Raw genomic sequence first — 61,458 nt, 5'->3', positions numbered from 1 at the left:
CCGATTCAGCCCAGTTCGCCGTCAGCCCTAGCTTGGGGTCATGGCACGTTGCGAGGGTGAGGTGATAAGAGGTTAGGCGCTGTCTGGAGGGGCTGGCTGGGGGAGGACCACAAACAAGGGTTCGCTATTCGCGCCGGAAATAAAAAAAACCTCGGTGCCAGATTGTTGGTTGACGCGTGGTGTGAAGAGTGGCAAGAGCGGTGGGACAGCGGTTAGCGCACTGCTGTGTGTGGGTGACTCCAATCAGTGTGTGTACGGAGCGCGCATATATACAAATAAATAGATGAACGTTCTCCCGCGCCGCGAGCGTATTGCGCAGAGATTAATTGATTCCGAGCGCAGCCGGCCGGCTTGTTGACACAACGGCTTAGTAGATTAATTAATTCCAAACAGCTGCGAGCGGCGATTTAAACAAGATTACGAAATCCGCGCGGTTAGGACGCGTGAGTGGGGAGGGGGGGCATCAGCCCCCACACTTGCTCCCAACACACAAATACAAAGATCCCCCGTACAGCCTTAACAGACTGTAGGGGCAAGTGCTGTTAGCGAGCACCTATTAAGGGTGGGACGGCACACGAGGGGGTGGGTGGCCAGCACAACGCCCGGCCACCTTTGTCTCCCTAGTGGCGATGTTTACACACCGCACCGGGTACTCGTTTGAGGCTGAGTCGACGTAGGGGAGGCTCAGGACCGGTTCAGAAAATTGTCACTGGCGGTGTTGGCCACGAGCGGGAATGGAACTCGGCTGGTCGGGTGCGGAGCGCAGCGCTCACACGTCACTGCCGCTCCCCTTCTGTCAACAAACTTGCACTCTGACCCCGCTCTCTGACGTCACCGCTCTGTGTGACCTCATCGGCGTCAAACGCAAGGGGGAGGTGTGCCTCGCTGGTGACGTCATGTCACAACGTTATTCACCCCACCCCCGACCACCGCGTTCGTGAGCGAGACGTCACCTCCGCTTGGCCGCTGCCGATACGTTCCAGTGCCAATCCTAATTTGGGCAAAGCTACGCCCGGTGACTGGCGTCTCATTAACATAATATATTCGTGAAAGCCGTCGCGAGTTTTTTATGACAGGTTCGGCACCCACGCACCATCCCTCCACGAATGGGCCAGGTTCATTAACATAATATAAATTTTAATTTAAAGCTTTCGTGACTGCAGTAATTCATATTCTTAGCTCTTTCGGTAAAGTCACGTTGAAGGGAAACAACAAAATATGTTTTATTGTTTTATATATATTTTATTATTTTGTTGTTTCCCTTCAACGTGACTTTACCGAAAGAGCTAAGAAATAACATAATTTATTTAAGTTACGGAGCCAATCGTTGAGTGTTAGAGTACCCACAAGTGACGTCATGTCACCTCCTGCTGCCGCGTGACGTCGAGACGTAACAGGAAGTTGCCGCTCAGACCGTGCACTGAAATCCGAGGTGAGAAATTCTCATCGCGGTTGTGGTTGTTGTGGTAGTGGTGGTACTGGTGGTGGTGGTACTGGTGGTGGTGGTTTTTGTTGTTTACCGAGGTAGAGCCTCGCTCTCTCTCGTAGGGATGTAAATTGAGTAGCAGCGAGCATGGAAGCGATGTCCAGGTTGTAACTTTACGTGGGGCCTATCCACGCGGGGCCTTGCCTCCTGCCCTCGCCTGATCGCGTTTGCTTCAATTATCTCGCTTAAATTTTGATTTAAAGCTTTCGTGACTGTAGTAATTCATATTGTTAGCTGAGAACCTCTGTCTTGGAGAAGTCAATGTCACGTGACATGGACTTCTTTCTAAGCCATCTGGCTACCATGAGAGATTCGTTCATTAGGCTATCCACATATACAAGCACAGACAATTTCAACCGAGAAGATGGATTCTGGCTTGGCAATCATTGGAAGGATTTGAAAAACCATTTCAGGTCTTAATTGATTGTTCACGCTTACGGTGGCTTTCAGACAGCATACATTAATTTTTCGTCTCCCCCCTCCTCTTTTCAGAACATAGATGGACTCGTCCTTCTAAACAAACTGCCAAATCGCTGCCCGTGGTGCTAACGTTTTTTTAAATAAATAAAAACACGGTTTATAAATAAATAAATGCGAACCGCCACTTTCAAATGTTTCTTGCCGTTGCTTTTCACACCTGATGATGACCGTTTGTGTTATGGTCGAAACGTCGTGAGAATTTTTTTTGTCTTATATATATTTTATTTTTTCCCTTTAACGTGACTTTACCGAAAGAGCTAAGAATATCTCGCTTAAGTTTAATTTGTCTTCACACGGCTCGCCACTTTGAAACTTTGTTTTACTTTAAATATTCACGCAGTTTTTATTTTATCTTTTTTACCAGGCCCAGCCCGCTTGAGCTGCTATAACGCTCTTGTTTTCAGAAGTGACCTGCACACAACACAAGGTGAGGCTTGTCAACAGCGTGGCGGTGTTCACTCGGGATGCGTGGCGGTGTTCACTCTAGACGCGTGGTGGTGTTCACTCTGGACGCGTGGCGGTGTTCACTCGGGACGCGTGGCGGTGTTCACTCGGGACACGTGGCGGTGTTCACTCTCAACGCTTGGCGGTGTTCACTCTAGACGCGTGGTGGTGTTCACTCTGGACGCGTGGTGGTGTTCACTCTGGACGCGTGGCGGTGTTCACTCGGGACGCGTGGCGGTGTTCACTCCCTTCATGTGGAGGGGAAACCGGGGGATCCGGAGTAAAACCCACGCGACCACGGGAAGAGAGAGAGAGTGAGAGACACGCAGCCTCGGCTATGTTGATTGATCCTCAATGAATTACTTGGTGGAGTGAGGAAGCATTAATACTGAACAGATGAAGGTGGCCAGGCATGGGTCTGGACACCACCACTTGTTTACCATGCCAGTGTGTGATAGTGTAAAATTTGTGTTTGCAGTAAAGTCTCTTAACTCTGTTGAACATGGAGGTTATATCAAAACAGTAGTTTCATTTTTGTTTTCCTCTGGAACTCTTTGTAAGAATGGAAACAGTCAGGAAGTTAACACAGCACACACATGCAGCTAAAGTCAGATCTGTTCATCCCAGCATTCAAGGACATCTGTGCCTGGCTTCACACCTCTAAGTTGCTATTGAACATTAATTTCTGCATAACACAAATAGTATTATGTTCAACACCCTTTGCTCTGTCAGCTGAATTTAGCTTTCATAAATATTCCTTTTGTAGCCAGACAGCCGAAATTGTGTGCTCAGAGTTTTGGGTTAACATGCATTTTAAAGATACGAGGGCTTCCAGGCACGTTAGTGACCATTCGCCTTCTGATTGTGTGCCATAACAGCCCGTGTGATGAATTTGGGAAACTTTCACTATATTATGAATATATGAATAAGTAGAGACGTAAGTCACGTGTTACTGTATATATGCATTCCTCTGTGCATCGATACTGACGTATAGATGGTGTGGATGTTTTTTTCTGTCTGCAGCTGTCACTTCCTCTGCAGAATTGGTCTGATGGAGCTAAGGCACTCGGCGCGGCTCGGTACAAAAAGGCAACAATGCGACCGGCGTGCATACAGCACGGATTGTCCTGGACATTTGGCACAGCACCAGAGAACTCGCACATGAGAGAAACCCTTCAAGTGTAGTGTGTGTGGGAAGGCGTTTGCACTTTCATCTCCTCTTGTAAAACACCAGAGAACACACACGGGAGAGAAACCCTTCAAGTGCAGTGTGTGTGGGAAGGCGTTTGCACAGTCATCTTCTCTTGTAGCACACCAGAAAACACACACGGGAGAGAAACCCTTCAAGTGCAGTGTGTGTGGGAAGGCGTTTGCACGTTCATATACTCTTGTAACACACCAGAGAAGACACACGGGAGAGAAACTCTTCAAGTGCAGTGTGTGTGAGAAGGCGTTTGCACTTTCATCTACTCTTGTAATACACCAGAGAAGACACACGGGAGAGAAACCCTTCAAGTGCAGTGTGTGTGGGAAGGCGTTTGCACATTCATCTGCTCTTATAACACACCAGAGAGGACACACGGGAGAGAAACCCTTCAAGTGCAATGTGTGTGGGAAGGCGTTTGCACATTCATCTGCTCTTATAACATACCAGAGAGGACACACGGGAGAGAAACCCTTCAAGTGCAGTGTGTGCGGGAAGGTGTTTGCACGGTCATCGCATCTTCAAAGTCACCAGAGAACACACAAGCATCAGAAGATCCCCAAAGAGCGGAATCTGAAATCAGCATGTGAAAGTCAAAGTGCCGCAATGAGCCCATCTCTCATGAAACAAGAACCGGAAGAAAATCCCAGCTTGGACACTTTTAAAGGTATCAAGTGATGACGGTGAAATGTGAAGAGGTGAAATGTGAAGAAGTGATGGCGAAGAGCGAGGAAGTGAAGGTAAAATGTGAAGATGATTCAACTCCAAAATCGCACCTTCACATCGATGGAGGCAACGTGATGCAGGAGGAGAATTCTGACTCTGAGGCAGAACAAGGGAACTCCCAGCAGTTGGTGGAAGTGGAGGTGTGGGTAGACTTCCTCCGAGACAATACAAAGTCAAATGGAGACCCGATGGATATGTAAGGCAGAGAATATGTCGCTCCAATAGATGCACCTTTGTCACAGGCCTTTAATTAAAATATCGTGAAGTTGAACACTCAATTCCTAGGTTCAACCTGCAGGGTAAGCGCGGCCAGTCTTTGTGGACCTGTGGGTTGGGTAGATCTCTAACCAAGAGCGAGAGCCAATAAGCTCCCAAGCATTCACTATGTTATAATTGAATTTATATGGTGCTTGCTTCATTGTCTCGGCAATTCGGAGTTTTGTATCGTGTCTCGTCTCAAACACTCGAAGAGCACAGCAAGAAATTTTGAAAAAAGTCGTGAGAATTTTATTGTTTTATATTTTTATTATTTTATTGTTTCCCTTCTATGTGACCAATAATATTTAAAGATCAAGGAATCTCTTTCAATGGAGCGAGTTAAGTTTGTTCGATTCAACATCTCTCTGTTCGCTTATGTCTCTGCCTGTGTCTCTCTATCTCTGTCTATCTGTCTGTGTTCCTCTTGTCTGTGTCTGTCCGCCTGTCTTGTCTGTCTGTCTACCAGCGTCTGTCCAACCGTAGTCAACGACTGTCAGTAGCAGCAGGCGCCCGTTCAGCTCCCACGGCTACACGCCACTCAAACTTGCTCCCAACACACAAAGACCAAGATCCCCTGTTTAACCTGAATGTTGGGACAAGTGCTGTTGTGAGCACCTAACACAAATGTGGGTAATTGTTGGGCATTATACGCCGCCACGACTACGGTGGAGCATGTACCTCCGGTCAGGAGCAAACAGGGGGCAATAGCGAGTCCGGTCTGTACTCGGCAGAACTCGTGGGTCACGCAGCCTGGGGGGACCGTTGGGAACCAGAGGGTGACACCCCAGGTCCCCAGTGAAGGGGGGGCAGGGCTGGGGGGATTGCGTGGCCAGGGGCGGAGTGACCCTGTGAGCCCCATAAAAGCCGGACCCCAGAGCAGCTCGAGGCAGTCCGCCTCAAGCCGAAGACCCAAGAGCCCACCTGAAGATAGGACCCTGCACCCCAAGCCCCGTCGTTCTTATAAGCGCCGGGGCTCAGTGAGGCCAGTGGTCAGTGGGCTAGGACCCTGAGGATCCCCGGACCTAACGTCCTTCTCAGGGCCGGGTCTGAGTGGGCCGGTGGTTGAGATCCGAGGACCTTGGCTGGGTCGGTTCAGCCTCCCTCCTAGGTCCCAGTGGTTAGGGCTAAGAGTGGGTGGTCCCAGTGGTTAGGGCACGTTAGCCGAAGGGCTAAGAGTGGGTGGTCCTAGTGTTTAGGGCAAGTTAGCCGGAGGGCTAAGAGTGGGTGGTCCCAGTGGTTAGGGTACGTTAGCCGGAGGGCTAAGAGTGGGTGGTCACAGTGTTTAGGGCACGTTAGCCGGAGGGCTAAGAGTGGGTGGTCCCAGTGGTTAGGGTACGTTAGCCGGAGGGCTAAGAGTGGGTGGTCCCAGTGGTTAGGGCACGTTAGCCTGGAGGCTGTACCTCCTTAGGTTGTGGGTAGAAGGGGCCCTTACCCCTTCGTGTTAGGGACCTCTGTGAATTGTTAAATAAATAAGTGTTGCCTCCTAAGAAGACTCCGTCTCCATACAAACCCACTGCACAAAGACAAAGATCCCCCGTATAGCCTGAACAGAATGTTGGGGCAAGTGCTGTTAGCGAGCACCTAACACAAAGACAAAGACCCCCCGTATAGCCTGCACAGAATGTTGGGGCAAGTGCTGTTAGCACCGAACACAAAGACAAAGACCCCCCGTATAGCCTGAACAGAATGTTGGGGCAAGTGCTGTTAGTGAGCACCTAACACAAAGACCCCCCGTATAGCCTAAACAGAATGTTGGGGCAAGTGCTGTTAGTGAGCACCTAACACAAAGACAAAGATCCCCCTTATAGCCTGGACAGAATGTTGGGGCAAGTGCTGTTAGTGAGCACCTAACACAAAGACAAATATTCCCCTTATAGCCTGAACCGAATGTTGGGGCAAGTGCTGTTAGTGAGCAACTAACACAAAGACAAAGACCCCCGTATAGCCTGAACAGAATGTTGGGGCAAGTGCTGTTAGCGAGCACCTAACACAAAGACAAAGACCCCCCGTATAGCCTGCACAGAATGTTGGGGCAAGTGCTGTTAGTGAGCACCTAACACAAAGACAAAGACCCCCTGTATAGCCTGCACAGAATGTTGGGGCAAGTGCTGTTAGTGAGCACCTAACACAAAGACAAAGACCCCCGTATAGCCTAAACATAATGTTGGGGCAAGTGCTGTTAGTGAGCACCTAACACAAAAACAAAGATCCCCCTTATAGCCTGAACAGAATGTTGGGGCAAGTGCTGTTAGTGAGCACCTAACACAAAGACCTTCCGTATAGCCTGACCAGAATGTTGGGGCAAGTGCTGTTAGTGAGCACCTAACACAAAGACCCCCCGTATATCCTGAACAGAATGTTGGGGCAAGTGCTGTTAGCTAGCACCTAACACAAAGACAAAGACCCCCCGTATAGCCTGAACAGAATGTTGGGGCAAGTGCTGTTAGTGAGCACCTAACACAAAGACAAAGACCCCCCGTATAGCCTGCACAGAATGTTGGGGCAAGTGCTGTTAGTGAGCACCTAACACAAAGACAAAGACCCCCCGTATAGCCTGAACAGAATGTTGGGGCAAGTGCTGTTAGCGAGCACTAACACAAAAACAAAGACCCCCCGTCGTAGCCCCCCCTTCTAGAACCCCCGAGAACGGGTAGGGAACGTCCGGCCCGCAGGCCGTATAAGGTTACGACACATTTATAAATAACGCAATCTAACCCAAAAACCGTTAAAATGAATTAATATTGGTCGCGAAAGCCTGCAACGTGTTGAACCGAAAAGTGGTATTGTCCAGATTGATGGTGCATACCCCTGGACAACGAGAAGCTACAAGTTCGCCACCATCATTATTGGCTAACTTTATGCATAATCGCTTCCTAATCATATAAACATTAATTAAAAAATTACAATTATTACGCTTAACAAGCGCATTCTTAATTAGAATAAAACACGTTTAATTGCATTTACAATCACACTTAATGTCTATATATGTTTTTATTTTATTCATTTTAAACATCGCAATACTGTATATACAACAATCTACTCACACACCCACTCTCTTCTCCAGCCTGTGCCACTCACCCACTCATTCACTGAGCCACCCATTCACTCACTCATTCACTGACCCAGTCACCCATTCACTCACTACTCACCCACTCACTCAAACACTCATTCACTGACCCAATCATCCATTCATTCACTACTCACTCAGCTAGACACTCATTCACTGACCCAATCACCCATTCACTCACTACTCACCCACTCACTCAGCCAGACACTCATTCACTGACCCAATCATCCATTCACTCACTACTCACCCACTCACTCAGCCAGACACTCATTCACTGACCCCATCATCCATTCACTCACTACTCACCCACTCACTCAGCCAGACACTCATTCACTGACCCAATCACCCATTCACTCACTACTCACCCACTCACTCAGCCAGACACTCATTCACTGACCCAATCATCCATTCACTCACTACTCACCCACTCACTCAGCCAGACACCCATTCACTGACCCAATCATCCATTCACTCACTACTCACCCACTCACTCAGCCAGACACTCATTCACTGACCCAATCACCCATTCACTCACTACTCACCCACTCACTCAGCCAGACACTCATTCACTGACCCAATCATTTATTCACTCACTACTCACCCACTCACTCAGCCAGACACTCATTCACTGACCCAATCACCCATTCACTCGCCCGACCGCTCACTCGCGCACCCATTTACCCATCAGTCCAGTTTAGTTTGTAGTTTTTATTTTCCCGTAAGGCGCAACGACAATCAAAACATTGATTTATACAGGAATCCGATGAGCTATAAAGCTCTTTAACACATTTTCAGTAGACACGAGGAAGGCCATCCCAGGCAGTAATTTATATTCTCGTGATTTTAGACGAATACATAGCATGTGGACGTAGCCTTGCTACAAACACTACACCAGAAAGTCACTTCTATATTTATAGTGTGAGGGTGTTGTACTGGAGTAGTGTAGTACCATTACTAGTACTCCGGTACAGGGCAGGGTTCAACACGGATTAGTTTAAAATGCGCCGTGTGAACGTAGCATTACTACACACTGCACGTGATAGTCACTTATGCATTTATATACATATAGTGTGTGTGTGTACTTGGTACGATACTCATACTACAGTACCAGTGCCCCAGATCCTACGGGTTTTCCCTCCGCGTTTAGAATCACTACTATACAATAAACTATACACTACAGTATACACTACACTATACACTACTATACACTACACTATACACTACAGTATACACTATATTATACACTACTATGCACTACAGTATACACTACAGTATACACTACACTATACACTACTACACTACACTATACACTACACACTACACTATACACTATACACTACACTATACACTACTATACACTTCACTATACACTACACTATACTACTACAGTAGACTCTCGATTATCAGCGTGTGGCTTATCCGATTTGCGGATTAACCGCGCACCTGAGATTGACTTAAATCAACAACTTGTGGATTTTTCCTCAAGCCCAAATTAATAATCTAAAAACAATTATACAAGATTGTTATTCTTGTAAATGTTTATTGCAAGTCATACGGTGCTTAAAACGAGCAAATGTGTGCTCCGGTTAATCCGAAATCCAAGTGGTCACCTCCACAGTACAGTAATTGCCACATCTTTACAACCGTGGGTGGCAGGGTTTGATTGATGTTGATTGTCTGTGGCTCTGCCGTCATCCACTTAGTGGGTCGAGTTTGATGTTGATTGGCTGTGGCTCTGCCGTTATCCACTTAGTGGGCCGAGTTTGATGTTGATTGGCTGTGGCTCTGCCGTCATCCACTTGGTGGGCAGTCTTCTGCACTGAAGCAGGAAAGTGACTGAGCACGCGCATCGATCGTATTAGTTCATTAACAAACTAAATTTTCTTAACTTAAACATAATTTATACCTAATATTAGTGTTGTTTTGGCACAGAAGTCCGCAAAAAAATCGATGTGTTTGGATTATCCGCGATTTAGCAATATCCGCGGATGTCCTCCCCGTCATTAGCATGGATAATCGAGAGTCTACCGTATCAATAGCTGGGCTTAAGCCAGTTTTATATCTGTACGGTGTCCAGGGGGTTCTCCGATGTGTACGTCGTTTCGCACTCACATCGAGAACTGTTTGCTGAAAAGGCACAACGCGCCACGGTGGCGGGATGTTAACTGCCTCGCCCGGTATACGGGAGGTCGTGGGTTCAATCCCGACCCCTGACGCCCGTTCTATGTTTGGAGTTTGCACGTTCCCCCCCCCCCCCCATCCCTTGTAGTCGCATGGAACTTTATCCGGATCCTCTGGGTTTCCCCCTCTTCATTTAGAAACGTGCTTCCAGAGTATTTGGCTGTGATACATTTCGCACGTGATAAGCCACTTACTTTGTTGAGCTGTCATTTGCGGCCAAGTCGCTGCTGAAAGAGAGCCACAGAGCTCAATGGGCCTTACCTATTAAGGTCAAAGTAGTGTAATTGTGTAAATATATACCTCGTTACGGCATATTCAACTTGGAAACACCATTGAGCGCAAGGTGTGTAGCAGTTAGCCCTACGCTGCACTGACCGCTACGAGCCGCGGTAGCGACTCCCAACTCCAGAACCTTGCTCGTGGCCAACACCAGTGACCCGATTGAATCACTTTCGATTCTCATTTTCGACTCGGCTGAACTCTGCTCTGGGGGAGGGGGGGGGGGCAGGGGGCATAGAGATACTGTACAACTTGTGCATGCGCCGGCCATCCTCCCGGTCCCATCGTCGTGTTTCTCTCTTGTGTAAGCGTGCCGACGAGCTCTACGTTGGAGATCAGCATGCGGTGACTCTTCATAGCAGCATCGGTAGCAGCAGTATCACGAGCAGCAAGCGTAGTTGCTGGTGGTGCTCGTGACGACGGGCGCAGGTGACCGCCAGTGCAGGTGGTGAGCGCAAGGAAAAAACAAAGCATCGCAGAGCTATTGACGGCTCGATGTTAAAATGTGAGCGATGGTGCCTAGCAGGGACGAGGTGAGCGGACGTGCAGCCGATCAAGCGGTCTCACGGATTGCAATTCCATTCTACTTATGATTTATCCAGCACCCTTTCCAGGGAGCTTTGCAATGCAAGCCGACGGGGAGCAGCGGGTGGGGTGGAGCGGCCGTCATCGAGGGAGGTGACGGAAGGGGTGGAGGGACAGGGGCTGGGAATGGAGCTGCTGATGTTGCAGGGGTAGCGAAGGAGGAATAAGGTGGTGTGCGATGGTGAATGAGGGTGACAGATGGGTGCAACGTGGGCGAGAGGCGGCGAATATCATTTCGGTGAATGATCCACCTCCCGTAGGGCGCCATTGTTTCTACCAAGGTGCAGTTTCGATTGACGGCACGTTGACGACGTCACGCGGACGCGCCGACTGCATGCCAATTGGAGGGCCTCCGAAGGAGACGACTCGGCAGACGTCGGTCAATCGGCGATGAGCGTTTTGAGAGCAGCTGCCTGCGTGCTTTTGAATGATTGATGTGCGTTGCTTATGGAAAGAGCTCTGTTGACTCAATCAATCAAACTCCATGGGCAGAAAGCCCCTCAGTGCCCACTGCAACTTTTGTAACTTGGTTCCACTTCCCTCTTTCCTGTGCCAACGTGCCGAGGCTGTGCGACATCTCTCCGGCACCAACCTCTTCTGCCATCCAGCCATTCCCTCCAGGATATTCCCTGTTCTTCTACTTCCCTCCATTATTCCCATCATTGACGTGTTTACCTTCCTGTCGTTCTCCATCCTGCGTGCGTGTGAGGGGCCCAAGCAAACTCAGTTTCCTTCTCATTACCACTTGCAATCAAGCCTGCTTTTACGTTCTTCTGTTATGTTATGGATTTTGTGTGGGTTAGGTATTCTATGTTCAGCCTTTCTCTCGTGTCCAACTATGATGCGGCATCCTCCTATGGCAGTACATTTCAGATGCCGGTATTTTGTCCCCGTCGGTCTTTTTTTAGCGTCCGCGTTCCGCAGGCATAACAAAGGCTGTGCTAAAAAACACGCACGCTTTTAACACGCTCAGCTTGGTTTTTTTTTGTAGCTAATTTTCTTGCCCTCCGTGTATGTTGTTACGTCCTGCCATTACTCTTTTCGCCTTCGTGATCCTTGCTTGCTCATATGTCCTTCGTACAATTATTGTCCCAGGTCAATATGCTTCCCAAGTAGTCACATTGTTGTACATTGTCTTTTGGTTTCCTGTCATTATTTCATTCTCAATACGTTTGCTTCCAAACACCATCGTCTTCGTCTCTTCCACACTGATCCTCAGTCCTGTAAAACTTTTGCTCTAATGATCCCTCGACCTCCACCACCCCGGAACCTCCAGAGGTACTCATGGAAGGAGACTCTCCTTCCATGAGTACCTTTCATCCCACCCCAACTTCTCCATCAACCCCTTAAGCCATCCATCTTCGTAGCCTAGGAATTTTCATTTCATGCTCTATGCACCTTTTCATGCTCTTTATGAATTTATTTATCCGTGTTTTGTATCAATTTTAATGCTTTAATATGTTCCTATGTTTATTTATTGAAATTGCTCTGTATAAATATTATAAACTATCTTTTATCTCGGGTGATAAAGGTTAACTTTTGATCGTCTTGGAACAAATGTAGCCCGTTAACTTGCATTTCCTATATTCCATAAACGATAATTTCAATGAACGTGGAACCAATTATTAGCGTGAACCGAGCGAACCGCTGTTTAACGAAACGACGGACAAATAACGGGGCCTTTTCCCCCCACAGGCACACGACGTGTTCAACGGATCGATCGCGCGCGTGAAGGCACGGGCAGAGCACCTGAACAGTCGGATGCGAGCGCTACATCTCCGGCGTTCTCACACTTGAACGTCATTACCGCTGAGCGATGGCTTTTTTTTGTATTCTTCGGTGCACTATAGTGGAATTTTAGCTCGATGTGCACGTGAAACAAACGTAAAAGAAACGCTTAGCTCAGGATAAAGAGATGGATGGCTTAAGGGGTTGATGGGGAAGCTAGCAGCACGGCTGCTCTCAAAACGATTGTAAAAAGGCGTCGTCGGGTGACTGGCCGAGGTCTGCCAAGTCGACCACTCGGGAGCCTCTCTGATTGGCACGAATATGGCGCCCCCCCCCCCCCACCCACGCGGGAGGGCGATATCGTAACACAGTGGGTCAATCGAAAATGTCTCGTCAATGGGATACAACGGGGAGGCGGATCCGTCAATCGAAATACAGGGTGTATTAAAAAGATGGACCCAATTTCAAAGCAGTATATTTCACGAAAAGTTATAAACGGTTTAATGAGTTATTACGTTGAGGCAGTGTGTCTTGCTAATGACTGAGTCTATGGGCTGTTTGTGCGCTGGGAGAGGCATCAAGCAGTATTCATTTGAAACTATATGCCCCGCCCTCTCTATGCCCCACCCTCTGTATGCCCCGCCCTTCCAAGTGGTAAGAGTTTCATTCATGGGCGGTTCGTGGTTGCAGAGATATAGCGATTTCAAATCGGGTCTATCTCTTTAAAACAGCCTGTAATATCCGTTAATCAATGGCATCGAAAACCGAGGGGCCGCTGCGTCAGCCGCAACCCCGACGTGTTCTCAACCGTACAACTGGGCGTTGCACAGTTAAGAAGCCGATGATGACAATGAAGTGTGGGTTTACGGCCCCACTCCTGTCCGACGTACATCTCGTCAGCGTGGAGGAGTAGGCCAAATACCTTCAAATAACCCCAGAGAGCGTTGTCCCCGAAACTCGATCTTGAGTTAGCAATTCTGGAAAACTTGCCTCAGGGAATGTTTCCATGACTAAAAAGCAGCAAACTCATTTTGTTTTTATAATTTTCCCTCCACCTTCATGGCACCTGGAATCTTTCTCCTGATCATATCCTCATCTTCCACCTCCTCATCCTCCTCATCTTCCTCATCTTCCACCTCCACCTTAACAGCACTTGTGTAGACCTCATGATGACGATCAACAACACCATCTTCATCAACATCTTCATCAACATCATCGTGGACGCCGTCTCTTCTCTCCTGCTTCACGATCAACAAGGGCCTGTCTCCATGGTGACCGTCGTCGCCGCCGTCTCCGTGGCGACCGTCGCCATCGTGGTTGCCGGGGCTCTCCTCTCCTGTCTCCTGCTTGACGACGGAGAATCCAAAGTTGGGACGCTCGCATCCATGGCCCTCGGATGCCGGCAGTGCTGCCTCTTCACCCGGCCAGAGTTCAGAGCTGCATCTTTTGACCGCCGCTACCGACGACGAAGCCGCTACCGACGACGAAGCCGCCGCAGATGATGCCGCTACCGACGACGCGACCGTTTCTGCCACGGCGGATCTCCCCCGGCATTCCGTCTCCTCCTCCCCCTCCGTCTCCTCCCCCTCCTCAGTCTCCACCTCCTCCCCCTCTTCCATCCCCTCCCCCCCCTCTTCCATCCCCTCCCCCCCACAGCCGTTAACCGCGGCCTCCCGGCGGTGAACCTCCCGGTGCTTCTTGAGCGTGGCCGGGTGGGCGAACGCCCTGCCGCAGTCGGCGCAGCCGAACGGCCGCTCGCCCGCGTGGGTCCGGCGGTGGCTGCGCAGGTCGCCCGGCCAGACGAAGCCCCGCCCGCAGTCGGCGCAGGCGAACGGCCGCTCGCCCGCGTGGGTCCGCCGGTGGCCGCGGAGGTCCCCCGACTGGCCGAACGAGCGGCCGCAGTCGGCGCAGGCGTACGGCCGCTCGCCCGTGTGGGTCCTCCGATGCCTCCGAAGGCAGCCGGCCTCGGCGAAACCGCGGCCGCAGTCGTCGCAGGCGTACGGCCGCTCCCCCGTGTGGGTCCTCCGGTGGCGGTGGAGAGCGCCGGACTCGGCGAAGGCGGCCCCGCACGCCGCGCACTTGTAGGGCCGCTCGCCCGTGTGGGTCCGGCGGTGGCCGCGCAGGTGGCCCGAGGTGGCGAACGACCGGCCGCAGTCGCCGCAGCGGTGGGGCCTCTCCCCCGTGTGCGTCCTGCCGTGGCGGGCCAGGTCGCCCGACGTCGCGAACCGACGGCCGCACTCGCCGCAGGGGTAGGGCCGCTCGCCGCCGTGCGTCCTGCGGTGGTTCCGGAGGGTGCCCGACTCAGCGAAGGCCTTGCCGCAGTCCGGGCAGGGGAAGGGCTTCTCCCCGGTGTGGGACCGCAGGTGGCGCCGCAGGTGGCCGGCCTCGGCGTAGGCCTTGCCGCACCGTGGGCAGGCGTGCGGCCGCTCCCCCGTGTGGGTCCTGCGGTGCTTGCGGAGGGTGCCGGACTCGGCGAAGGCCTTGCCGCAGGACGGGCAGGCGTAGGGCCGCTCCCCCGTGTGGGTCCGCTCGTGGTTCCGGAGGCTCCCGGCGCGGTCCGTGCCGTACGGGCATAGGGCGCAGAGGTGGCGCTTGGTGCCCGGACGGTGGCGGTCGTCGGCAGCGTCGGCGGTGGCTGCGTTGGCGGCTGGACGCTCCATCGGTTGGGTGGGGTGGGTGGTGGTGGCCATCCGGTAGAACTGAGGGGTGACAACGGTGGTGGAGGAGGAGTTTCCTAGCAACGGAGTAGTTGCCTAGCAACAGAGGAGTTGATTAGAGATGGAGGAGTTGCCTAGCAACGGAGGAGTTGCCGAGCAACGGAGGAGTTGTCTAGCAATGGAGGAGTTGCCTAGCAACAGAGGAGTTGATTAGCGACGGAGGAGTTGCCTAGCAACGGAGGAGCTGCCCGGCGATGGATGAGGAGTAACGGCCCAGCGACGGAGTTGCCCTACCAACGAAAGAACGATGGGCATTAGCATGACAACTGCTGGACATCTGTTAACAAAGAGCTTTATAGCTCACCGGATTTGTCCCCAGTATGAATAAAAAAAACATTCTGATTTTGAGGAAGTCACTGGGGGCTGGGCACATTTTAAAATCGACGCTGAAAATTATCTTCACAGCTGCCCTTTCTCTACACTATAAAAACTAAACATACTCTTTGGTTCTATTCGGTAAAGTCACGTAGGTAAAAATTAAAACAACAAAAAATCACGACGTTTCAGCCACAACACAAGTGGCCTTCATCAGGTGAAGTGACCAAACTGTCCAGCGGAGAGCGTTCGGAGTGAAGAAAGCCAAGCGCAGGTCACCTCTTTTAAGCTGTGAGGGGGTAAACAGAAAATGCCTGGACAAAGGAAATTAGCATAAAAAGTACTACTGTGAAAGCTTGGAATTAGCATAAAATTATATTACACCACCTTGGGAGTTTGGAATGCCACTACTTGAATAAATATACTGTACCATTTAAAATTAGTTTAATGTTTGGTTCGATTTAGAACATCTTTCCAATGGTTGCTTAATTTGAAACCATCTTCTCGGTTGAAATTGTGTCTGTGTTTGTAAATCTGAGTTGCCTCGTGAACAAATCTCTGATAAAAACCCGTGGGTTTGCAGAGGACCTTGGTATCGGAGAAAACTAAATCGTGGTAACCCACAGCGTTGTAACAGTGATCAGCTACGGCAGAAGAATTCGTTCTGCCGTGTTTCAAATCTGATTTTTGCTCGCAAATTCGGTCAGAGACATGTCGTTTCGTCTCCCCGATATAGCAGTCACCACAGGTGCAGATCAATTTGTAAACCCCGGGGTACTGTAAGTCAGGAATGACATCCTTCACGGAAGGGATCAGGTCACGGATTTTGTGTACTGTATTGAACCGGACCAGGATCTTGTGTTTGTTTAGAATTTTGGAGCTCTTTTTAGTAACGCCTGCTATATATGGTAGTGTGATGGTTTTAATCGGAGTATCAAGTGGTTGTTTCTGTATGGAGGGAGAAACAGCTTGGCGGATGGTACGGTCAGAGTAGCCATTCTTTTGAGGGCCAGATGTACATGTTTTAATTCACTGGTCAGTGGCGTTGGTCCGAAATGCAATGAGCCCTGTCGTATAACGTTTTGATGAGATAATTATTTTGCGTCGGGTGGTGGTGGGAATCAGGTTTCAAGTAGGAATCTGTGTGGGTGGGTTTCCTGTAGACAGAATGTCCCAATGAGCCATCAGGTCTCCTCTCAAACAACATCCAAGAATGGCAGCTTGCCATCTTTCTCCACTTCCATGGTGAATTTGATGGCGGGGTGTCTGGAATTAATGTGGTCTAGGAAAAGGTTCAAATGGAGGCCATGTGGCCAAATGATGAAAGTGTCGTCTACATATCTCTTCCACAGGGAAGGTCTGAGGGTGGAAGTCTGGATGGTGTCTGATTCAAATTTCTCCATGAAAATATTGGCTATCACTGGTGACAAGGGGGAACCCATGGACAGAATGTCCCAATGAGCCATCAGGTCTCCTCTCAAACAGAACATCCAAGAATGGCAGCTTGCCATCTTTCTCCACTTCCATGGTGAATATGATGGCGGGGTATCTGGAATTAATGTGGTCTAGGAAAAGGTTCAAAGCTGGGAGGCCATGTGGCCAAATGATGAAAGTGTCGTCTACATATCTCTTCCACAGGGAAGGTCTGAGGGTGGATGTCTGGATGGCGTCTGATTCAAATTTCTCCATGAAAATATTGGCTATCACTGGTGACAAGGGGGAACCCATGGGGGTACCCTCATTTTGTTTGTAGAAGGTGCCATTCCAAGTAAAGTAGGTATTGTTGAGGCAGTGCCTAACCAGTGCAGGTGTATCGGGGTCTAGTCCATGTTGGACCAAATTTTCCATTATTTCAATGGTTTCAGGTACTGGGACCTTGGTGAACAGAGAGACCACATCGAATCTGACAAGAATATCGTCAGCGGATAGTACAAAGTCTTTGACCATAGAGACCAATTGGGCTGAGTACTTTGTACCGTCCCCTGACGATATCCTTGTCAGCTTCGATGTGGTCTCTCTGTTCACCAAGGTCCCAGTACCTGATACCATTGAAATAATTGAAAATTTGGTCCAACATGGACTAGATCCCGATACACCTGCACTGGTTAGGCACTGCCTCAACAATACCTACTTTACTTGGAATGGCACCTTCTACAAACAAAATGAGGGTACCCCCATGGGTTCCCCCTTGTCACCAGTGATAGCCAATATTTTCATGGAGAAATTTGAATCAGACGCCATCCAGACTTCCACCCTCAGAGCTTCCCTGTGGAAGAGATATGTAGACGACACTTTCGTCATTTGGCCACATGGCCTCACAGCTTTGAACCTTTTCCTAGACCACATTAATTCCAGACACCCCGCCAACAAATTCACCATGGAAGTGGAGAAAGATGGCAAGCTGCCATTCTTGGATGTTGTTTGAGAGGAGACCTGATGGCTCATTGGGACATTCTGTCTACAGGAAACCCACCCACACAGATTCCTACTTGAAACCTGATTCCCACCACCACCCGACGCAAAATAATTCTCTCATCAAAACGTTATACCACAGGGCTCATTGCATTTCGGACCAACGCCACTGACCAGTGAATTAAAACATGTACATCTGGCCCTCAAAAGGAATGGATACTCTGACCGTACCATCCGCCAAGCTGTTTCTCCCTCCATACAGAAACAACCACTTGATACTCCGATCAAAACCATCACACTACCATATATAGCAGGCGTTACTAAAAAGATCTCCAAAATTCTAAACAAACACAAGATCCTGGTCCGGTTCAATACAGTACACAAAATCCGTGACCTGATCCCTTCCGTGAAGGATGTCATTCCTGACTTACAGTACCCCGGGGTTTACAAATTGATCTGCACCTGTGGTGACTGCTATATCGGGGAGACGAAACGACATGTTTCTGACCAAATTCGCGAGCTCAAATCAGATTTGAAACACGGCAGAACGAATTCTTCTGCCGTAGCTGATCACTGTTACAACGCTGTGGGTTGCCACGATATAGTTTTCTCTGATACCAAGGTCCTCTGCAAACCCACGGGTTTTTATCAGAGATTTGTTCACGAGGCAATTCAGATTTACAAACACAGACACAATTTCAACCGAGAAGATGGTTTCAAATTAAGCAACCATTGGAAAGATGTTCTAAATCGAACCAAACATTAAACTAATTTTAAATGGTACAGTATATTTATTCAAGTAGTGGCATTCCAAACTCCCAAGGTGGTGTAATATAATTTTATGCTAATTCCAAGCTTTCACAGTAGTACTTTTTATGCTAATTTCCTTTGTCCAGGCGTTTTCTGTTTACCCCCTCACAGCTTAAAAGAGGTGACCTGCGCTTGGCTTTCTTCACTCCGAACGCTCTCCGCTGGACAGTTTGGTCACTTCACCTGATGAAGGCCACTTGTGTTGTGGCCGAAACGTCGTGATTTTTGTTTTATTTTTTACCTACGTGACTTTACCGAATTGAACCAAAGAGTATGGATCCTTGCAGTCACGAAAGCTTCAAATCTATAAAAACGAAACTATTTTTTTTTATTTTACCAGGTAAGGACTCGCTACGGTGTAGCACTTTTGTCAGAAGGGGCCTGGCCTATTACCTGCAATGACAGCAGCTCAACCAAGTGTCTGACATCACCACCATCATCATCATGTGGAAATTTATAGCAGAAGCCAAATACTCTAAACGTGTGTTTCTACAGACTTCTAGAGACCCACAGAGACCCACAGAGACCCACATAGACCCATACAGACCCACAGAGACCCATACTCATAGAGATCAAAAGAAACCAACAGAGACCCATACTAAAACACACACAACATACACACACAACAGCCACAGCACATTACAACTACACAATACACACACAACATGCGTACAGCATTGTGCAAAAAACACATGGCACACTACACCCACACACAACAACAACCGTCATTCGCTACTCTGTTGTTGTTGGAAGGCGACTGCCTCCAACTGCCCGGTAGCGTCCTTCACGAGCCTTCTCCACAGAGGCCGATCTTGACACCGCTGGTACCAGTCATCGGCAAGTCCACTCAGTTCCACGTCCTCCTGTACCACATCACTCCATCTCTTCTCTAGCCCATGCCGTGCCCATTTAGCCCCCTCTATCCACCGAACAAAAGCTGTTTAGGCATGTGGTGACTGGGCATGCAGGCTACATGACTCAGCCAACGCAGCCTTGCCTGCCGGAGCTCACCGATGGGACTTTGTCCAGATCTTTCAAGGATTTGTGAGCTCCTCACACAATCCAGCCTGGTTAAACCCAAGACGGATCGTAGGCAGGCCAGCCTAAATGTTTATAACCGGCGAAGATGTTCCATTAGGGGGGTCCACGTTTCGCAAGTGTAGAGAAGGGAGGGAATTTTTTTTTCAGTTTTATTTTACTTCAGTTTATTTATTTTGGTATGGCCCTGTGAGTCATTCGGCTCTTGCATTGGGTGCAACCACTACAAACAAAAAACAAAAACACGAACAAGAAAACATCTTAAAGTGACTATGTGACTGTGCAAACAGGAAATCCATTAAAAAAACCCGAAAAATATTCCTGAAAAAAGCACCGTACACCAACGCTGTGTGCAAAAAATCCCAGTGGGATGCAAGTCAAACAACAACAACCACAAGAAAACTTAGATTAAGGTCATCAGTCTAACTCTGTACTACAACAAAACAAACGTCAAAACCAAAAAACGTTTTCGAAACCACCAAAAAATAATGCCATAATTGCAACGTAACAGTGATCATAGGGACTGACCGATTTTTACAATAAACTACATAAATAACATGTAACACCAAATCCTAGAGCCATAGCTGGCTGCATGAGTTACTCCACAACAACAGAAGCATCAGTCAGAGTATCACATTTTTCAATGCACCTTTAAGATCAGCACGCTAAATCAAAATACAGATACTTTGCAGCGTCATCCGGAGTGAAACATTTTATTTTACGCCAATGAATAGCAGTGGCAGCTAGGGGTGTACAACTCCTCTCGATCAGTTTTGAGAGAAGATCTCATTGGTAGCGATTCAAGTTGCAGTTTATTGGCAATAGCATTCCAGACCCTGGGGGCATCAATAGCAAAGGCCATTCCTCCAGTTTTTGTACGGCAATAGGGAATGTGAAGCTGGTAAATGAGCGAATACCTGAGGTCAAATTTGTTCTTTGAAACAGAGAGGAGATCCAGCAGGTAGTCTGCGGATTTTTTTGTAAGTACATCGTGAATAAATAAGATCTGGTGCACAAGCCGTCGAACATTAAGAGATGTTAAGTTTGACCCAATGTAGAGATCACAGTGGTGAGTCCTATATGGGCAGTTCATTGTCTGTCTCTGTGTCTGTCTCTGTCTCTCTGTGTCTCTGTCTCTCTGTGTCTCAGTGTCTGTGTCTCTGTCTCTCTGTGTCTCTGTCTCTCTGTGTCTCTGTCTCTCTGTCTGTCTCTGTCTCTGTGTCTGTCTCTGTGTTTCTGTCTGTGTCTCTGTGTCTGTCTCTGTGTCTGTCTCTGTGTCTGTCTCTGTGTTTGTCTCTGTGTCTGTCTCTGTGTCTGTCTCTGTGTCTGTCTCTGTGTCTCTGTCTCTGTGTCTCTGTCTCTGTGTCTCTGTGTCTCTGTCTCTGTCTCTCTATGTCTCCGTGTCTGTGTCCCTGTCTCTCTGTGTCTCTGCGTCTCTGTCTCTTTGTGTCTGTGTCTCTGTCTCTCTATGTCTCTGTCTGTCTGTGTCTCTGTGTCTCTTTCTGTGTCTCTGTCTGTGTCTCTGTCTCTGTGTGTCTCTGTCTCTGTGTGTCTCTGTCTCTGTGTGTCTCTGTGTCTGTCTCTGTGTCTCTGTCTTTCTGTCTCTGTGTGTCTGTCTCTCTGTGTGTCTGCCTCTCTGTGTGTCTGTCTCTGTGTGTCTCTGTCTCTCTGTGTCTGTCTCTCTGTGTCTGTCTCTCTGTGTGTCTGTCTCTCTGTCTCTGTGTCTCTTTGTTTCTGTCTCTCTGTATCTCTGTATCTCTGTGTCTCTGTCTCTGGTTGTCTCTGTGTCTCTGTGTCTCTCTGTGTCTCTGTCTTTCTATCTCTGTGTCTGTCTCTCTGTGTCTGTCTCTCTGTCTCTGTATCTCTGTCTCTCTGTGTCCGTCTCTCTGTGTCTCTGTCTCTCTGTGTCTCTGTCTCTCTGTATCTCTGTCTCTCTGTATCTCTGTCTCTCTGTATCTCTGTGTCCGTCTCTCGCTTACCCCGAGTCACGGAGTCTCCGTTGTAGCCGAGTCGAGAGTTCTGGTTCTGAGCGTGACGTCATCTTCCCCCGTGTTACTCTCGGAAGTGACGTCTCCCCACCTTTTCACTTGAAATGACGTCACGCTTCCTTCACGTCCCCGACGAAAGACGTCACCCACGCGTCTAAACAATCGGGCGACGAAGCCCACGGCATCTCTCTTGTTGAGGGTGGCGTGACGTCACGGACGTTGTACGTCATGCCGAGAGCGACGTCACCCCTCCCGCAGTAACACAGTTTCAGTTTATTTATTTTGGTATAGCCCTGTGAGCCATTCGGCTCTTGAATCGGGTGCAACCACAACAAACATAAAACAAAAACACGAACAAGAAAAAAACATCTTAAAGTGACTATGTGATTGTGCAAACAGAAAATCCATGAAAAAAAGCAGCAAAATATTCCTGAAAAAGCACCGTACACCAACGCTGTGTAAAAATATTCCCAGTGGGATGCAAGTCAAACAACAACAACCACAAGAAAACTTAGATTAAGGCCATCAGTTTATCTCCGTACTACAACAAAACAAACATATCCAAACCAAAAAACTTTTCGAAATCACCAAAAAAATAAAGCCATAATTGCAACGAAACAGTGAACACAGGGACTGTGACCGAATTTTTACAATAAACTACATAAATAACATGTAACACCAAATCCGAGAGCCATAGCTGGCTGCATGAGTTACTCCACAACAACAGAAGCATCAGTCGGAGTATCACATTTTTCAATGCACCTTTAAGATCAGCACGCTAAATCAAAATACAGAATACATTGCAGCGTCATTCGGAGCGAAACTTTTATTTCATTTTACACCAATGAATAGCAGTGGCAGCTAGGGGTGTACAACTCCTCGAGAGCAGTTTTGAGAGAAGATCTTGTTGGGGAGGCTGCCCCCCGCCCCCCGTTCTCCTGTGACTCACCGTTCTCCTGTGACTCACCGTTCTCCTGTGACTCACCGTTCTCCTGTGACTCACCGTTCTCCTGTGACCCACCGTTCTCCTGTGACTCACCGTTCTCCTGTGACCCACCGTTCTCCTGTGACCCGCCGTTCTCCTGTGACTCACCGTTCTCCTGTGACTCACCGTTCTCCTGTGACTCACCGTTCCCCTGTGACTCACCGTTCTCCTGTGACTCACCGTTCTCCTGTGACTCACCGTTCTCCTGTGACTCACCGTTCCCCTGTGACTCACCGTTCCCCTGTGACCCACCGTTCTCCTGTGACCCACCGTTCTCCTGTGACTCACCGTTCTCCTGTGACTCGCCGTTCTCCTGTGACTCACCGTTCTCCGGTGACCCACCGTTCTCCTGTGACTCACCGTTCTCCTGTGACCCGCCGTTCTCCTGTGACTCACCGTTCCCCTGTGACCCGCCGTTCTCCTGTGACTCACCGTTCTCCTGTGACTCACCGTTCTCCGGTGACTCACCGTTCTCCTGTGACCCGCCGTTCTCCTGTGACTCACCGTTCTCCTGTGACCCGCCGTTCTCCTGTGACCCGCCGTTCTCCTGTGACTCACCGTTCTCCTGACTCACCGTTCTCCTGTGACTCACCGTTCTCCTGTGACTCACCGTTCCCCTGTGACCCACCGTTCTCCTGTGACCCACCGTTCTCCGACTCTCCTCCCCTCGCTGCTGCCCCTCGTGACATTATTTAAATGGCTGTACTAACCACCTTGCGAATGCGCCACTGTGCCCATTTCGTACACACCAATCACGAGCTGCACAGTGGGGAGAGCATCCACGCGGGCAGAACACACGCTCGTGCGAAAACACCGGACACCACAGTGCGCAGGCCCACCACACCACGCAACCCTCTACGTATCCGCAGAGACAACACGACAAGGTTTAATGTCTCCTGGCGATTTATTCTCCGGAGAATGAAGTTAATCTACCCGTGTCAGTGTGGGTCGGCAGGGCAGGTCGCTTGGGAGCTCATCTCTGCCCGGTGCCTTTCCTGGTCTCAGACTCGGGATCACCTTCAGTACATCTTCAACGGATGGCGCCTCAGCCAGCCACTCACAGGGGGTGATTTCCTCCTCCAATATTTGAGGCACTGCAGCCTCAGCAGGGTCATCCCCACTTTGTTCCATAATGTTTTCCAGGCTGAGGGATTCCCCCTCTCCCAGTACCTCAGAAATGCTCAGCAAATCTGGAAACCTGTTCCTGGGGGTCGGAGATTGGATCACCATTCTTTCTCGTAATGATGGTAATTTATGTAATCATTCATATTGTTATGTTAATTGGGGGGTGTAATTGCATTACGTTTTGCAAGTGCATGTGATTATGCTAATGTAGTTAATTATGATAATTATGCTCTGCCTCGTTGTCTAGGGTTGTATTATCAATCGGGATAATACAATGATTCTCGCTTTAACTTTTACTGATTATGTCTTAGTGTGTTTATGTCAGGTCTCAGATTCAAATCTCACCGCAGGATACAGTTCTTATAATTAAGATTATTACGCATGAACTTAGGAAGGCACCACTCAGACACTTCTGTGTTAAGCAACTTTAATCTCTTAACAAAAACATAACACCCTAATATGCAAACTCTTATGCTAGGAATGTCAACACAGTACTCCTGGAGATGTTCTCCTCATTGATCCGTACATTTAACCCTCAATGATTACGTTTCTTAACCTGGGTAACAGAACAATCGGTTAATTCCTCAGAGGACAGCGAGCATTCACGGCGATGGGAAAAAGTCCTTAAAAATTTCGATTTAAAGCTTTCGTGACTGCAAGGATTCATCTTCTTTGGTTCTTTCGGTAAAGTCACGTAGAATGAGAATAAAATAATAAATTGATAAAATAAAATAACACAATAATATTCTCACGACGTTTCGGCCACAACACAAGCGGCCTTCATCAGGTGAAGGGACGAGACTGTCTGATGAAGGCCGCTTGTGTTGTGGCGGAAACGTCGTGAGAATATTATTATTTTATTTTATCAATTTATTATTTTATTCTCATTCTACGTGACTTTACCGAAAGAACCAAAGAAGATGAATCCTTAAAAATTAATGTGACAATATTCATGCAAATAGCAATAAATAAACATGTTCCGAAAGCAAAAGTAAACCTCAATGAATTCATTGGTAAGATTATGCAATTAACGAAATGTCTTGGAACAATGGTGTGTGGCAGTGTGCCTGCTTCAGCAAATGCTTATCAATTGGCTAAGGCTTCAATACATTCGCGGGCAAGATTGTGATCAAAAGAAAGATTTCAACACAATAGTCTTCCTGTGAATGTGTAGATTCATAACATAGATGTTTCTAAATATTATTGGTTCTTTTGGTGAAGTCACGAAGAAGGGAAACAAGAAAATTATAAAAATATAAAACAAAATTCTCATGACTTTTTCAAATGTTCTTGCTGTGCTCTTCGAGTGTTTGAGACAAGATACGATACAAAACTCCGAATTGCCGAGACAATGAAGCAAGCACCATATAAATTCAATTATGATAACAGTGAATGCTTGGGAGCTTATTGGCTCTCGCTCCTGGTTCGAGATCTACCCAACCCACAGGTCCACAAAGACTGACCGCACTTACTCTGCAGGTTGAACCTAGGAATTGAGTGTTCAACTTCGCATGCTTGTCTTTAAAGGCATGTGACAAAGGTGCATCTATTGGAGCGACATCGTCTCTGGTTTACACATCTACCGGGTCTCCATTTGACTTTGTATTGTCTCGGAGGAAGTCTACCCACACCTCCACTTCCACAAACTGCTGGGAGTTGCCTTGCTCTGCCTCACAGTGAGAATTCTCCTCCTGCTTCACGTTGCCTCCATCGATGTGAAGGTCCGATTTTGGAGTTGAATCTTCACATTTTACCTTCACTTCCTTACTCTTCGCCATCACTTCTTCACATGTCACCTCTTCACATTTCACCTTCATCACTTCATATTTCACCTTGATACCTTTAAAAGTGTCCAAGCTGGGATTTTCTTCCGGTTCTTGTTTCATGAGGGATGGGCTCATTGCGGCACTTTGACTTTCACAAGCTGATTTCAGATTCCGCTCTTTGGGGATCTTCTGATGCTTGTGTGTTCTCTGGTGACTTTGAAGATGCGATGACCGTGCAAACACCTTCCCGCACACACTGCACTTGAAGGGTTTCTCTCCCGTGTGTGTTATCTGGTGTCTTACAAGAGTAGATGAATGTGCAAACGCCTTCCCACACACACTGCACTGGAAGGGTTTCTCCCCTGTGTGTGTTATCTGGTGTGTTGCAAGAATGGATGAAAGTCCAAACGCCTTCCCACACACACTGCACTTGAAGGGTTTCTCTCCCGTGTGTCCTCTCTGGTGTGTTATAAGAGTAGATGACTGTGCAAACGCCTTCCCACACACACTGCACTTGAAGGGTTTCTCTCCCGTGTGTGTTTTCTGGTGTGATACAAGAGAAAATGACTGTGCAAAATCCTTCCCACACACACTGCAATTGAAGGGTTTCTCTCCCGTGTGTCTTCTCTGGTGTGTTACAAGAGTAGATGAACGTGCAAACGCAATCCCACACACACTGCACTTGAAGGGTTTCTCTCCCGTGTGTGTTTTCTGGTGTGATACAAGAGAAGATGACTGTGCAAACGCCTTCCCACACACACTGCACTTGAAGGGTTTCTCTCCCGTGTGTCTTCTCTGGTGTGTTACAAGAGTAGATGAAAGTGCAAACGCCTTTCCACACACACTGCACTTGAAGGGTTTCTCCCCAGTGTGTGTTTTCTGGTGTGATACAAGAGAAGAGGACTGGGCAAACGCCTTCCCACACACACTGCACTTGAAGGGTTTCTCTCCCGTGTGTATTCTCTGGTGTTTTACAAGAGGAGATGAATGTGCAAACGCCTTCCCACACACACTGCACTTGAAGGGTTTCTCTCCCGTGTGTGTTCTTTGGTGTTTTACAAGAGATGAATGTGCAAACACCTTCCCACACACACTACACTTGAAGGGTTTCTCTCCCGTGTGAGTTCTCTGGTGCAGTGTCAAATGTCCAGGACGATCAGTGCTGTATGCACGCCGGTCGCATTGTTGCCTTTTTGTATCGAGCCGCGCTGAGTGCCTTAGCTCCATCAGACCAATTCTGCAGAGGAAGTGACAGCTGCAGACAGAAAAAAAGAACATCCACACCATCTACACGTCAGTATCGATGCACGGAGGAATGCATATATACAGTAACACGTGACTTACACGTCTATACTTATTCATATATTAATAATATAGTGAAAAAGTTTCCCAAATTCATCACACGGGCTGTTATGGCACACAATGAAAGGGTGAATGGTCACAAACGTGCCTGGAAGCCCTCGTATCTTAAAAATGAATGTTAACCCAAAACTCCGAGCACACAACTTCGGCTGTCTGGCTACAAAAGGAATATTTATGAAAGCTAAATTCAGCTGACATAGCAAAGGATGTTAAAAATGATACTATTTGTCTTATGCATAAATGCATAAATTAATGCTCAATCGCAAATAAGAGGTGTGAAGCCAGGCTCAGATGTCCTTGAATGCTGGGATGAACAGATCCGACTTCATGCAGCATGTGTGTTCTGTGTTAACTTCCTGTTTCCATTCTTACAAAGAGTTCCAGAGGAAAACAAAAATGAAACTACTGTTTTGATATAACCTCTGTGTTCAACAGAGTTAAAAGACTTTACTGCAAACACAAATTTTACACTGTCACACTGGCATGGTAAACAAGTGGTGGTGTGTCCAGAACCATGCCTGGCCACCTTCATCCGTTCAGTATTAATGCTTCCTTACTCCACCAAGTAATTCATTGAGGATCAATCAACACAGCTGTAGTGATTGTAGAATCACTACTGTGTACACACGCACAAGCGTGACGTCACTATGCGGGGGAGCGTCATGACCACGCGGGTCTACACACACGCATGACGTCATCCCGGCTGGAGGCGGGAATGATGTCAGGGCCGGTTCTGGGCTCCGGGAGGCCACGAGGGTGGTGTGAGGCCGTGGCACTCTCTGTGACCCCGGCTGGACACGTGACTGGGGGCCTAGGAGGCACCTCGGAGGGCACGTGGACAGCAGGGGGGCTTCGAGAGGGTTCTCGAAGGGAGGCGTGGCCGGGGTGGGGCCCGGGCACGCCGAGGCCCATATAAGCAGCCTCCTCACGAGGTTCGAGGCTGCCCGTATCAAGAACGAAGATGCATCGTGAAGACGCCAAGAGGAGTCAAGCCTCCAGTCAGCGGACCTGGCAGTAGCCCACCTCGCTGGGTCACGCTAGAGTATTTGATAAGTATGTGTTAGCTAGAGTAGGTTGGTGGTCACCACCTTATGTGCAGTGTTATATTACTTACCGTTCTAATAAATCAGCATTGCCTCCCAAGGAGTCGTGTGTGCACCTAATTCGAACCCACTACATTTGGTGTCAGAAGTTGCGGAAAAATAAATAACGTTAGGTGTTATCCTAGTCAGTATAATGTGCACGATTACTACAACTTACCTGCTCACTTTCACACGACGAGGAGGCGAGACGATCATCTTCGGGGCAGCCCCGGGGTTCTGCAGCCTCGGTGAAGGAGGGAGATGGCGCTGCAGGCGGGGCAGCAGCACGCACATCACGTCGCTGCTTCGCCGCCATCGAGAGAGAGAGCGACGGAGCTGGAGGAGAGAGGACGCCGCCGCCGCTGCTGCTGCTGCGGGTGCCTGGGCGGGAAATTCGCGCGCGCAGGGTGCACGCGCGGCCGCCATCTTGGCGGGCGGTCGGGACGCGGTTCCCGCCAAAACGCCGCTCCCGCCATTCTCAACGCCTGTGGAGGGAGATCTTGGGCCGTCTTGGTGGCATCCTGTGCTCACCATCCAAGAGTCTTCAAGTTCCACAGTGCAGCCTCCGTTCCTCACGGCCTCTCAGGCGAGTCGTGACACAATGCACCCGGCCCTAAAAACACACTTCACCCATCTTGCGTGCGCCGGGTTGCGATTAGGTGGTTTTTTTACTCGCTGGGTTGCGAAGCGTGTTAGTTGGGTTGGGTGCGTGGCAGATTGACGCGGCGCCCGTGCGTGTGTCCGCTTTGTAACAGTGTTAAGTACGGCGTCGGGATTGTTATCTTAAGGAGCCAGTTAATTATTAATTCGGCTATGTGGGGGGTCTCGGGCTCCGTTAAGATCCAGTGAATTGCCGGGTTAATGATTTGTTGACACTTTGTTTGATTGCCGTTGCGGAGTCGCGATTGTTTTTGCGTATACAGTATGGCGCTTCGCTCGTGAATGTTGTCAATGTGTGACTGCGAAACTTTGCTTGTGAGTGTTAACAATGTATGCTTTGTATGGAGCTTTGTTCGTGATTGTTAATATATAGCTTGTGCCACATTTGTTAACGAAGTGTTGATTGTATGGGATTTTTCTCGAGATCGCGATGTGTGGACTGTGTGTACTGCATAGACTGTCTCTCTGCACTGATACGGGTTGTGACGTACATTGTTGTGATCCTTGTTGCGGATCGTTAAATTGTGATGGTGACATGGTGCCAGTGATTTGGATTGTGCTGCTGGCTGTGGCTAATCTGGGCCAAAGATCCTGACCAGAATGCCCCCCTGTCATTGTTGCGTGTTGACACGAGTGTGGTCCCGTCATGGTGTGGCTGACGGTTTGACCTGACAGCCCGGAGATTGAGACACTCCGTGGCGTGTCTATCCTAGTGGGCAGTTCGCTCACATGGCTCGGAGAGCGTGGTCCCGTCATGCTGTGGCTGATGGCTTGACCTGGCGGCCCGGAGATCGAGACACTCTGAGGCGCGTCTGAGACAGTGAGCCAGAGGCTCAGGGAGCTTGTGGTGAGTTGCTCGCTCAGCTCGGTTGGTACAGCTAAATGCTGCAATGCGAGGCGTGGAGAGAGGGGTTGGTGTGTCCTCTCAACCCGGTTGGGACAGCTGATTGCTGCAATGCGAGTCCTGGAGAGAGGTGTTCTTGTGTCTTCTCAGCTCGGTCGGAACAGCTACATGCTGCGATGCGAGTCTTGGAGAGAGACTGGGTTATAATTCCCCCGATACGGCCGACACGTGCGCGTCGGAAAGGCGGGGGGTGCTACCGAGTGGCATGAGATGTCTGGGTTGGCCTTCAAGGGAGGGCTTCTGAGTTGTGCGAGCGCGGAAAACGCGCGTGGGGCCGCCATTTTGTGCGAGCGCGGTAAACCGCAGGGGATGCGGCCGCCATTTTGTACGTGCATGGGTATTTGTGTGAACCATTTCTGGGCAAGAACAGGCATTTTTTTTGTCACGTCGATTTAACATTTTTTTTTACAAAAAATGTAGATACTGAGGCAACGCTGAAGTGCGACTTCTTTGCCCAGTACATGGGTCAACCTGGAAGCATGACTTCCTTGACCCGGGATGTTGTACAACATCCAACGGTTGTACCTTTGGTTGCAGCATACTGGCTCGACCTTGAAGAGTGACTTCTTTGAGCCAGTACATGGGTCGACCCTGAAGTGCGACTTCTTGACCTGGGACGTAGGGAGACGTCCGGAATGTTAAGTGGTGTTTGTAAGTGGGTGTTAGACTTTCGGTCTTCGCCCTATTGCCACCTGTGGGGTGGAACGGTAACAGGGCGGTGTGAGACCCTGCCATCTATGGGGTGGTTGTGTGGTTTTTGTTTGATTTACCGGTGTTGGTTGTGCATCCAACGCGTCGGAATCTATGTATTTTTGTTTTTATTTCTTCCGCCGGGCGGAATACGATCATCTCCACTTCCCTGGGCCAGGTGGCTGCCGTGTCCGACGAGCTGAGGCGTGGGCTTGTGGTGCTGTGCCTCAGGAGGTGGTTTCTCCTTGTCACAAGATTCCTGCACCTGCCGCCCTTGGAGTCGCCGGTTATGCTGACCGGATGTGGACTTGAAGGGGAGAGTGGAGCGCCCGTACGTCACTCCTGCTCATCCTGTTGCCCAACTCCTGGGGAGGGGCCGTGCCCTTTTTGGGCCTTTTTCAAGTTCCCCCAGGACCTCCAGGGAGAGCGTGCTCGCCTCCCCTGGAGGCTCGGCCACGCGAATTCGTTTGAAGACTGGCCGCTGTCCATGACTCTCACACCTTGTTGATTGCCTACACCGTTGTCAAGCAGCCACATTCATATTTTGGTGCATGCGTACAAATTCACACAGATGGGCTGTGCTAAGGGATAAGTGGGTTGACCAGTTCTTTTGGTGTACATGTTGTTGTTGGTTCCCCTCATTCCATACATTCTTCCCTTCCACTCCTCTCGGTGTGTGTACATATGTTTCTCGGGGTGATTATTGTCGGTCGCCGGTTGTTTGTTGACGTTGTTGTTGGAGGCACACTGTTTTTTTTCTGTATTGTCACAGCCGAGACGGCAGTTTTTTTTTTACATGGGGGAGGGTGATGTAGTGATTGTAGAATCACTACTGTGTACACACGCACAAGCGTGACGTCACTATGCGGGGGAGCGTCATGACCACGCGGGTCTACACACACGCATGACGTCATCCCGGCTGGAGGCGGGAATGACGTCAGGGCCGGTTCTGGGCTCCGAGAAGCCACGAGGGTGGTGTGAGGCCGTGGCACTCTCTGTGACCCCGGCTGGACACGTGACTGGGGGCCTAGGAGGCACCTCGGAGGGCACGTGGACAGCAGGGGGGCTTCGAGAGGGTTCTCGAAGGGAGGCGTGGCCGGGGTGGGGCCCGGGCACGCCGAGGCCCATATAAGCAGCCTCCTCACGAGGTTCGAGGCTGCCCGTATCAAGAACGAAGATGCATCGTGAAGACGCCAAGAGGAGTCAAGCCTCCAGTCAGCGGACCTGGCAGTAGCCCACCTCGCTGGGTCACGCTAGAGTATTTGATAAGTATGTGTTAGCTAGAGTAGGTTGGTGGTCACCACCTTATGTGCAGTGTTATATTACTTACCGTTCTAATAAATCAGCATTGCCTCCCAAGGAGTCGTGTGTGCACCTAATTCGAACCCACTACATTTGGTGTCAGAAGTTGCGGAAAAATAAATAACGTTAGGTGTTATCCTAGTCAGTATAATGTGCACGATTACTACAACTTACCTGCTCACTTTCACACGACGAGGAGGCGAGACGATCATCTTCGGGGCAGCCCCGGGGTTCTGCAGCCTCGGTGAAGGAGGGAGATGGCGCTGCAGGCGGGGCAGCAGCACGCACATCACGTCGCTGCTTCGCCGCCATCGAGAGAGAGAGCGACGGAGCTGGAGGAGAGAGGACGCCGCCGCCGCTGCTGCTGCTGCGGGTGCCTGGGCGGGAAATTCGCGCGCGCAGGGTGCACGCGCGGCCGCCATCTTGGCGGGCGGTCGGGACGCGGTTCCCGCCAAAACGCCGCTCCCGCCATTCTCAACGCCTGTGGAGGGAGATCTTGGGCCGTCTTGGTGGCATCCTGTGCTCACCATCCAAGAGTCTTCAAGTTCCACAGTGCAGCCTCCGTTCCTCACAGCCTCTCAGGCGAGTCGTGACACAATGCACCCGGCCCTAAAAACACACTTCACCCATCTTGCGTGCGCCGGGTTGCGATTAGGTGTTTTTTTTTTACTCGCTGGGTTGCGAAGCGTGTTAGTTGGGTTGGGTGCGTGGCAGATTGACGCGGCGCCCGTGCGTGTGTCCGCTTTGTAACAGTGTTAAGTACGGCGTCGGGATTGTTATCTTAAGGAGCCAGTTAATTATTAATTCGGCTATGTGGGGGGTCTCGGGCTCCGTTAAGATCCAGTGAATTGCCGGGTTAATGATTTGTTGACACTTTGTTTGATTGCCGTTGCGGAGTCGCGATTGTTTTTGCGTATACAGTATGGCGCTTCGCTCGTGAATGTTGTCAATGTGTGACTGCGAAACTTTGCTTGTGAGTGTTAACAATGTATGCTTTGTATGGAGCTTTGTTCGTGATTGTTAATATATAGCTTGTGCCACATTTGTTAACGAAGTGTTGATTGTATGGGATTTTTCTCGAGATCGCGATGTGTGGACTGTGTGTACTGCATAGACTGTCTCTCTGCACTGATACGGGTTGTGACGTACATTGTTGTGATCCTTGTTGCGGATCGTTAAATTGTGATGGTGACATGGTGCCAGTGATTTGGATTGTGCTGCTGGCTGTGGCTAATCTGGGCCAAAGATCCTGACCAGAATGCCCCCCTGTCATTGTTGCGTGTTGACACGAGTGTGGTCCCGTCATGGTGTGGCTGACGGCTTGACCTGACAGCCCGGAGATTGAGACACTCCGTGGCGTGTCTATCCTAGTGGGCAGTTCGCTCACATGGCTCGGAGAGTGTGGTCCCGTCATGCTGTGGCTGATGGCTTGACCTGGCGGCCCGGAGATCGAGACACTCTGAGGCGCGTCTGAGACAGTGAGCCAGAGGCTCAGGGAGCTTGTGGTGAGTTGCTCGCTCAGCTCGGTTGGTACAGCTAAATTCTGCAATGCGAGGCTTGGAGAGAGGGGTTGGTGTGTCCTCTCAACCCGGTTGGGACAGCTGATTGCTGCAATGCGAGTCCTGGAGAGAGGTGTTCTTGTGTCTTCTCAGCTCGGTCGGAACAGCTACATGCTGCGATGCGAGTCTTGGAGAGAGACTGGGTTATAATTCCCCCGATACGGCCGACACGTGCGCGTCGGTAAGGCGGGGGGTGCTACCGAGTGGCATGAGATGTCTGGGTTGGCCTTCAAGGGAGGGCTTCTGAGTTGTGCGAGCGCGGAAAACGCGCGTGGGGCCGCCATTTTGTGCGAGCGCGGTAAACCGCAGGGGATGCGGCCGCCATTTTGTACGTGCATGGGTATTTGTGTGAACCATTTCTGGGCAAGAGCAGGCATTTTTTTTGTCACGTCGATTTAACATTTTTTTTTACAAAAAATGTAGATACTGAGGCAACGCTGAAGTGCGACTTCTTTGCCCAGTACATGGGTCAACCTGGAAGCATGACTTCCTTGACCCGGGATGTTGTACAACATCCAACGGTTGTACCTTTGGTTGCAGCATACTGGCTCGACCTTGAAGAGTGACTTCTTTGAGCCAGTACATGGGTCGACCCTGAAGTGCGACTTCTTGACCTGGGACTTGGGAGACGTCCGGAATGTTAAGTGGTGTTTGTAGGTGGGTGTTAGACTTTCGGTCTTCGCCCTATTGCCACCTGTGGGGTGGAACGGTAACAGGGCGGTGTGAGACCCTGCCATCTATGGGGTGGTTGTGTGGTTTTTGTTTGATTTACCGGTGTTGGTTGTGCATCCAACGCGTCGGAATCTATGTATTTTTGTTTTTATTTCTTCCGCCGGGCGGAATACGATCATCTCCACTTCCCTGGGCCGGGTGGCTGTCGTGTCCGACGAGCTGAGGCGTGGGCTTGTGGTGCTGTGCCTCAGGAGGTGGTTTCTCCTTGTCACAGGATTCCTGCACCTGCCGCCCTTGGAGTCGCCGGTTATGCTGACCGGATGTGGACTTGAAGGGGAGAGTGGAGCGCCCGTACGTCACTCCTGCTCATCCTGTTGCCCAACTCCTGGGGAGGGGCCGTGCCCTTTTTGGGCCTTTTTCAAGTTCCCCCAGGACCTCCAGGGAGAGCGTGCTCGCCTCCCCTGGAGGCTCGGCCACGCGAATTCGTTTGAAGACTGGCCGCTGTCCATGACTCTCACACCTTGTTGATTGCCTACACCGTTGTCAAGCAGCCACATTCATATGTTGGTGCATGCGTACAAATTCACACGGATGGGCTGTGCTAAGGGATAAGTGGGTTGACCAGTTCTTTTGGTGTACATGTTGTTGTTGGTTCCCCTCATTCCATAAATTCTTCCCTTCCACTCCTCTCGGTGTGTGTACATATGTTTCTCGGGGTGATTATTGTCGGTCGCCGGTTGTTTGTTGACGTTGTTGTTGGAGGCACACTGTTTTTTTTCTGTATTGTCACAGCCGAGATGGCTGGTTTTTTTTTACATGGGGGAGGGTGATGTAGTGATTGTAGAATCACTACTGTGTACACACGCACAAGCGTGACGTCACTATGCGGGGGAGCGTCATGACCACGCGGGTCTACACACACGCATGACGTCATCCCGGCTGGAGGCGGGAATGACGTCAGGGCCGGTTCTGGGCTCCGGGAAGCCACGAGGGTGGTGTGAGGCCGTGGCACTCTCTGTGACCCCGGCTGGACACGTGACTGGGGGCCTAGGAGGCACCTCGGAGGGCACGTGGACAGCAGGGGGGCTTCGAGAGGGTTCTCGAAGGGAGGCGTGGCCGGGGTGGGGCCCGGGCACGCCGAGGCCCATATAAGCAGCCTCCTCACGAGGTTCGAGGCTGCCCGTATCAAGAACGAAGATGCATCGTGAAGACGCCAAGAGGAGTCAAGCCTCCAGTCAGCGGACCTGGCAGTAGCCACCTGGCTGGGTCACGCTAGAGTATTTGATAAGTATGTGTTAGCTAGAGTAGGTTGGTGGTCACCACCTTATGTGCAGTGTTATATTACTTACCGTTCTAATAAATCAGCGTTGCCTCCCAAGGAGTCGTGTGTGCACCTAATTCGAACCCACTACACAGCCAAGGCTGCGTGTCTCTGTCTCTCTCTTCCCGTGGTCGCGTGGATTTTCCTCCGGATCCCCCGGTTTCCCCTCCACATGCAGAGAGTGAACACTGCCACGCATCTAGAGTGAACACCACCAGGCGTCTAGAGTGAACACTACCAGGCGTCTAGAGTGAACACCACCACGCTGTTGACAAGCCTCACTTTGTGTTGTGTGCAGGTCGATTCTGAAAACAAGAGCGTTATAGCAGCTCAAGCGGGCTGGGCCTGGTAAAAAAATAAAATAAAAACTGTGTGAATATTTAAAGTAAAACAAAGTTTCAAAGTGGCGAGCTGTGTGAAGACAAATTAAACTTAAGCGAGATAAATTTTGATTTAAAGCTTTCGTGACTGAAGTAATTCATATTCTTAGCTCTTTCGGTAAAGTCATGTTGAAGGGAAACAATTAAATAATAAACTATATATAAAACAATAAAAATTCTCACGACGTTTCGACCATAACACAAACGGTCATCATCAGGTGTGAAAAACCAACGCCAAGAAAAATTTGAAAGTGGCGGAGGTTCGCATCTATTTATTTATTTATTTTAAAACGATGTATTTATTTATTTTTTAAAAACGTTAGCGCCACGGGCAGCGATTTGGCAGTTTATTTAGAAGGACGAGTCCGTCTAATGTTCTGAAAATAGGAGGGGGGAGACGAAAAATGTATGTATGCTGTCTGAAAGCCACCGTAAGCGTGAACAATCAATTAAGACCTGAAATGGTTTATCAAATCCTTCCAATGATTGCTAAGCCAGAATCCATCTTCTCGGTTGAAATTGTCTCTGTGCTTGTATATGTGGATAGCCTCATGAACGAATCTCTCATGGTAGCCAGATGGCTTACAAAGAACCTCTGTCTTGGAGAAGTCAATGTCATGTGAGCCTACTGAATTATAACAATGATTTGCCACGGCCGAAGTGTTGGTCCTACCGTGTTTAAGGTCTGCTTTGTGTTCACGAATGCGGTCCGAGACATGGCGTTTGGTTTCTCCAATGTAACTACTACCACAGAGGCAACTTAGTTTGTCGACACCAGGGTACTGTATGTCCGGAATCACATCTTTTACAGACGGAACCAGATCACGGATTTTATGTAATGTGTTGAAACGGACCTGGATCTTGTGTTTATTCAAGATTTTGGAGATCTTTTTTGTGATCCCCGCAATGTAGGGTAAAGTGATGGTTTTGAAAGGCTCCTCAAGAGGGTCCTTCTTCATGGTTTGAGTGATAGCTTTGCGGATTGTATAGTCGGAGTAACCATTAGCCTTAAGAGCTTGGTGTATGAGCTTGAGTTCACTGCCTATGTGTTCCTGGTCGGATATGCATTGGGCTCTATGGTACAGAGTCTTGATGAGAGAATTCTTCTGTGATGGATGGGGGTGGGAATCCGGTTTCAGATAAGCATCCGTATGGGTAGCTTTCCTGTAGACAGAGTGGCTCATTGAACCATCAGGTCTCTTTTTTATTAGGACATCCAAAAAGGTAGCTTGCCATTTTTTCGACTTCCATGGTAAATCTGATGGCTGGGTGTATGGAATTGATGTGGTCGAAGAATTGGTCTAGAGCAGGCCGGCCATGTGGCCAGATGACAAAAGTGTCATCCATGTACCTCTTCCATAAGGTTGGGCACAGAGTGGCAGTCTGGATGGCGTCAGTCTCAAATTTCTCCATGAAAATGTTAGCTATAACCGGAGATAGGGGGGAGCCCATCGGGGTGCCCTCAGTTTGTGTGTAGAAAGTTCCATTCCAAGTGAAGTATGTATTGGTTAAACAGTGTCTCACCAGGGGGGGTACCTCAGTGTTTAGTCCTTGATGAACCAAGTCTTCAATGATTGCGATGGTGTCAGGTACAGGAACTTTGGTGAATAAGGAAACTACATCAAAACTGACAAGCAGGTCGTCTGGGGAAAGGGAAATACCCTTGATTGTCGATATCAGGTGAGTAGAATTTTGTACCGCAGAGGTGGTTTTTCCAGTGAATTATATAAAAGAGGGATGACATTGTAGTCCTTTCAGCTGACAAGGGCAATGCTACTGTCATCATGGATAAAATAGAATATAACAACAAAATTAAAGAATTACTTGACGATGGTAGCTATACAAAAATAAAAAGACATCCCACCAACAGCCTTGTCACACAAACCAACAAAATAATTTCTGATTCAACCGTATTAATTGATCAATCTAAACAGTTATCGTTGAAACCTTCTGCTCTTCTGCTGCCAGGCCAGCAAGATCATACAGCTTACCAAAAATACATAGATACAACCCTTCGTCCCATCGTCTCTATCAACTCCCCCACCTACAAACTGGCTCGTTTTTTGTCTGAAAACCTGCGGTACAAAATTCTAATAAAAAAGAGACCTGATGGTTCAATGAGCCACTCTGTCTACAGGAAAGCTACCCATAGAGATGCTTATCTGAAACCGGATTCCCACCACCATCCATCACAGAAGAATTCTCTCATAAAAACTCTGTACCATAGAGCCCAATGCATATCCGACCAGGAACACATAAGCAGTGAACTCAAGCTCGTACACCAAGCTCTTAAGGCTAATGGTTACTCCGACTATATAATCCGCAAAGCTATCACTCAACCCATGAAGGACCCTCTTGAGGAGCCTTTCAAAACCATCACTTTACCCTAGATTGTGGGGATCACAAAAAAGATCTCCAAAATCTTGAATAAACACAAGATCCAGGTCCGTTTCAACACATTACATAAAATCCGTGATCTGGTTCAATCTGTAAAAGATGTGATTCCGGACATACAGTACTCTGGTGTCTACAAACTAAGTTGCCTCTGTGGTGGTAGTTACATTGGAGAAACCAAACGCCATGTCTCGGACCGCATTCGTGAACACAAAGCAGACCTTAAACACGGTAGGACCAACACCTTGGCCATGGCAGATCATTGTTATAATTCAGCAGGCTCACATGACATTGACTTCTCCAAGACAGAGGTTCTTTGTAAGCCATCTGGCTACCATGAGAGATTCGTTCATGAGGCTATCCACATATACAAGCACAGAGACAATTTCAACCGAGAAGATGGATTCTAGCTTAGCAATCATTGGAAGGATTTGATAAACCATTTCAGGTCTTAATTGATTGTTCACGCTTACAGTAGCTTTCAGACAGCATACATAAATTTTTCGTCTCCCCCTTCCTCTTTTCAGAACATAGATGGACTCGTCCTTCTAAATAAACTGTCAAATCGCTGCGCGTGGCGCTAACGTTTTTAATAAATAAAAACACCGTTTATAAATAAATACAAACCGCCACTTCTTTCAAATGTTTCTTGCCGTTGCTTTTCACACCTGATGATGACCGTTTGTGTTATGGTCGAAACGTAGTGAGAATTTTTATTGTTTTATATATATTTTATTGCTTCCCTTTAACGTGACTTTACCGCAAGAGCTAAGAATATGAATTACTGCAGTCACGAAAGCTTTAAATCAAAATTTAAGCGAGATAATTGAAGCAAACGCGATCAGGCGAGGGCAGGAGGCAAGGCCCCGCGTGGATAGGCCCCGCGTTGTAAACTTCCAACCTGGACATCGCTTCCATGCTCGCTGCTACTCAATTTGCATCCCTGAGAGAGAGAGCGAGGCTCTACCTCGGTAAACAACAAAAACAACCACCACCACCAGCACAACCACCAGCACAACCACTACCACAACCGCCACAACCACAACCGCGATGATAATTTCTCACCTCGGATTTCAGTGCACGGTCTGAGCGGCAACTTCCTGTTACGTATCGACGTCACGCGGCAGCAGAAGGTGACATGACGTCACTCGTGGGTACTAGAACACTCAACGATTGGCTCCGTAACTTAAATAAATTATGTTAATGAACCTGGCCGATTCGTGGAGGGATGTGGCGTGGGTGCCGAACCTGTCACAAAAAACTCGCGACGGCTTTCACGAATACATTATGTTAATGAGACCTCAGTCACCGGGCGTAGCTTTGCCCAAATAAGGATTGCCACTGGAACGTATCGTCAGCGGCCAAGCAGAGGTGACGTCACATCCACGAGCACGGTGGTCGGGGGTGGGGTGAATAACGTTGTGACATGACGTCACTAGCGAGGCACACCGCCTTGCGTTTGTTGCCAATGAGGTCCCGCTGAGCGGTGACGTCAGTAGGCGGGGTCAGAGTTCAAGTTTGTTGACAGAAGGGGAGCGGCAGTGACGTGTGAGCGCTGCGCTCCGCACCCGACCAGCCGAGTTCCATTCCCGCTCGTGGCCAACACCGCCAGTGACGATTTTCTGAACCGGTCCTGAGCCTCCCCTACGTCGACTCAGCCTCAAACGAGTACCCGGTGCGGTGTGTAAACATCGCCACTACGGAGACAAAGGCGGCCGGGCGTGGTGCTGGCCACCCACCCCCTCGTGTGCCGTCCCACCCTTAATAGGTGCTCGCTAACAGCACTTGCCCCTACAGTCTGTTAAGGCTGTACGGGGGATCTTTGTATTTGTGTGTTGGGAGAAAGTGTGGGTGCTGATGCCCCCCTCCCCACTCACGCGTCCTAACCGCGCGGATTACGTAATCTTGTTTAAATCGCCGCTCGCAGCTGTTTGGAATTAATTAATCTACTAAGCCGTCGTGTCAACAAGCCGGCCGGCTGCGCTCGGAATCAATTAATTAATCTGCGCAATACGCTCGCGGCGCGGGAGAACGTTCATCTATTTGTAAATATGCACGCTCCGTACACACACTGATTGGAGTCCCCACACACAGCAGTGCGCTAACCGCTGTCCCACCGCTCTTGCCACTCTTCACACCACGCGTCAACCAACAATCTGGCACCGAGGTTTTTATTTCCGGCGCGAATAGCGAACCCTTGTTTGTGGTCCCCCCCCCCAGCTAGCCTCTCCAGACAGCGCCTAACCTCTTATCACCTGACCCTCGCAAAGTGCGATGACCCCACGCGAGGGCTGACGGAGAACTGGGCTGAATCGGCCCCCCGTACGCTCACTCACCTCATAGCTGCACGATGGGGGTTGGGGAAGATGCTCGCCTCGAAGACTTTTGCCCGGATAAATCGTTAGCAGCTGCGCCCAACAAGCGTCAGTTTCAGTTTATTTAATTTCAGTTTTTTTTTTATATAGCCCTGTGACCCATTCGGCTCTTGAATCGCGTGCAACCACAACAAACAAAAAAATAAAAACACGAACAAGAAAAACATTAAAAAACAAAAAAATCCATGGATAAAAACAGCAAAATATTCTGATTTAAAGCTTTCGTGACTGCAGTAATTCATATTCTTAGTTTTTTCGGTAAAGTCACGTTGAAAGGAAACAACAAAATAATAAAATATATAATATATATAAAACAATAAAATTTCTCACTAGTCCTGAATACCTCCTTTATATATTTTATTATTTTGTTGTTTCCCTTCAACGTGACTTTACCGAAAAAACTAAGGACATAGCAAAATATTCCTTAAAAATGCACCGTACACCAACGCTGTGTGCAAAAAATCCCAGTGGGATGCAATTCAAACAACAACAACCACAAGAAAACTTAGATTAAAGCCATCAGTCTAACTCCGTACTACAACAAAACAAACGTCCAAACCAAAAAACTGTTCGAAATAACCATAAAATAAAGCCATAATTGCAACGTAACAGTGATCACAGGTACTGACCGAATTTTTACAAAAAACTACAAAAATAACATGTAACACCAAATCCTAGAGCCATAGCTGACTGCATGAGTTACTCCGCAACAACAGAGGCATCAGTCAGAGTATCAAATTTGTCAATGCACCTTTAAGATCAGCACGCTAAATCCAAATACAGATAATACTTTGCAGCGTCATCCGGAGCGAAACATTTTATTTTATTTTACTCCAATGAATAGCAGTGGCAGCTAGGGGTGTACAACTCCTCTAGAGCAGTTTTGAGAGAAGATCTCATTTGTAGCGATTCAAGTTGCAGTTTATTGGCAATAGCATTCCAGACCCTGGGGGCATCAATAGCAAAGGCCATTCCTCCAGTTTTTGTACGGCAATAGGGAATGTGAAGCTGGTAATGAGCGAAGACCTGAGGTCAAATTTGTTCTTTGAAACAGAGAGGAGATCCAGCAGGTAGTCTGCGGATTTTTTTGTAAGTACATCGTTAATAAATAAGATCTGGTGCACAAGCCGTCGAACATTAAGAGATGTTAAGTTTGACCCAATGTAGAGATCACAGTGGTATCCTATATGGGCAGTTCAATGTACATCTTAAGGCCCAGTGATAGATGGAATCAAGCTTCTTCAGTACAGTACTTGGGGCTCATTTATAAACGATGTCACAGTAGTCAAGTAGAGGCAGTATGGTAGCTTTTATCAATTCCAAACGGAATATTTGGGGGAAGCAGTGCTTGTGTTGATACAGAAAACCAATTTTTATTTTTGTCTTTTTACCAATATAATCAATGTGATCTTCAAAATTCAGTTTTGAATCCAGGATGACCCCAAGATACTTATAGATCTTGACTTGATCTATTTGATAATTATTTAAGGAATGTAATTGGGGAAAAATAACTTCCTGCTTTAGTTCTGGTGAGAAGCATAGCACCTTGTTTTTGGAGGTATTCAGGACTAGTTTATACAGGACACGGACGCTGAGGGCAGCTGGTCTCCACACGACTCCAGAAGAAGAACTCTGATCTATTTTGACTCTCTCTCTCTTCTTATCTTCGCAAAATCCCTTAATCCCCTGGTGACATGACGTTATCCTGCACGTCCAATCGATTACTTTTTGCGGTCGTTTTTGAGAGCTCTGGGCGTTACGGGGGGAGAGTGACGTAGTGCCCCCCCCCCCTTCCATTGTTCTTACAGTGGCGTTCCTTATCGCTGACTCACCGGTTAACCTGGTTGCCCGCTCGGCTGAATACACACCCGGGGCACCCGCGGGGATTTCCCCCTCCCGCCCCACCGTGGGTACCACCCCCCCCGCCCCCTGTGTTGTGTATGCTTCATCGCGGCTGGCCTGTAAAGCTCTATGCCCCATTTTGGGGAGGCCGCTATGGAATCCGGCCTGGGGGGGGTCCAGCCAATCTCCGGGTCCATGGAAACCATGAAACATCCCTAAGGGGTCCTCGGGTAAAAACCCATCGTACCCGGGGGCCGCCCCTCGAGACCCTCCGGGGGTGCATGTGAGTGTTTAGTGGGGGCATGCGTGCGTTCGTGGGGGGGGGGGGGGGTGCGAGGAGAGGACAGCGCCGGCCGAGTTGCTCCGCTGCGGTGGCACCACACAAGTTTGAGTGGCGTGAAGTCGTGGGAGTTGAACAGGCACGTGCTGCTACTGACAGTCGTTGACTATGGTTGGACAGACGCTGATAACAACAACCGCAATTCGCCACTAAGTGGCGGTGACATCACCACGATGCTTGTGCCAGGCCATGTGCACTTTGAGGCCACGTGAAGTGTCAAACTCCCGCTGGCAGGAGGTCACGGGGCAGACCCAGGTGCCACGGGTCGAGTGACTGAGATGACTGGCTGATACACCACCTGTGCCCCCTACTGTGGCAACTTGCTGTGCTTTAGCCACCCGGCGCTCCGTTCGTTGTTGTGAGCACCGCTCCTCCGCCCTCCATTGTTGTTGGAGGGCGACTGCCTCCAACTGCCCAGTAGCAGCATCCTTCATGAGCCTCCTCCACTGAGGCCGATCTTGACACCGCTGGTACCAGTCATCGGCAAGTCCACTCAGCTCCACGTCCTCCTGTACCACATCACTACATCTCTCAAGCCCATGCCGCGCCCGTTTAGCCCCCTTTATATTGCCGAAAAAAAGCTGTTAAGGCATGCGGTGGCTGGGCATGCGGGCTATATAACCCAGCCAACGCCGCCTTGCCTGCCCAGATCTTTCAAGGATTTGTGAGCTCCTCACACAATCCAGCCTGGTCAAACCCAGGATGGATCGTAAGCCGGCCAGCCTAAATGTTTCCAACCGGTGAAGATGCCCCATTAGGGGGTCCACATTTCGCAAGCATAGAGAAAGGAGGGAATGACCGTGGCCGAGAAGACCTGAAGCTTCGTTCGGAGCGACAGACCAGGCAGCTTCCACACAGCGTTACGCAACCGATGAAAAGATAATGCCACTCGACTGATTCGGAGTGAGATCTCTGCTGTTAAACTGGAGCCGGTCATGAGCACACTGCCCAGGTATGGGAAACTCTCCACTCTCCCCACAACTGCCCCATCACCGATTGGGAGTTGTGGGGGTGGAGTGTCGATGGTACAAAATACCCAGGCAGGTGCTTAGTTTTGGTGGGGCTGGTGGTAAGGCCCCACCTCTTAGTGGCATGCTCGAGTTTCAGCAGCAGCATCTCCAACTCCTCCTCTGAATGAGCAGCAATTACCAAATCATCGGCATACATGTGGTTGACCAATAGGGACCATCCCTTGACCGTACCCGGGCATTGATCAGCCTCCCATTATATCTGTACCAAATGGAAATTCCCCCGGTACAGCTATTGAAGGCTTCACGAACTACGTGGTCAAAATAGATGTTAAATAATGTGGTAGCCAGAGGACATCCCTGTCGCACGCCAAGGTGTACAGGGAATGGCTCTGACTCCTGGCCACATACCCGGGCCCGCTCACCATGATGAAGGTCCTTACTGATCGTGAGCAGAGGGTCAGGGACTCCAAAAGCACGAAGAACAACCCAGAGGCCAGGCGTAATGATGGCATCATATGCCTTGACCAGGTTAATGAAGCAGAGATGTAGGTCTTGCTGGAATTCCCTACGCCTCAGCTGTAGCAGACGGACAGAAAATATGGCATCTGTGCAGGACCGCCATTTGCTGAAACCGCATTGGGGCTCCGCAAGCCTCTCCTCAGCGTGTCTAGCAAGGCGATGTTGAATAATCCTTGCCAGGACCTTTCCCGGCACACTGAGGAGTGAGATGCCCCTGTAGTTTTTACAGTCGGTGCGGTCCCCCTTCTTAAAGAGGGGGACCAACAGGGCATCCTTCCAGTAGTGCGGGACCTGTCCAGTGATCCAGACTGTTGTTATGATGTCATGTAGGGCAGTCTGTGCACAAACGCCACCCTCCTTCAGCATTTCGCTTGGGAGCTCATTTTGACTGCAGGTATTGGGGACAATGCAGACATGAATCCTCGTAAAAATGTTTCAGTTTTGTTGCCAGAAAAAAAGGGGAAAAACCCTAATATTACGTTTTGGAACTGGCAAAGGAGGTCTAATAATGTAGATGCTCACCCCGAGCCCTCATTACTTTGATAGTGCATTGTCTTTGAGCTGTACGCCTTTTGGCATCATATGGTCGAGCACCAATTGGGTCGAGGCTCAAAAGAAAGCCGTCCCTTGGTGTGGACCAATCAGTTTCAAGGACAATGCATATATTGTCATAGTATGTTTTTTGTTTGCATTTTGACTGCAGGTATTGTGGTTAATGCAGACATGAATCCTCATAAGGTTTCAGTTTTGTTGCCAGAAAAAAGGGGAAAACCCCAATAATTACATTATGGAACTGGCAAATGAGGTCTAATGATGCATTCAGATTATGTTATGCTAATTGGGGAGGTGTAATTGCATTAAGTTATGCAAGTGCATGTGATTATGATAATATATGCAATGATTAGTCTCTGTCTCGTTGTCTAGGGTTGTATTATCAATCGGGATAATACAATGATCCCCGCGTTAACTTTTACTGATTATGCCTTAGTGTGTTTAGATCTCATTGCATGATACAGTTCTTATAATTAAGATTATTATGCATGAACTTAGGAAGGCACCACTAAGACACTTCTGTGTTAAGCAACTTTAATCTCTTAACAAAAACATAACACTCTAATATGCAAACTCATATGCTAGGAATGTCAACACAGTACTCCTGGAGATGTTCTCCTCATTGATCCGTACATTTAACCCTCAATGGTTACGTTTGTTAAACTGGGTAACAGAACAATCGGTTAATTCCTCAGAGGAAAGCGAGCATTCACGGCGATGGGAAAAAGTCCTTAAAAATTAATGTGACAATATTCATGCAAATAGCAATAAATAAACATGTCCCGAAAGCAAAAGTATACCTCAATGAATTCATTGGTAAGATTATGCAATTAACTAAATGTCTTGGAACATTGGTGTGTGGCAGTGTGCCTGCTTCAGCAAATACTTATCAATTGGCTAAGGCTTCAAAACATTCGCGGGCAAGATTCTGTGATGAAAAGACAGATTTCAACACCATAGTCTCCCTGTGAATGTGTAGATTCATAACATAGCTGTTTCTAAATATTATTGGTTCTTTCGGTAAAGTCACGTAGAAGGGAAACAATAAAATAAAAAAGTAAAATAAAATTCACTTTTTTCAAATTTTCTTGCTGTGGTTTTCACACCTGATGATGATTGCTTGTGTTGATGTCGAAACGTCATGATAATTTTATTGTTTTATATTTGTATTATTTTGTTTCCCTTCTACGTGACTTTACCGAAAGAACCAAGAATATGAATCCCTGCAGTCACGAAAGCTTTAAATACAAAATGTTAAGTTTCATCAATGAATTCATTGGTACAGTTATGCAATTAACAAAAATGACTAAAATATTTCTAAACGACCATATCTGCGTAACTCAAAGGGGGAAACACAAGGATAACTTTTGGAGTACTCTTATTAGTCTGACATGTGTGTAATGTGTGTGTGGGTGGATTGTCTCCTTGCTCAAGTCTTCGCGTTAAGCAGACGCCGAGGTGGGGCGTTGCTTGTGCCAAAAATGGGGGCAGTTGTTTGTCCGGTGTACATGTGTATGTTCTGATTTCAATAATTAATCTGGAGTGAGGGAGAGGTTCCTTTTGCCTGGTTGCATTCTCCCCCCGCCCCACTCTTCCCTCACGGCTGGGGTGTTACATTTTCTCTTCCATCATGGTTTGGAATTCCTTCATGGTGTTCGATATCTCAAGGCAAGGTGCCCTCCATGTGTGTATGTAATTTATTGCTACCACGTGCTTCTGGAAGACAAAGGCGGTTGGGAGGCTCTATCTATGGAACGCATTATCTTGATCGTGTGTGATTGACCTGTTTCGGCTTTATTCTCGAGTTATATTTTGATATCCTGAGGTTGGAGAAAAAACAAGTTTTTACTTAAACTTCTGTGACTGTCAGAATTCATTCTTTGGTTCTTTCGGTAAAGTCACGTAGATAGAATAATAATAATAAATAAGGTGAATAACATTAATATTAAAACAATATACCCGAAATAATAACCCACTCATGAAGATTGTAGCATGGTTCTTAATCTGAGTGCAATCTAAAATGTCGACTTATTCTTATAGCCAAGTTTCGAACTTTTACTGTTGAACTAAAAAAAACAAAAAAAAATGTCTGTTTGGTTCTCACCGCCTGAAAAGAATTGTGGCGCCCATTGCTTGTACGTGCTGTGTGGCGGCCTTTGAAGCCCGGTAGAGATTTCTCCAGAATCTCATTAGCACCCCCCCCCCTCCCCTTTTTGCACCTGGGTTTTTTAAATTAGCTTTTAAGGCTACTTCCTTGCCTGGTGTGACTTGTGGAAGGCAGCTGCTGTGAGGGGTGAGGGTGGTTGTTCCAATTTTTTCCTCAAGTTACACCGCGATTGATTATTAAACAAAATATTTTGGCAGAATTATTCTTCATATCAATTTTGGAAAAAAGCCTAAATATACAACAGCCACCACCTTGTGCCACACAGGGGCAGCTGCTACTTGGGGGTGCTCTTTGAGTGTTTGAGACGAGATACGATACAAAACTCCTAATTGCCGAGGCGATGAAGCAAGCACCATACAAATTCAATTATTAGAACATAGTGAATGCTTGGGAGCTCATTGGCTCTCGCTCCTGGTTAGAGATCTATCCAACCCACAGGTCCACAAAGACTGGCTGCTCTTACCCTGCAGGTTGAACCTAGGAATTGAGTGTTCAACTTTACATTATTTTAATTAAAGGCCTGTGACAAAGGTGCATCTATTGGAGCGACATCGTCTCTGGCTTACACATCTACCGGGTCTCCATATGACTTTGTATTGTCTCGGAGGAAGTCCACCCACACCTCCACTTCCACAAACTGTTGGGAGTTGCCTCGCTCTGCCTCACATTCAGAATTCTCCTCCTGCTTCACGTTGCCTCCATCGATGCGAAGGTCCCATTTTGGAGATGAATCTTCATCTTCACATTTTACCTTCACTTCTTCGCTCTTCACCATCACCTCTTCATATTTCACCATCACCTCTTCATATTTCACCTTCACCTCTTCATATTTAACCTTGATACCTTTAAAAGTGTCCAAGGTGGGATTTTCTTCCGGTTCTTGTTTCACGAGGGATGGGCTCATTGCGGCTCTTTGACTTTCACAAGCTGATTTCAGATTCCGCTCTTTGTGGATCTTCTGATGCTTGTGTGTTCTCTGGTGTCCTTGAAGATGCGTTGACCGTGCAAACGCCTTCCCACACACACTGCACTTGAAGGGTTTCTCTCCCGTGTGTGTTATCTGGTGTCTTACAAGAGTAGATGAACGAGCAAACGCCTTCCCACACACACTGCATTTTAAGGGTTTCTCTCCCGTGTGTGTTTTCTGGTGTTCTACAAGAGTAGATGAAAGTGCAAACGCCTTCCCGCACACACTGCACTTGAAGGGTTTCTCTCCCGTGTGTGTTCTCTGGTGTCTTTGAAGATGCGCTGCCCGTGCAAACGCCTTCCCGCACACACTGCACTTGAAGGGTTTCTCTCCCGTGTGTCTTCTCTGGTGTGATACAAAAGATGACTTTGCCAACGCCTTCCCACACACACTGCACTTGAAGGGTTTCTCTCCCGTGTGTCTTCTCTGGTGTCTTATAAGAGTAGATGACTGTGCAAATGCATTCCCACACACACTGCACTTGAAGGGTTTCTCTCCCGTGTGTGTTCTGTCGTGTTTTATAAGAGCAGATGAACGTGCAAATGCATTCCCACACACACTGCACTTGAATGGTTTATCTCCCGTGTGTCCTCTCTGGTGTGTTATAAGAGCAGATGACTGTGCAAACGCCTTCTCACACACACTGCACTTGAAGGGTTTCTCTCCCGTGTGTCTTCTCTGGTGTGTTATAAGAGTAGATGAATGTGCAAACGCCTTCCCGCACACACTGCACTTGAAGGGTTTCTCTCCCGTGTGTGTTCTCTGGTGTATTACAAGAGCAGATGAACATGCAAACGCCTTCCCACACACACTGCACTTGAAGGGTTTCTCTCCCGTGTGAGTTCTCTGGTGCTGTGTCAAATGTCCAGGACGATCCGTGCTGTATGCACGCCGGTCGCATTGTTGCCTTTTTGTACCGAGCCGCGCCGAGTGCCTTAGCTCCATCAGACCAATTCTACAGAGGAAGTGACAGCTGCAGACAGAAAAAAAGGACATCCACACCATCTACACGTCAGTATCGATGCACACAGGAATGCATATATACAGTAACACTTGACTTACATGTCTATACTTATTCATATATTCATAATATAGTGAACAAGTTTCCCAAATTAATCACACGGGTTGTTATGGTACACAATGAGAGGGCGAATGGTCACAAATGTGCCTGGAAGCCCTCGTATCTTCAAAATGAATGTTAATCCAAAACTCAGAGCACACAATTTCGGCTGTCTGGCTACAAAAGGAATATTTATGAAAGCTAAATTCAGCTGACATAGCAAATGGTTTTGAAAATAATACTAATTGTTTTAAAGCTTTCGTGACTGCAGTAATTCATATTCTTAGCTCTTTCGGTAAGAGCTAAGATAATAATACTATTTGTGTTATGCAGAAATTAATGTTCAATAGCAACTTAGAGGTGTGAAGCCAGGCACAGATGTCCTTGAATGCTGGGATGAACAGATCCGACTTCAGCTGCATGTGTGTGCTGTGTTAACTTCCTGACTGTTTCCATTCTTACAAAGAGTTCCAGAAGAAAACAAAAATGAAACTACTGTTTTGATATAACCTCCGTGTTCAACAGAGTTGAGAGATTCTAGATTAAAAGCTTTCGTGACTGCTAGGATCCATACTCTTTGGTTCTATTGGGTAAAGTCACGTAGGTGAAAATAAAATAACAAAAAATCACGACGTTTCGGCCACAACACAAGCGGCCTTCATCAGGTGAAGGGACGAGACTGTCTGGAGGACATAGAACCAAAGAGTAGAGTTGAGAGACTTTACTGCAAACACAAATTTTACACTGTCACACACTGGCATGGTAAACAAGTGGTGGTGTGTCCAGACCCATGCCTGGCCACCTTCATCCGTTCAGTATTAATGCTTCCTTACTCCACCAAGTAATTCATTGAGGATCAATCAACACAGCCGAGGCTGCGTGTCTCTCACTCTCTTCCCGTAGTCGCGTGGATTTTCCTCCGGATCCCCCGGTTTCCCCTCCACATGTAGAGAGTGAACACCGCCACGCGTCTAGAGTGAACACCGCCACGCGTCCAAAGTGAACACCGCCACGCGTCCTGAGTGAACACCACCATGCGTCTAGAGTGAACACCGCCACGCGTCCAGAGTGAACACCGCCACGCGTCTAGAGTGAACACCGCCACGCGTCCCGAGTGAACACCGCCACGCGTCTAGAGTGAACACCGTCACGCGTCGAGAGTGAACACCACCACGCTGTTGACAAGCCTCATCTTGTGTTGTGTGCAGGTCGCTTCTAAAAACAAGAGCGTTATAGCAGCTCAAGCGGGTTGGGCCTGGTAAAAAAATAAAATAAAAACTGTGTGAATATTTAAAGTAAAACAAAGTTTCAAAGTGGCGAGCCGTGTGAAGACAAATTAAACTTAAGCGAGATATTACTCATTGGTTTTTTCGGTAAAGTAACATATGTAGAAATACAATAAAATTATATTAAAACAAAAAACAATCACGACGTTTCGATCACAACGCAAGCGATCTTCATCAGGTGTCAAGAACAAATCACGGAGGTAAATACAACAAAAAGATGAGAGACGAGAATTCAACAAACCTGAATAAACATTATGTGAAGCACATCCAGTCAGGCCAACAACACAGACACTTCCTGGCGGACCACGAATTTCAAAAGTGTTAAATTTCGTGTTCAACCTTTGGATTGCACATACCAGCATAGATAGAATGAAAAATACGAGGTACACGGTCAGTAGAAATACATATACAAGTCCACCAAGAGGTAAGGAGGGAGGAAAGACGGACAGGGAGGCAGAGTGAGAGGGGGGGGCGGAGGGATGAACAGAAGCTTAAATAGGAAATACGGTTGGAGGGGGGGAGGAGCCAGAGCGAGAGCGGCAGCTCAAACACGCACATCTTACACATACAAAACGGCAGCTCGAAAAAGGACCACCTCTTGTAAATACAAAACGGCAGCTCAAAAAATGACCACCCCTTGCGAATACAAAACGGCAGCTCAAAAAGGGCACATCTTACACATAATGACAACGGTAACTTCCCCACAGAAGTGTGACAATAAAGTATTAAAGCTTTCGTGACTGCATAAAATTACTCATTGGTTTTTTCGGTAAAGTCCGTATGTAGAAATACAATAAAATTATATTAAAACAAAATAAGATGTGCCCTTTTTGAGCTGCCATTTTGTATTTACAAGAGGTGGTCAATTTTTGAGCCGCCGTTTTGTATTTACAAGAGGTGGTCCTTTTTTGAGCTGCCATTTTTTATGTGTAAGATGTGCGTGTTTGAGCTGCCGCTCTCGCTCTGGCCCCTCCCCCCCTCCAACCGTATTTCCTATTTAAGCTTCTGTTCATCCCTCTGCCCCCCCCCCCCCTCTCTCTCTGCCTCCCTGTCCGTCTTTCCTCCCTCCTTACCTATTGGTGGACTTGTATATGTATTTATACTGACCGTGTACCTCATATTTTTCATTCTATCTATGCTGGTATCTGCAATCCAAAGGTTGACCACGAAATTTAACACTTCTGAAATTCGTGGTCTGCCAGGAAGTGTCTAACTGTGTTGTTGGCCTGACTGGATGTGCTTCAAATAATGTTTATTCAGGTTTGTTGAATTCTCGTCTCTCATCTTTTTGTTGTATTTACCTCCGCGATTTGTTCTTGACACCTGATGAAGATCGCTTGCGTTGTGATCGAAACGTCGTGATTGTTTTTTGTTTTAATATAATTTTATTGTATTTCTACATACGTGACTTTACCGATAAAACCAATGCGTAATTTTATGCAGTCGCGAAAGCTTTAATACTTTATTAAGCGAGATATTCTTAGCTCTTTCGGTAAAGTCACGTTAAAGGGAAACAATAAAATATATATAAAAAATAAAAATTCTCACGACGTTTCGACCATAACACAAACGGTCATCATCAGGTGTGAAAAGCAACGGCAAGAAACATTTGAAAGAAGTGGCGGTTTGCATTTATTCATTTATTTTTAAACGGTTATTTATTTATTTAAAAAACGTTAGCGCCACGGGCAGCGATTTGGCAATTTATTTAGAAAGTCAATGTCATGTGACATTGACTTCTCCAAGACAGAGGTTCTCTGCAAGCCATCTGGCTACAATGATGAGAGATTCGTTCATGAGGCTATCCACATATACAAGCACAGAAACAATTTCAACCGAGAAGATGGATTCTGGCTAAGCAATCATTGGAAGGATTTGATAAACCATTTCGGGTCTTAATTGATTGTTCACGCTTATGGTGGCTTTCAGAGAGCATACATTAATTTTTCGTCTCCCCCTCCTCTTTTCAGAACATAGATGGACTCGTCCTTCTAAACAAACTGCCAAATCGCTGCCCGTGGTGCTAACGGGTTTTTTAAAATAAATAAAAACACCGTTTATAAATACATAAATACAAACCGCCACTTCTTTCAAATGTTTCTTGCCGTTGCTTTTCACACCTGATGATGACCGTTTGTGTTATGGTCGAAACGTCGTGAGAATTTTTTTGTTTTATATATATTTTATTATTTTATTGTTTCCCTTTAACGTGACTTTACCGAAAGAGCTAAGAATATGAATTACTGCAGTCACGAAAACTTTAAATCAAAATTTAAGCGAGATAATTTAAGCAAACGCGATCAGGCGAGGGCAGGAGGCAAGGCCCCGCGTGGATAGGCCCCGCGTTGTAAACTTCCAACCTGGACATCGCTTCCATGCTCGCTGCTACTCAATTGACATCCCTACGAGAGAGAGCGAGGTTCTACCTCGGTAAACAACCACAACCACCGCCACAACCACCACCACAACCGCGATGAGAATTTCTCACCACGGATTTCAGTGCACGGTCGGAGCGGCAACTTCCTTTAAGTCGCGAAGTCACACTGCAGCAGGAGGTGACATGACGTCACTTGTGGATATTATCACACTCAACGATTGGCTCCGTGATTTAAATAAATTATGTTAATGAACCTGGCCCGAACCGCCAGTCATCGGGCGAAGCTTTGCCCAAATAAGGATTGGCACTGGAACGTATCGGCAGCAGCCAAGCGGAGGTGACGTCACGCTCACGAGCGCGGTGGTCGGGGTTGGGGTGAATAACGTTGTGACATGACGTCACTAGCGAAGCACACCTCCGATGAGGTCACGCTGAGCGGTGACGTCAGAGAGCGGGGTCAGAGTGCAAGTTTGTTGACAATAGGGGAGCGGCAGTGACGTGTGTGAGCGCTGCGCTCCGCACCCGACCAGCCGAGTTCCATTCCCGCTCGTGGCCAATACCGCCAGTGACGATTTTCTGAACCGGTCCTGAGCCTCCCCTACGTCGACTCAGCCTCAAACGAGTACCCGGTGCGGTGTGTAAACATCGCCACTACGGAGACAAAGGCGGCCGGGCGTGGTGCTGGCCACCCACCCCCTCGTGTGCCGTCCCACCCTTAATAGGTGCTCGCTAACAGCACTTGCCCCTACAGTCTGTTAAGGCTGTACGGGGGATCTTTGTATTTGTGTGTTGGGAGCAAGTGTGGGTGCTGATGCCCCCCTCCCCACTCACGCGTCCTAACCGCGCGGATTACGTAATCTTGTTTAAATCGCCGCTCGCAGCTGTTTGGAATTAATTAATTAATCTACTAAGCCGTCGTGTCAACAAGCCGGCCGGCTGCGCTCGGAATCAATTAATTAATTAATTATTCTCTGCGCAATACGCTCGCGGCGTGGGAGAACGTTCATCTATTTATTTGTATATATGCGCGCTCCGTCCACACACTGATTGGAGTCACCCACACACAGCAGTGCGCTAACCGCTGTCCCACCGCTCTTGCCACTCTTCACACCACGCGTCAACCAACAATCTGGCACCGAGGTTTTCATTTCCGGCGCGAATAGCGAACCCTTGTTTGTGGTCTCCCCCCAGCCAGCCCCTCCAGACAGCGCCTAACCTCTTATCACCTTACCCTCGCAACGTGCCATGACCCCACGCTAGGGCTGACGGCGAACTGGGCTGAATCGGCCCCCCATATGCTCACTCACCTCACAGCTGCACGATGGGGGTTGGAGAAGATGCTCGCCTCGAAGACTTTTGCCCGGATCAATCGTTCGCAGCTGCGCCCAACAAACGTCAGTTTCAGTTTATTTAGTTTCAGTTTATTTATTTTCGTATAGCCTTGTGAGCCATTCGACTCTTGAATCGGGTGCAACCACAACAACCAAAAAAATAAAAACACGAACAAGAAAAAACATATTCTTAGTTCTTTCGGTAAAGTCACGTTGAAGGGAAACAACAAAATAATAAAATATATATAAAACAATAAAAACATTCTCACGACGTTTCGACCATAACACAAAAGACGACCGTTTGTGTTATGGTCGAAACGTGAGAATTTTTTTATTGTTTTATATATATTTTATTATTTTGTTGTTTCTCTTCAACGTGACTTTACCGAAAGAACTAAGATTATGAATTACTGAAGTCACGAAAGCTTTAAATCAAAAAAGAAAAAAGATCTTAAAGTGACAATGTGACTTTGTGCAAGAAAAAATTGATGAATAAAAACTGCAAAATATTCCTGAAAAAAGCACCGTACACCAACGCTGTGTGCAAAAAATCCCAGTGGGATGCAAGTCAAACAACACCACAAGAAAACTTAGATTAAGGCCATCAGTCTAACTCCTTACTACAACAAAACAAACATGTCCAAACCAAAAAAGTTTTCTAAATAACCAAAAAATAAAGCCATAATTGCAATGTAACAGTGATCACAGGGACTGTGACCGAATTTTTACATTAAACTACATAAATAACATGTAACACCAAATACTAGAGCCATAGCTGGCTGCATGAGTTACTACACAACAACAGAAGCATCAGTCAGAGTATCAAATTTTTCAATGTACCTTTAAGATCAGCACTCTAAATCAAAATACAGATAATACTTTGCAGCATCATCCGGAGCAAAACATTTTATTTTATTTTACGCCAAGGAATAGCAGTGGCAGCTAGGGTTGTACAACTCCTCTAGAGAAGTTCTGAGAGAAGATCTCATTTGTAGCGATTCAAGTTGCAGTTTATTGGCAATAGCATTCCAGACCCTGGGGGCATCAATAGCAAAGGCCCTTCCTCCAGTTTTTGTACGGCAATAGGGAATGTGAAGCTGGTAAATGAGCGAAGACCTGAGGTCAAATTTGTTCTTTGAAACAGAGAGGAGATCCAGCAGGTAGTCTGCGGATTTTTTTGTGAGTACATCGTGAATAAATGAGATCTGGTGCACAAGCCGTCGAACATTAAGAGATGTTAAGTTTGACCTAATGTAGAGATCACAGTGGTGAGTCCTATATGGGCAGTTCAATGTAAATCTTAAGGCCGAGTGATGATGTAATGAAGCTTCTTCAGTACAGTACTTGGGGCTGATTTATACACGATGTCACAGTAGTCAAGTAGAGGCAGTATGGTAGCTTTTATCAATTCCAAACGGAATATTTGGGGGAAGCAGTGCTTGTTTCGATAAAGAAAACCAATTTTTATTTTTGTATTTTTACCAATATAATCAATGTGATCTTGAAACTTCAGTTTTGAATCCAGGATGACCGCAAGATACTTATAGATCTTGACTTGCTCTATTTGATAATTATTTAAGGAATGTAATTGGGGAAAAATAAATTCCTGCTTTAGTTCTGGTGAGAAGCATAGCACCTTGGTTTTGGCGGTATTCAGGAATAGTTTATTCAGGACACGGACGCTGAGGGCAGCTGGTCTCCACACGACTCCAGAAGAACTCTGATCTATTTCGGCTCTCTCCTATCTTCGCAAAATCCCTTAATCCCCTGGTGACATGCTGTCATCCTGCGCGTCCAATCGAATGCTTATTGCGGCCGTTTTTGAGCACTCTGGGCGTTGGTGGGGGGCACTACGTCACCTCCCCACCTTCCATTGTCCTTGCAGCGGCGTTCCTTATCGCTGACTCGCCGGTTAACCTGGATGCCCGCTCGACCGAATACACACCCGGGGCACCCGCGGGGATTTCCCCGCACCCGCCCGACTGTTTACGCTGTCAGCAGGGGCGACTGCCTTGGGGACCCCCCCCCACCCCCCGTGTCGTGTATGCTTCATCACGGCCGGCCTGTAAAGCTCTATGCCCCATTTTGGTGGGGGCCGCTATGGAATCTGGCCTGGGGGGGGTCCGGCCAATCTCCGGGTCCATGGAAACCGTGGAACATCCCTAAGGGGTGCCCGTGTAAAAACCCATCGTACCCGGGGGCCCCCCCTCGAGACCCTACGAGGGTGCATGTGAATGTTTAGTGGGGGCATGCGTGCGTTCGTGGGGGGGGGGGGGTGCGAGGAGAGGACAGCGCCGGCCGAGTTGCTCCGCTGCGGTGGCACCACACAAGTTTGAGTGGCGTGTTGTCGTGGGAGTTGAACGGGCGTGTGCTGCTACTGACAGTCGTTGACTACGGTTGGAGAGACGCTGATAATAACAACTGCCATTCGCCACTAAGTGGCGGTGACGTCACCAAGACGCTTGTGCCAGGCCATGTGCACCTTGAGGCCACGTGAAGTGTCGAACGCCCGCTGGCAGGTCACAGGGCAGACCCAGGTGCCACGGGTCAACTGACTGAGATGAGTGTCTGATGCACCACCTGTGCCTCCTACTGTGCCAACTTGCTGTGCTTTAGCCACCCGGCGCTCCGTTCGTTGTTGTGAGCGCCGCTCCTCCGCCCTCCGTTGTTGTTGGAGGGCGACTGCCTCCAACTGGCCAGTAGCAGCGTCCTTCACGAGCCTCCTCCACTGAGGCCGATCTTGACACCGCTGGTACCAGTCATCGGCAAGTCCACTCAGCTCCACGTCCTCCTGTACCACATCACCCCATCTCTCTAGCCCGTGCCACGCCCGTTTAGCCCCCTCTATCTTGTTGAACAAAAGCTGTTTAGGCATGCGGTGGCTGGGCATGCTTGCTACATGACCCAGCCAACGCCGCCTTGCCTGCCCAGATCTTTCAATGATTTGTGAGCTCCTCACACAATCCAGCCTGGTTAAACCCAGGATGGATCGTAGGCCAGCCAGCCTAAATGTTTCCAACCGGTGAAGATGCTCCATTAGGGGGGTCCACGTTTCGCAAGTATAGTGAAAGGAATAACCGTGGCCGAGAAGACCTTAAGCTTCGTGCGGAGCGACAGACCAGGCAGCTTCCACACAGCGTTACGCAACCGATTAAAAGATAATGCCGCTCGACTGATTCGGAGTGAGACCTCTGCTGTTAAACTGGAGCCGGTCATGAGCACACTGCTCAGGTAGGGAAACTCTCCACTCTCTCCACAACTGCCCCATCACAGATTGGGAGTTGTGGGGGTGGAGTATCTGATGGTACAAAATACCCAGGCAGGTGCTTAGTTTTGGTGGGGCTGATGGCAAGGCCCCATCTCTTCGTGGCACGCTCCAGTTTTGGCAGCAGCACCTCCAACTCCTCCTCTGAATGAGCAGCAATTACCAAATCATCGGCATACATAATGTGGTTGACGAATAGGGAGCCATCCCTTGACCGCACCCGGGCATCGATCAGCCTCCCATTATATCTGTACCAAATGGAAATTCCCCCGGTACAGCTATTGAAGGCTTCACAAACTACGTGGTCAAAATAGATGTTAAATAATGTGGGAGCCAGAGGACAGCCCTGTCGCACCCCAAGGTGTACAGGGAATGGCTCTGACTCCCGGCCACGTAGTTTTACCCAGGCCCGCTCACCATCATGAAGGTCCTTAATGATCCTGAGCAGAGGGTCAGAGACTCCGAAAGCACGAAGAACCCAGAGGCCAGGCATAATGATGGTATAATAGGCTTTGACCAGGTCAAGGAAGCAGAGATGTAGGTCTTGTTGGAATTCCCTACACCTCTGCTGTAGCAGACAGACAGAAAATATGGCATCTGTGCAGGATCGCCCTTTCCCGAAACCGCATTGGGGCTCCGCAAGCCTCTCCTCAGCGTGCCTAGCAAGGCGAGGTTAAATAGTCCTTGCCAGGACCTTTCCCGGCACACTGAGGAGTGAGATGCCCCTGTAGTTGTTACAGTCTCTGCGGTCCCCCTTCTTAAAGAGGGGGACCAACAGGGCATCCCTCCAATCCTCCGGAACCCGTCCAGTGGTCCAGACTGTTGTTATTATATCATGTAGGGCAGTCTGTGCACAAACGCCACTCTCCCTCAGCATTTCGCTTGGGAGTTCATCTCTGCTCGGTGCCTTTCCTGGTCTCAGACTCTGGATCACCTTCAGTACTTCTTCAACGGATGGCGCCTCAGCCAGCCACTCATAGGGGGTGACTTCCTCCTCCAATATTTGAGGCACTGCAGCCTCAGCAGGGTCATCCCCACTTTGTCCCATTATGTTTTCCATGCTGAGGGATTCACCCGCTCCCAGTACCTCACAGAAATGCTCAGCAAATCTGGAAACCTGTTCCTGGGGGTCGGAGATTGGATCACCATTCTTTCTCCAAATGATGGTAATAGGTGTGGCGCTGCAGGTTACTTTTTTGGAGTTAAATAGAGATTTGTGATCACGGGCCATTGAGGCAGACTCCATCTCCTCAGCAACCCGCGACGACCACCCATCCTTGCAGCGCCTCACGGCTCTCCGAACCTCCGAGCAAAGGCAGCGGTAAGCCTCCTCATTCTCTGACGTGGGATCCTGTAGCCGATGAGAGTGGGCTTGTCGCTTTTTCTCAACCATCCTGAACACCTCCTCTGTCAGCCAGGGTCTCTGGGGAGGTCTGGACCGCGTTTCCCAAAGCAGCCATTGAAGCTGCATGAGTAACAGTCCTAAACCTCGCCCATTTACCCTCGACATCAGGAGGAGTGAGGGATGATGCCAACCCCAGCCGCAAGCGATTATGAATTTTTGCAACTTCCATTAGCTAGCTGAGACCAGGCCACCTTAGGTTAGAATGGGGTCCTGGGTGTACACTCACCACTGGAGTGCAAGAATGGCAGGCGCATCTTACAGATGACAAGTCGATGGCCAGAGGGCAGATCAGCTCCACGGTAGGTCCTGGTGTCAAGAACATGGGCTTGCATCCGCTGGTCCGTCACTATGTAGTCCAGCAGATGTTCTTGCTTGGACCCGGCATGCATCCATGATGTTGTGTGGGTGCGCCGATGCCGGAACAGCGTGTTGGTAATTACAAGCCCATGAGCTGCACAAAAAGCTAGCAGCCTCCTACCGTTGTAATTGAGTTGATCTGGCCCATGCATTCCAATCACTCCAGACCAGGTGCCAGCATCATGACCAACTCGGGCATTGAAATCACCCAACTTGATGACTCTATCCCGAGGGGCCACTTTAGCCAGCACCCGTGACAGGTCACAGAAGGCATCTGACTCATCGGCCTTCCCTGAATCCCTCTACGGATGTTCGTCTTCGGTGGGGGCATAAGTAATCACGAGCACCACTTCTCGCCTCCGATTAATGGGAAGGCGAGCCCAAAGTAGCCTGGGGCTTACAGCTTCCCACACCTTACCGCCACACTCCCACGTCTCTTTCATTCTTTTGTTAAGAAGAAGAGCCACACCCTGTTGTTTGGCAGTCTCCTGCCCCGAGTAGAGGACTGTCCACCCCTCATGGTGGCAGGAGCCAGAGCCGGTCTACCGGACCTCCTGAATGCCACAGAGATCCGGGCGGTACCGGTCTAGTTCCCGACAGAGGAGTGGCAGCCACTCCTCCGCAGTGAGCGTTCGAACATTCCACGTGGTCATCCGTAGTGGCTTGTCGTTGTTTCTGGAGGAGCCCCTAGGGTAAAGATTCAATCTCCTCGCTCCGCGAGATGGGGTTTGGCCAGGTGACGTCATACACGCCCGTCTCCTCGGAGCCTCCGGCATAAGCTTATTAGTTAGATATTTTAGCCGTGGTTTAGTGGTAATTTATTAAAGGGTTAGCAGCCCCTCGCACCCGTCCAGAGCCTCCATTTCGCCACGGTGGTGGTCACAGAAGCCATGAGGGGAGAGGCCAATCGGAATTGGCCCTCCCCCCACAGCACTGTCTACGAAGGACAGAGAGATGTTGAATCGAACAAACTTAACTCGCTCCATTGAAAGATATTCCTCGATCTTTGCCCATTCCCGGAAGTTGTTCTATTTTCTATATATTTTATTGCATGTGGTGTGTACGTGTATGCAATGTGGGATATCGATGAACACAGATATGAACAAGATCAGCAGACAAGACGTCTTTCAAACTCTACGGCACGTGACAGAGATAAGTTGCCCCCCCCACCCCCCCGTGGCTCGCCCCGCTCAGCTGAGCATTGTTTTAATGCGGTGGGCTCACACGAAATTGATTTCTGTAGGCTGAAGGTACTTTGAAGCGCACAACTTCATCTGTGACGAACACTGCACTTTCCGTCATTTTCTTGCAGGGGGCGCTGCAAACCTACGCGCCCCCTGCATTAACGACGGAGGCGCAGGGACAGACGCGGAATCACTTTGGAATCGATTTGCAGACACCGGTCTTCTCGCACAGCCAGCTGTGTCGCCTCATCTCGATCCCGCGATCTCAAACAGGTGAAAGTCCGCATCGAACCGAATCCCTGGCAAGGCCATCTACTTGACGAGAGAAAATTCACACAAATTGTCGTTTTCAATTACTTCTTCGAGAAGTAAAATGATAAAAGCTTTTAATGAAATAAAATTATCAAATTAAAAAATATAATACAATTCAAAGTTGTTTCATTTTAAAAATTCAAAACGGAACATCGGGTGCTTGTGTAGTGCCGTGAATTTACTCGGACGACAACCGCCTTTCTTCCGTCACTTTTATTTCCATCGTTCCGCACACACTATAATTTCTCCTCTCCGCGCTCCGCCAACTCGGACACACCGATTCCCCTCAGCACCGTCCGCGCATACTCCTCCCACACACAGTGGTTCTCTATCTGCTCACACACAGTGTCTCGTCTATCTCTTCACACGCAGTGACTTTATCTATCTCCGCACACACAGTGACTTGTCTATTCACACGCAGTGACTCTATCTATCTCCGCACACACAGTGACTATCTATCCATTACTCTCCCTGTACCTATCTCCCCCGTAACTACCTCTCTGCTCATGCCAACTCTCCCTATCGCTATTTACTGTCCTTTGGGTTCGGCTCTCAATCTATTCTTCCCTAACATTTGCCGGCTCTCCTCTTCGCATCTCTCCACCTCTCGCCAACAACTGCCCAACAACAACTCAACTCCCCGTTCAAGTCACCTAGAGTTTTATCCCCTTTCCAATCAGCCTTAATTGCCACGTGGCTCGCTGGCATTTTCCCGCCAGCTCGCACCTGTCCAACGGTCCAGACTTTGCGACGCCGCCACTTAACGCTAACAGCCTCTCGACCAATCACAGCCCTCGTGCCATGACTCCTTTAATTACTTCGGTTTACGCCACCCGACTCCACCACCTGCTCGACCTTATGTGACCCACACTGCTTGTATGTCTGTATGTACTGTATGTGGCCAATTTACCCATGCGTATCTTTTACTCCACTACACTTGCGTGGATGCGTCGTTCGCGAAACTTTTTTCGTGACTTTCCTGGCCCAAGGCCAAAAATGGTTGAGGGTCGCCGCAGGCGATCAGGCTTGCTTCAACCCATGGTTGTGAACATCCAGACGTAACTCGTCAAGGACCATTTCTTGTCCGAGTTCGCCAACATATAAGACGTCATGCAAAATTATTAGTGTTGTTATGGAGAATGTATCTACTAGATGTGCTTTGCCTTGTAACCGAATACAAATCTGGACCAAAAATTAATTTCAAATGTGCTCTTAAAATTACCTCTTT

The 61,458-nt window shown here is 48.5% G+C and overlaps 5 protein-coding genes and 1 long non-coding RNA gene across 10 annotated transcripts in view; 2 read left to right on the top strand and 4 right to left on the bottom strand.

Annotated features, from left to right (window-relative positions):
• The first annotated feature begins 1,265 nt into the window (after positions 1–1,265).
• LOC142907741 (uncharacterized) lies at positions 1,266–2,562 on the top strand. Its single transcript, XR_012931248.1, has 3 exons — positions 1,266–1,432; positions 2,331–2,393; positions 2,454–2,562. It is a non-coding gene; the product is annotated as an uncharacterized LOC142907741 (long non-coding RNA).
• Positions 2,563–3,575: 1,013 nt separating this feature from the next.
• LOC142907740 (uncharacterized) lies at positions 3,576–6,088 on the top strand (the record flags this gene model as incomplete). Its single annotated transcript, XM_076057455.1, has 1 exon — positions 3,576–6,088. A coding segment is annotated over one exon (717 nt), but the record flags the coding sequence as incomplete, so codon positions are not given.
• Positions 6,089–13,475: 7,387 nt separating this feature from the next.
• Positions 13,476–22,114, bottom strand: LOC116958757 (uncharacterized). Its single transcript, XM_076057488.1, has 2 exons — positions 21,710–22,114; positions 13,476–15,385 (listed from the first exon to the last, which is right to left on the bottom strand). Exon 2 carries the CDS (start codon positions 15,126–15,128, stop codon positions 13,476–13,478), a length of 1,653 nt encoding a protein of 550 aa, XP_075913603.1. The 5' UTR covers positions 15,129–15,385; positions 21,710–22,114.
• A 2,124-nt stretch (positions 22,115–24,238) lies between these two features.
• LOC142907734 (uncharacterized) lies at positions 24,239–39,136 on the bottom strand. Of its 3 annotated transcripts, none has more exons than XM_076057414.1 (2): positions 38,986–39,136; positions 24,239–26,849 (listed from the first exon to the last, which is right to left on the bottom strand). In XM_076057414.1, the coding sequence occupies exon 2, from the start codon at positions 26,819–26,821 to the stop codon at positions 25,400–25,402; it is 1,422 nt and encodes a 473-aa protein (XP_075913529.1). In that variant the 5' UTR covers positions 26,822–26,849; positions 38,986–39,136; the 3' UTR covers positions 24,239–25,399. The 3 variants fall into 3 exon arrangements, with proteins under 3 accessions (XP_075913529.1, XP_075913530.1, XP_075913528.1); XM_076057415.1 differs by lacking the exon at positions 38,986–39,136 and adding an exon at positions 35,175–35,414; XM_076057413.1 differs by lacking the exon at positions 38,986–39,136 and adding an exon at positions 28,217–35,163.
• A 5,900-nt stretch (positions 39,137–45,036) lies between these two features.
• Positions 45,037–52,564, bottom strand: LOC142907739 (uncharacterized). The gene is made up of 3 exons (XM_076057454.1): positions 52,488–52,564; positions 49,604–49,731; positions 45,037–48,626 (listed from the first exon to the last, which is right to left on the bottom strand). Exons 2-3 carry the CDS (start codon positions 49,657–49,659, stop codon positions 47,249–47,251), a joined length of 1,434 nt encoding a protein of 477 aa, XP_075913569.1. The 5' UTR covers positions 49,660–49,731; positions 52,488–52,564; the 3' UTR covers positions 45,037–47,248.
• A 7,861-nt stretch (positions 52,565–60,425) lies between these two features.
• Positions 60,426–61,458, bottom strand: part of LOC142907736 (uncharacterized) — a 5,130-nt gene continuing 4,097 nt past the window's right edge. For all 3 annotated transcript variants that reach the window (XM_076057420.1, XM_076057422.1, XM_076057421.1), the window contains one exon: positions 60,426–61,458. This exon is cut by the window's right edge and continues 2,588 nt beyond it. The gene's annotated coding sequence lies outside the window, so the exon portion shown is untranslated.

Source organism: Petromyzon marinus, chromosome 82, assembly GCF_048934315.1.
Source record: "Petromyzon marinus isolate PM22_M1 ecotype Great Lakes invasive population chromosome 82, UKy_Petmar_22M1.pri1.0, whole genome shotgun sequence".
Lineage (NCBI taxonomy): Eukaryota > Metazoa > Chordata > Hyperoartia > Petromyzontiformes > Petromyzontidae > Petromyzon > Petromyzon marinus.
Note: the sequence above shows the minus strand (reverse complement) of the source record. Positions and strands in the feature narration are given on the sequence as shown.

Coding starts and splice junctions, on each gene's coding strand:
- LOC116958757 (XM_076057488.1), bottom strand. CDS start 15,128: ATGGCCACCACCACCCACCCCACCCAACCGATGGAGCGTCCAGCCGCC.
- LOC142907734 (XM_076057413.1), bottom strand. CDS start 28,572: ATGGTGAGCACAGGATGCCACCAAGACGGCCCAAGATCTCCCTCCACA. Junction 26,850..28,216: donor CGTCGTGTGAAAGTGAGCAG/GTAAGTTGTAGT, acceptor TTCTGTCTGCAG/CTGTCACTTCCTCTGCAGAA.
- LOC142907739 (XM_076057454.1), bottom strand. CDS start 49,659: ATGTGGAGGGGAAACCGGGGGATCCGGAGGAAAATCCACGCGACTACG. Junction 48,627..49,603: donor CACGCGACTACGGGAAGAGA/GTGAGAGACACG, acceptor TTCTGTCTGCAG/CTGTCACTTCCTCTGTAGAA.